This window comes from Pelophylax lessonae (genome assembly GCF_965119305.1).
Source record: "Pelophylax lessonae genome assembly, chromosome: 2".
In the NCBI taxonomy this organism is placed as follows: Eukaryota; Metazoa; Chordata; class Amphibia; order Anura; family Ranidae; genus Pelophylax; species Pelophylax lessonae.
The window spans coordinates 568475204-568547292 of record NC_138769.1 but is presented as its reverse complement, the minus strand read 5'-3'; the positions used below and the strand labels follow the sequence as shown (position 1 = coordinate 568547292).

General features: G+C 43.8%; 1 protein-coding gene across 1 annotated transcript; it reads right to left on the bottom strand.

The window, feature by feature from the left end:
• Positions 1–33044: 33044 nt before the first annotated feature.
• On the bottom strand, positions 33045–47940 carry LOC309548189 (uncharacterized protein; the record flags this gene model as incomplete). The annotated part of the gene is made up of 2 exons (XM_082248145.1): positions 33045–34510; positions 47799–47940. The coding sequence occupies 2 exons, from the start codon at positions 47938–47940 to the stop codon at positions 33045–33047; spliced, it is 1608 nt and encodes a 535-aa protein (XP_082104271.1).
• Between the last annotated feature and the right edge of the window lie 24149 nt (positions 47941–72089).

Sequence of the window (72089 nt, the reverse complement as noted above, 5' to 3'; positions counted from 1 at the left end):
TAGGCGACATTTTAAAAATTTCTACAGGTTGCTATCTTAGAGTTACAGAGGAGGTCTAGGGCTCAAATTATTGCTCTTGCTCTAACGATCGCGACGATACCTCACATGTGTAGTTTGAACACTGTTTACATATGTGGGCGGGGTTTCCGTATGCATTCGCTTCTGCGCGCGAGCTCGCGGGGACAGGGCGCTTTAATTTTTTTTTTTTTTTTTACTATTTATTTTATTTATTATTTTTTATTTTTACACTGTTTTTTTAAAAAAAAAAAAATTGATCATTTTTATTTCTATTACAAGAAATGTAAACATTACTTGTAATAGAAAAAGGCACGACAGGACCTCTTTTTTGTGAGATCTGGGGTCAAAAAGTCCTCAGATCTCACAAGTACACTAAAAGATAGAAAAAATTAAAAAATAAAAATTAAAAAAAAATTAAATAAAATGAAAAAAAAAAGGGACCTTTAAACTGGTTGCTAGGCAATGACGTTTGCCGTAGCTCCGGTCCTCCAAGACCATAGAGTCAAGTGAGGGCAAGCTTGCCCTCACTCGACATCCTGTCTGTGAGGATCTGGGACCGGATCGTTTTCCCCGCTGCCGGCGGGTCCGGTAAACGGGGAAAAGGACCAGAATGCAGCGGGAGGGGGGGGGCACCTCTTCCGCCACCCCGGAAGGGTGATCCCGCGGCGAATCTGCCGCTGGGACCACCCTTATCGGAAAGCCAACCGTCCACCGTTTAAAAAAATACCAGGGTTATGGCAGCTATCTGCTGCCATAACACCGGTATTTAGGTTTAAACGGACGACGTATATAAACCTTTTTGGACTTGGACATGGTGGCTGTATGAAGGGTGACAGGTACTCGGGTACTTTGCTGGGCAGGTGACAGGTACTCTGGTACTGATGAGCAAGTGGCAGGTACTGGAGTACTCCGATAGGCAGGTGACAGGTACTTGGGTACTCTTATGGGCAGGTGACAGGCAGGTGATAGGTACTGATGAGTAGTACTGATACTGATAGGTGATACTGATACTGTACTGATGATGAGTACGGATGATCAGTACTGATACTAATAGGTGATAGGTACTGATGGGTACTGATGAGTAGTGATGGGTAATGATGAGCAGGTGGCAAGTACTCGGGTACTTCAGGTGTCAGGTACTCTGATGAGCAGGTGGAAGGTACTCGGGTACTCTGTTGGGTAGGTGACAGGTACTTGGGTACTCTGATGGGTAGGTGACAGGTACTCGGGTACTCCGATGACGGGTACTCAAAGTACCAGAGTACCTGTCGTCAGAGTACCCGAGTACCCGTCATCAGAGTATCCGAGTACCCGTCATCAGAGTACCCGAGTACCTGTCATCAGAGTACCCGAGTACCCGTCATCAGAGTATCCGAGTACCCGTCATCAGCGTACCCGAGTACCTGTCATCAGAGTACCCGAGTACCTGTCATCAGAGTACCTGAGTACCCATCATCAGAGTACCCGAGTACCTGTCCCCAGCCCATCAGAGTACCTGTCATCAGAGTACCCAAGTACCTGTCACCAGCCCATCAGAGTACCTGTCATCAGAGTACCCGAGTACCTGTCATCAGCCCATCAGAGTACCCGAGTACCTGTCATCAGAGTACCCGAGTACCTGTCATCAGCCCATCAGAGTACCTGTCATCAGAGTACCTGATGGGCTGGTGACAGGTACTCGGGTACTTTGATGGGCTAGTGACAGGTGCTCTTTATTGGGGGGGGGGGCAATCAGTGTGTTTGGGGTGCACTGTACTTGGTAACTAGCTGTTACCACAATCTCCTCCTCACACAGGATCAGTGTGTGAGGAGGAGAACACGGTGACAGCTAGTTACCGTGTTCTCTGATGACATTTGTGACCGGCTGTGATTGGACACAGCCGGTCACGTGGTAAAGAGCCAATTTCATTGGCTCTTTACCTAGATCGGGCATCGACTCTGTCCGAGGGACGAGCCTCGTCCCCGATCGCCGCGCTGCGCGCCCCCGGGGGCGCGCATTAAGGAAGGAACGAGCGGCTCGCGCTGGAGCCGCTCATGTGATCGGCTGTGATTGACACAGCCGATCACGTGGTAAACAGCCAATTTCATTGGCTGTTTACCTTGATCGGGGTTGGGCTCAGTCCGAGGGACGAGCCTCACCCCCGATCGCCGCGCTGCGCGCCCCCGGGGGCGCGCAGTAGCGGGGAGATCCGGGCGCCGTCATATGACGTCCGCCCGGATCGAGCAAGGATTTGTGCCGACGTCATTTGACATGACGCGGTATGGAAGGGGTTAATATCACACTTACTGAGGCGAATGTCAAAATTCTCACTCGATGGTACTTGGTCCCAACCCGCCTAGCACTTATGTTTCCCAACACTTCCTCGCTCTGCTTTAGGGGGTGCGACCTCCAGGGATCCTTAATGCATACCTGGTGGTCCTGCCCTAGAATCCGGTCATTTTGGAACAAAATGTTTCACTTGATGCGTTTGGTCACGGGGCTCCGGATTCCTCAGACACCTCAGATAGCATTTTTACACGACTTTCCCCATGATTACTCTAAAAATGTATCAACATTAATTACTTTTATGCTACTGGGGGCCAAACTTACCCTTGCCAAAGCGTGGAAGAGGCCATCGGTCTCCTACAGCCTGGCTAAAAGGAAAATTTCGTGGATAATGACACATGGAAAAATTGTGGCTATTCTGCATAACCGGGTCCCATGATTTGAGAGTGTCTGGGAAACTTGGGCCCAATTTCTTCAGATTACGTTGTGATCTTACCCTGAGTTCGCCCGTTTTTATGCCCCCGGTGACTTCTCCCTTCCACTCTTCTCCCCCTTTTCCCCCTTCTTTCTCCGGCCTTCCCTCCCTTTCACATCCCCGCTTCCCTTTCCCTGCCTCTCCCTCGCTACCCTTCTCCACTGGGTTTACGGTGTAATTTAGCGGATTGTATCTCTCCCGGATTCCTCACTATTAGCCTCCACCTTCCTTATGTGTGCAAAATAGCCGATGGCTCCCTGCCGTTCTTGGGGACGCTGTCCTGCGCTGGTGTGTACCCTGTTCCCCGAATGTATCGCAACCCTACGGGGTGCTCGGGGGCAGGGATCTAACCACCGATGCTACTGTTCTCCTCATCTTGTATTCATCTTGGAGACTCTTAGGGGGAATTTGGGACAGCACTTACCTAAACTTCAGTGTTCAATGTTACGGACTCTCCAAGAGTTACTTCGTTCTCAGTTATAATTCCTTTACGACTCTTTGTTATAAAGAATTCCTCAGTAGTTGCCTGGTCTCCAGGCCCATGGTTTTTCACAATGTTTGTTGGAAGATTACTTTCATGATTCTTACTCTTGGAGAATTGTGCCTTACATAGTTTCTATGAGTATATCTGTTTTACAACGTTCTTTATGATACTTATGTTTGCTTGTACTTATTTTTTTCTCAATAAAAATGATTGAACGAGAATATACGAGTATCGCATTATAAGCACCTTATTGGCACTGTGTCAATTTAAAGCACCTTATTTGTATATTTTAAGATTGCAAAGATATATGCACTGTAAACACAGTCACTTAGTCACTTAGTGCACTTTAGCTGGTTTTATTACTGGTTATTTAATCTAATTTATATAGCGCTGTACTGTTATTATTTTGAGATTGGTTATTACTTTGCAGTGGTAAGCTGAGTGGGTATAGCTGCTTATTTTTACACTTTATAACATTAGGGAATTGTTTGAGCCAATATAATTTACTTTACACTTCTGAATTTAAAGACAAATTGAAAAAATGATGCCGCAGGATAGTCTATTTTGCTGAAATTTCATTGCTGCAACTCAAAATGGTACACAGTAGTTTGTATGGCCCCACGTTTTTGTATGCATGCCTGACCATGTCGTGGCATGCTCCTAATGAGAAGAGGGATGGTGTCCTGGGGTATTTCCTCCCAGATCTGGACCAGGGCATCACTGAGCTCCTGAACAGGCTGAGGTGCAACCTGGCTGCGTTGGATGGACCAAAACATAATGACCCAGAGATGTTCTATTGGGTTTAGTTCAGACGAGCATGGGGGGCATTCAATGGTATCAATTCCTTCATTCTCCAGGAACTGGCTGTATATTTTTGCTACGTGAGGATGGACATTGTCGTGCACCAGCATAGGGTCTGATAATGGGTCTAAGGATTTCATTACAATACCTAATGGCAGCCAGGGTGCCATTGTCTAGCCTGTAGAGGTCTGTGTGTCCCTCTATGGATATGCCTCCCCAGACCCTTACTGACCCACCACCAAACCGGTCCTGCTGAGCGATGTTACAGGCAGCCTAACGTTCTCCATGGCTTCTCTAGTCCTTTCATGTCTGTCACATGTGCTCAGGGTGAACCTGCTCTCATCTGTGAAAAGCACAGGGCACCAGTGGAAGTCCTGCCAATTCTGGTGTTCAATGGCAAACTCCCCAATCTAGCTCCACAGTGCCGGGCAGTGAGCACAGGGACCACTAACAGGATGTCTGGCTCTCAAGCAACCCTCATGAAGTCTGTTTCTGATTTTTTGGTCAGTGTTATTCACACCAGTGGCCTCCTGGAGGTCATTTTGTAGGGCTCTGGCAGTGCTCATCCTGTTCCTCCTTGTGCAAAGGAGCAGATACTCGTCCTGCTGATGAGTACGGCCCTGTCCAGCTCTCCTAGAGTAACTGCCTATCTCCTGGAATCTTCTCCATGCTCTTGCTGGGAGACACAGCAAACCTTCTGGCAAACAATGGCACATTATGATGTGCCATCCTGGAGGATTTGGACTGCCTGTGCAACCTCTATAGGGTCCAGGTATCATCTCATGCTACCAGTAGTGACACTGACCCTAGCCAAATGCAAAACTAGTGAAAAACAGAAAAGATGAGTAGGGAAAAAAATGTGAGTGGCCTCCACCTGTAAAACCATTTCTGTTTTGGAGGTCATCTCATTGTTGCCCATCTAGTGCACCTGTTGTTAATTTCATTAACACCAAAGCAACTGAAACTGATTACCAACCCCCTCTGCTACTTAACTGACCAGATCAATAGCCCAAGAGTTTACTTGACTTGATGCTATACTCTGAATAAAAACTGTTCCTTTAATTTTTTTGAGCAATATATACAGTATTTCACAAAAGTGAGTACACCCCTCACATTTTTGTAAATATTTTATTATCTTTTCATGTGACAACACTGAAGAAATTACCTTTTGCTAAAATGTAAAGTAGTGAGTGTACAGCTTGTATAACAGTGTACATGTTTACATGTCTAATGTTTAAACTGAGAAAATGCATCTTAAGAAAATGTAATTTTGAAATTGATGGCAGCAACCTGTCTCAAAAAAGTTGGCAAAGTGGCACTAACAAGAAGAGCTATTAGAACATTTTGCCACTATTTATGGTAATTACCAATGGGTCTTTACCATGATTGGGTAAAAAAAGGACATCTTAGAGAGTCAGAGTGTCTCAGAAGTAAAGATGGGCAGAGGTTCACCAGTCTGTAAAAAAGCTGGATCTAACAATTTTTGAACAATTTCAGAATTATTTTCCTCAATGCAAAATTGCAATGACTTCATATATATCATCATCTACAGTACACAATATAAAAAAATTCCGAGCATCTGTAGAAATCTGTGCGTAAGGGACAAGGCCGAAGCGCAATATTGCATGCACATGATATTCAGGTTTGCAGACGGCACTGCGTCTGATTCTGTAAAGGACATCACTGCATGGGCTCTGGAATAATTCCAAAAATCACGATAAATACTGTGTACTGGAAAGAGGAGAGGCAGCTTTCGGCCTGTTGTCAGCGCTTAAATCAAAAGCCTATGTCTCCGAAGGTATTGTAGTGCATTTGTGTGTAAACCTAATGGGCAGTTTGCACATCTGGAAAGGCACCATCAATGCTGAAAGATATATTCAGTTTTTAGAGGAGTGTATGCTCCCATCCAGATTACCTCTTTTTCAGGGAATGCCTTGCATATTTCAGCAAGACAATGCTAAACTGCATACTGCATCTATGACAACAACATGGCACAACAAAGAAGACCCAGGACTGTTGAGCAGTTTGAATCTTATATCCGGCAAGAATGGGACAACATTCCTCTCCTAAAACTTCAGCAAATGGTCTTAGTTCCCAGATGTTTAGAGAGTGTTGTTAAGAGGGGATGCTACACGAAGGTAAACATCGCCCTGTCTCTGTCCTTTTTCAAAATTTTAATTTCTCTTTCGTTCATTTGCTTGACACAGCTTCTGATTCTTCTTAACCATTTGGTTATACTGCCCCCTACAGGAGTAGGACACTAGGCAGGAAAAGGCTTGACTACGCCTATGGCCAATCCCAGGGGGTATACTCCAACTCTCAGCTATAAGCACTCCAATTTTTTTCTGCCTAGTCAAGAGTAAGGATGTAGTTCCTTGCTGGAATCTCTGGTCCTGGCAATTTCTTTTTCCTTTTTCAATGGAATTGTTTCCTATCTTTGTTACTTTGTTCCTGGGAGACTCTACAGTCAACTGCCGGACTGGGTGACGGACTTGTATAATCTAGATCCAGAGGGTCCCCCCAGTCTGGCCAGCGAGCGCGCTCAGGCCTCAGCTCCCCGCTAGGTTGGCCGCGACATATCCCCACTAGACAGGGGCTGGCCTTCGAGTTAAATGTCTTGCAAAGGCATATACCACCTGACCTCGGCCTGAGTCGGTGTTCCTCCTGGATGGAGAGGGGGTCTTTCTGTAGCAGTGCACACCCTGTTCCCAGTGTGGTAAGTAGCTGTCCCTCTCTTCCCCTGGAGTGTTTTGGGGTGGACATGGGCACCTCCCTGGGACGGTTGGACCCCCAGGTTCCCCTCGGCCCCTCTGAATTTAGGTGATCACTGTGGGTCTCCCGACCCCCCCACTCCCCCCCCCCTTCCTGGATGAGGTTGTGAGCTAGCTTTTGCCACCTGCTTCTGAAGGGGGCTTGTTGGAGTTGCAGCTGGCTGGGGTTACCTGGTGCACAATGGGGAATTGAGCAGTGTTCCCTGTCACCCGGGGGGGAGGTGGTTACTAGGGCAGGCATGTCCCCTGGGCTCCCTGCTGCAGTTGTTGGGCTGGGGGAGTGGATGGCCTTGTATTCACGGGTCTGTGCTTCACGCGGCCAGATCTGGCAAAAATTGCGACGGTGGCTTTGTGGCCTACTGGTCGGGTGCTATGCAGGGTGGCCCCAGTGAGGGTGGCTCAAGCCACTACCCTCCATTTGGGCATCTGCCCTCTTCTCCCCTGCCCCTGTGTGGTCGGTTTCACTGGGCGGTCACACTTTCACTTTTCACTGGCTGCGGCTTGCGGCCTACTAGGCCTTGCGGTCAAGCCGGGTGCCTCCGTTTGGGGCGGCCCCAGCGAGGACGGCTGAAGTCACAGCTCTTCCTCCTGCTTGCTCCGTTTAGGTTTGGATTTGGGCACATGCTGCAAATTTAGGCCACGGCTTATGACCTCCTAGGCCATGGGGACCAGCTGGGCGCCTCCTTTGGGAGAGGCAGCACTGTGGGGGCGGTTTAATTTTTTTTTGTTAGCAGCTGCCACCATAATACTGTAGGGCACCTGCCCTTTCTAGCGTTACAGGACCATCAGGGTATCCTGCCTGTGCGCCCGCATCACGGCAGGTGGTCCCCTTTTTAAAGGAGCTAATTTTTTCCTGCTGCAGCCTCTTTTGCAGGCCTCCATGGAAATGCTCAGAGGGCAACACCTTCATTCGTGAGCCCCTGGTCAGTGTCCCCTTTTGTGGGACCTCTGTCGGCGGCCCTTCCCTAAATCTTATGCCTTCCGGGTGAGCTGGCACTTGAACATGAGACTAGTAAATAGTGCCCCCCGCCCTCCCCTGCCTCATCTGTGTCATCAGATCTGGGTCTGGCCCTGTTGTTGCAGATGTGGCCCACCCTGCTGGGTTGTAGCCACACTCCCTGTTCTGTCTGATGGTGAGGATGCTTCCTTCATTCTGTTGGCTGCGCACAAGAAGGTGCAGGTTCATGCACTGATTACATCTGTGTGGGAATCTTGGAGGGGGAGGATGCAGCTGAATCTGCTGTGGAGGTAAATTTTCCTTTGACGCTGTTAGGTTGCTGGTGGTAAACTGACGGCCGAGGAAGGCCCCGACGTTCGCTAGAGGGCGGAGCTTGGACGGGAACCCCCAAGGTAAGTGACACAGGCTAGCCTGAGGTGCGGAATCTAGGTATCCACCGGTTTTCGCCAGAGCCTCTGATGATGAGGATGGACTTCGCTGCGTGTGAATACCAGGTCGCGGTCCTCAGGGTCGCCCCACCAAGGGTGAGCCGGTCAAGATCCGAAGGCAGATAAACAGACAAGGAAGATCCGAGAGAATGGTCAAACAAGCCGGGGTCAGGAAGGGCAGCAGACAAGCGGAGTCAGGGACGAGCCAAAAGGTCAACAGGAAATCATCAGGAAACAGGTCACAGGTTCAGGAACAACGGCAGGAGCTGTAGACAAGACAGCAAAGACACAGTACTGCTGAGGTGTTTAAATAAGGCAGCCTGTTGCCAATTACTGCAATTATTCTGCACTGGGTTAACCCTTTATATGGCAGACTCATGACAGCACATCAGTGTGCTCAGGGAGCGTTCCTAACAGATGCCCTCTAGCCGTCTCGTGCGACACCGTGTTTTATTTTCTCCATCCTGTTCGGACGGTCTTTTTCTATAAAGTTTAGGAGTATCCAAAAACGTTCATTCATCCTTTCCTCCTTGTCTTGCTATTGGTACCCGTTGAAGAGTCATCCCAGCAGTGGTCCTTCGGTGTATTATTTGGCTAAAGCGCTGGTCTGTGTACCAGGCTTCTAAGAAGGTTTTTTCTAAACTCCCCTTTGGGGATCTCCTGTTTGGAGCTTCCCTGGATGACATCATTATGGGTCTCACAGGGGGGAAGAGTTCTTCTTCCATAGGCTACCAAGGGCAAGGAGCCCTGTCGTAGACGTGGGCCTTTTCTTCTCAGCTCATAAGAGGTTTTATTTGTCCCACAGGGTCTTAGGACAAGGGATCAAAGCCCTTCAGGGCCTCTTCCAGAGGTTCCAAGAGGACCTGGTCTGGCAAGCCAAGAGTGGGCTCTTCCAGACCTGCGGACAAGGCTTTCTCTGCATGAAGGGATGCTCTCACTCATATCTAAGATGGGGGGACGGCTGGGGAAGCTTCTGTTGTGACCATTTCCGGATTGATCAGACAGACAGTGGTTCAGGCCTATTCAATTAAGGGTCAGGTTCCTCCTGTCCCTGTCAAGGCGCACTCTACTCAAGCGCTTAGTGCCTCCTGGGCTTTCCGTCTTCAAGCATCAATGATGCAGGTTTGCAAGGCGGCCGCCTGGTCGTCTGTGTACACTTTCACAAAAGTTTTATAAAGTGGATGTGTTGGAATCTGCGGATGCTTCTTTTGGTCTCAAGGTTTTGCAGGCTGCTGTTTAGAGGACCTGGTCCTCTTTGGGGGTGTATTGTTTTTTTCAGGTGAGCTCTAGTTGTTCTTGGGAATTTTTTCTGCTGTTTTTCCCACCCCTCATGTTTTACACTGCTTTGGAACATCCCAATGGTTAAGAATCATAAGCTGTGTCCTTCAATGAACGAAAGAGAAAATTAGATTTTTGACTTACTGTAAAATCCATTTCTCTGATGTTCATTGACGGACACAGCACCCACCCCTCTTCGGAGTTGGCATTCTTCTAACAATGCTTGTAGCAAAACTAAGCGCCTATATCTGAGAGTTGGAGTATACCCCCTGGGACTGCCAATAGGCGTAGTCAAGCATTTTCCTGCTTAGTTTCCTACTCCTGTAGGGGGCAGTATAATCCAATGGTTAGGAAGAATCAGAAGCTGTGTCTGTCAATGAACATCAGGGAAATTGATTTTACAGTAAGTAAAAAATGCCATTCTTTTTTTCCTTAAAATTGTACATTTTCTCATTTTAAACATTTTTATATATTTTTTATTGGAAATAAAATATGGGTTTATGAGATGTGAAATCATTGCATTCTGTTGTAGATTTTTATAGCATCCTAACTTTTTTAGAATTGCGATTGCCTCTTGCAAGGTGACTTCTATCTCGCCATGGATCATGGCCAGCATGACCTAATTCCTAGACTTGTAATGCATAGTTTTAGATGTTTTCCAGGCTTTCGCGAACGTCTGCCTAGCAGCAGTGGTAAACTGCAGGAGAAGCCTAAATTGCCTTTTAGGGAGCTTAAAGGTGTTTCTTTTAAGAAGTACAACTGTTGAATCCAGAGTAAGTTGTCTTCCAAAAAGTGTTGGGCATCCCACATACTTCAGCCCACAAAGTGCGCATTAGAGGGCACACCCACCATATGTGGAGATGTGTACCCATCACTTGTTTTTACCAGCGGAGACCAAATACCACCACGATAAGACCTTGAATAAACTTTCCAGTTTTACAGTCTTTGGATTCTAAATCTACGTCTGGGCAAGCAGCCCATATCTGAATGTAAGAGGGAGAAAGGGGGTAATGCTTCGCTATCAATATGGGAGTATAACCATGAAATAAGATATGGTGAACACTATCTTTAACACGCATACCTTCAAATATTGAGAGCTGGTCAAGTGAAGTCTGTGTTTGGATCACAGAACGATAAATGTTTTACCTGTAGGTGCCATAATACCATTGATTGGGTTTAGTTTGAATTTTGGTAAAGAGTGGAAAAAGGTAGAAGCCCAATAGGACCGGCTACTTGATAGAGGCAATTCAAATTCAAAGCAGACCAGGAAGCAAAAGATTGTGGCAACTCAATTGCTAGGTAAAATAGATAGTAGCACATATAGGCGATAGTGGGCCATGTGGGGATCGAAGGCTGAATTTATGTTTCAATAAATAAAATAATCTCATAGGCGTAAGGCCTGAAAGGATATAAAGTTTGACAGTCTCATGTGGTCTGAAGGATTAAGGCGTTATAAGTGGTCTATAAGGAGGGAAACAAAGTCCACCACTTTGATACACCCCCCCCCCCCTGAAAAAATGGGGGAAGGCTGAAGACACCCCTCAATCTGGGTGAGTATGTCGACTTTGGTAACTGGGGTTTAATCGGTCCCCATACATATTGTAGCATCTGTCTTCGTAGGATTTGGAAAAAGTAAGCCAGTACCGAGACTGGTAGTATGTGGAAGAGATATCTTCACATGTCCCACCCTCTTTGGGGAGAGAACAACGCAGGTTCACATGATCAGGTAGGGTTAACTTTCCCTGCTGTTACACTAACCACCATGGTTGGCAAGAAGTAAAAAACAATGCTACTGACCACCAATGCAGGGGACAGAAGGATCATTAATCCGGGAGTAAAAACACTGCCACTGAACACCAAACACTGCCACTGAACGCTAAAGGAGGAAGGAGGGTTTAAATAGCAGTGCTACTGACACCAATGCCAGTTGACTAAGTCCTAAGCAGGAGGGTGTACAGTTTGAGGATAATAGCCCCCCATTCTAATACTTATAATGTTTTCTTATAATCATCTGAAGTCTGACATGCTTTCTTAGGGTTTAATCTATATTTATTCATTTTCATATTTTCTGAATAGTTTTTAAATATAATCTAAGGGAAAAGTATTTCCATACATTATATTACAGGGTATGAAAATGTGGCCATAATACATTGTGTAAAACAGAAATTTCTCAATCGTTCATTGACAGATGCAGCTCCATATTCTTCTTGACCATTGGGTTATGCTGCCCCCTACAGGAGTAGGACACTAGGCAGGAAAAAACTATGCCATGCCTATGGGGCAGTCCCTGCAGGCATACACCCACACACTCTGCTATAGGTTCCAGTTTGTTTCTGCCTAGTTTAGGAGTAGGACCTAGTTCCCGGCTGGGACTTCAGTCTTAGCTTGCTTTTATATTATTATGTTCCTGAGAGAACTACAATCAACAGCCGGACTGGGTTTCGGACTGCATATTCTAGATCCTTAAGGTCTCGCGGCCCGGCCAGCGAGTGTGTGCAGGTTATAGCCCAGCACTTTGCCTCGCCCCAACAGAGCCCCAATGGACGTGGGATGGCCCGCGATTGAAACACCTCGCCGGGATGCACACGACCTGGTTCGGCCTGCACCCCCACCCCGAGTGGAGAGGCAGTCTGTCCAGAGTGTTGCCCACCCGATATCGTTGGTATGGTGAGTAAGTGTCCCCCCATAACTCTGGCGGTCTTGGGGTGGTCGTGGGCCCCTCCCTGGGAAGGCCGGACCCTCGGGCACCCCTCCTTTCCCCTGGCCTCTCGGTAGGTACCAGGCTCCCCCAAGGCCTCCCTCCCCACCAGTCATGGAGGTCCCTACCTCAGTCAGCGATGGGGGTCCTCGCGGGGTGGACGCGCCAAAGCCACTATAGTGGATCCCCTGGGGGGGTTAATTCCGGTGGGGTCCCTGCTGGGGACCCGCCCCGATGACACTTATTGCTTGGACCCCTTAGGGGGTCCTGGAGATCGCATTGCAGGCCGTGGGAGGCCACCATTTTTGCTGTAGAATTTCTCATTTTTCCGCCTCATTTTTCAGACTTCCCCATTGAAATGCATAGGCGGCCATGTTTTTGTAGTTTCCCCTTAGGAATGCATTGGGTGGCAATTTTCTTGGAGTCCACGATTGCTGGACAGCAGGGAGCAGAAAGGCCTCTACTCTAGTGAATGACCCAGGTATTTCCTCTTCCTGTGAAAATCGTTTTTTCTAATAGCAGAACGATCCTGTTCTCCTCCATATCGATTGGTGGTATGTATATTGGGGTCCCTGTAGGTCTTCCTCGCTCACCCTGCTATCGCCAGTGCTAGTGGCTGGGACTTTTAGTACTGCTGGTGCAGCGGTGCAGTCCGTTTTTCTTTAAGTTTTCTTAAAGTGACACTGCATTATTACAGGGTTCATAATGGAGTCCCAGGAACAAATTTCACCTACTGATCCCCTCCGTGCGGTTGCAGGGACCTCCGGGTTGCAACCCCTGTCTGCCTTAATGGCAGTTTTGGAAAACCTGGTGTCAAAAGTGGATATAAAAAAAAGACTAGTAAAAAGAGCCCTATACCCTCCCCCCTACCTCTCCTGTATCCTCAGATTCTGAGGTAGATATGGCCTCTGTGGACGCAGGTTACCCTGAGGGTTCTGGGTCATCGCACTCAGATGGCGAGGACGACATATCCTCGTCTGCAGCCGTGCGGGAAAACACGTTGGTTGAGGCACTTATAGTGTCAGTGCAGGAAACTCTAAAAATGGCGGATGATTCTGCAGCATCAGGGACACAGGTGTCTTTTGGCACCCGCAACTCACAGAAGTCAGTCAAGGTTTTCCGTTGTCCGAACTTTTTGACAAAATTGTCAATGAACAGTGGGGGCCCATCAAACAGATATAAGTTGCGCCAAAGCATTTTAAAAGGCGCTATCTATTCGCGGACGCGGTGTCCGCAAGATGGACCGTACCACCGAAGGTGGACCATCCGGTTTGACTGAACAAATCTACAGTGGTCCCAGTCGAGGAGTCCTCAGTCTTTACAGACCCTGTGGAGAGAAGGATTGAATCTCTGTCCTGCCATTTACACATGATAGTGTGCTCAATGCTTAAACCGATCTTCGTGATCACTCTGGTGTTCCAGACCATAATGGAATAGGCAAAGTTACTAAAAAGTGACTTGGAAACGGAACAGCTCTCTCCAGGCCTGACAGAGCTAATGGACCAGATGATCCAAGCCCTACTATTTATATTTGATGCGTCGCCCCCCTTGTAGCCAGAATGTCCATGGTGGGGGTTGCTATTAGATGCTAGATAGCTAAATAGCTGGTGTGGCTAAAAAGCTGGTCTGCAGATCAGACCTCAAAAAAGGCTCTATCTGATCTCCCCTTTTCGGGAGACCGTTTTTTTTTTTGGTTCCTCATTGGATGAGTTAATCAAAGGACTCCCAGATGGGAAGAGTGCTCTTCTTCCTCAATCCGCCAAGGGCAAGCCGCCGCGTAATAGATGCAGGTCTTTTTTTACAGCCCTCCGGCACGCAGGAAAAAGAATCAAAGCCATTTAGGTCTTCTGAGGGTTCCAAGAAGACCTGGTCGGGTAAGCCGAGAACAGGCCAATCCAGACCTGCAGACAAATCCCGTCTGCATGAAGGGACGCCCTCACCCATATCTGGGGTAGGGGGACGTCTTTGCTTTTTTCCAGAACCATCTTCCGGAAAAAGGACTTCCTTCAGGACAAATGGGTCCACAAACTGATCCGATCGGGTTACAAGATCGAATTCTGGGTTTCGACCATCAGACAGGTTCTTCCCATCCAATCTATGCTTATCTCCAGACCGGTTAAGGAATCTACGAGAGGCGGTCCAAGATCTGCGGTCACAAGGGGTGATTGTGCTGGTTCCTTCCCGGGAACGATTTCTGGGGTTCTATTCAAACCTGTTCACTGTGCCCAGGAAAGAAGACCAAGTATGTCCAATCCTGGACCTCAAGGCTCTTAACCGCTTTGTGCGGGTACAGAAGTTTTGAATGGAGTCCATTTGCACGGTAGTGGCGTCTCTACACCAAGGAGACTTTTTGGCCTCCATCGATATCAAGGACACATATCTACACATCCCTATTCACGCTGGACACCAGTGTTTTCTTCGCTTCGCTGTAGGTGAGGAGCATTATCAATTTGTGGCATTACCCTTTGGTCTCGCCTCCGCCCCCAGGGTCTTCACCAAAGTGTTGGCTCTGGTATTGGCATTACTGCAAGAACAGGGGATTGCGGTACGGGGGTACCTGGACGATCTACTTAAGAGCAGACTCACATTCAGCCCCGATGGGCGACTTGACAATCACTGTACGGAATCTGCAAGAGTTTGGTTGGAACATAAATTTCAAAATATCTGCCCTGGTACCATTCTTAAAACTGGACTATCTAGACCTGACTCTGGACTCCACTTTGGCGAGGATTTTTCTTCCCCCGGACGAGCTGTAAAAGTTGCAGGGGGCGATTTGTTTTCGGTTATCCAGCAATCTGTCCTCCTTGCGGACTTGCATACAAGCCTTAGGTCTGATGGTGTCGACCTTCGAGGCGGTCCTGTTTGCTCAGTTCCACACGAGACCCTTACAAAGGGAAATTCTTGTCAAAGGGAACAAAGATCCAAAGTCCTTGGACAATATGATTAGGTTGAGTCACAACACCAAGACTGCTCTTCTATGGTGGCTTCACTCGTTAGCAATATGCCAGGGCAAATCCTTCCTCCCCTTGTATTGGACTGTGGTAACCACAGATGCCATCCTGTCTGGCAGGGGAGGAGTGATGGGGAAGCTGTGTGTCCAGGGGTTCTGGACAGTAGAAGAGTCCAAACGTCCGATCAATTTTCTGGAACTCAGAGCAATAAAGCTTTGCCTGAGTCACTGGACAAATCGTTTACAGGGTTGTCCAGTCCGGATTCAATCGGACAATGCCACGACTGTGGCTTACAACAATCCTCAAGGGGACACCAAAAGTGTCTTGGTGGCCCAGGGGGTGGCCGAGATCCTAAAATGGGCAGAAAATTTTGTTCCAGCCCTTTCTGCAGTGCACATCCCAGGTGTGGAAAACTGGCAGGCGGATTACCTGAGTCGTTAGCTGTTGGATCAGGGGGAATGGTCTCTGCACCCGGAGGTGTTTCACCTCCTGTGTGTCCGGTGGGGGACACCCGACGTCGACCTGTTAGCTTCTCACCTCAACGAGAAGGTTCAGAGGTTTGTAGCTAGGTCTCGGGGTTCCTCTGGCCGATGCCGCAGACGCACTGGTGGCTCCTTGTGGTCAGTATCGACTGATCCATGCGTTCCCTCCACTGAAACTCCTGCCGAGGCTTTAGCGCAGAATAGAGGTGGAAGGGATGCCGGTCATTCTGGTGGCCCCAGACTGGCCTCGCCTGTTTTTGGTACGCAAATCTGGTAAGGTTGGTCACAGATACTCCTTGGAGACTTCCTCTCAGGGAAAATTAGCTGTCTTAAGGACCGATCTTCTATCCTGCTTTACAGTCACTGGCTTTAATGGCGTGGCTGTTGAAAGCCAGGTATTTAGGGATAGAGGTCTTTCTGATTCAGTGATTCCTACGCTGTTGAAGGCCAGAAAGTCTACTTCTAAGGAGATCTATCATCTTACGTGGAAATCGTACATCTCATGGTGTGAATCGCTGAAGGAGCATCCTTTTTTTCGGTGGCTAGGATTTTGACCTTTCTTCAAAAAGGGGCTGAACAGCTGTTTGCTTTGGGCACTATCAAAGGCCAAGTGTCGGCTTTGGCTGTGTTTTTCCAATGTACTTTTTAACTACGCATGCCTTGATTCATACTTTTATTCAAGGGGTTCGCCATATGGCTCCTCCGAGGAGATCCCCGCTACCTCCGTGTGATCTTAATTTGGTATTGTCTGTTCTTCAAAAACGTCCTTTTGAGAATATTAGGGAGAATCCTCTGCTTACACTGTCTCAGAAGGTTGCCTTTTTGGTGGCTATTACTTCTGCCTGCAGAGTATCTGAATTGGCGTCGCTGTCCTGCCGTTCACCTTATCTGGTGGTCCACAGAGATAAAGTGGTACTTCGACCTAATCAGTCGTTTCTTCCTAAGGTGGTTTCTGATTTCCATCTGAATGAAGACATTGTTGTGCCTTCACTCTTTCCTAAGCCCAAGCATCCCAAGGAAATTGCTTTGCATTCTCTGGATGTGGTTCGGGCAATTAGAGTTTACCTGGCGGTTACTGAATCTTTCAGGAAATCAGACTTTGTCCTCACTGAAGGACCTCGAAAAGGATTGGCTGCGTCTGCTACGACCATATCCAGATGGATCAGGCAGATTGTGGTACAGGCGTATTCACTTAAGGGTCAGGTTCCACCTTTCCCTGTGAAAGCGCATTCTGCTAGGGCGCTGAGTGCCTCTTGGGCCTTTCCCCATCAGGCGTCAGTAATACAAGTTTGCAAGGCGGCAACTTGTTCGTCTGTGCACACATTCACAAAATTCTACAAAGTAGATGTGTTGGCATCCTCAGATGCTTCTTTTGGCCGCAAGGTTTTGCAGGCTGCTGTTTAAAAGAACAATTTGTCTCTTTGAGGGTGTATGTTGTTTTTTAGGTGAGCTCCAATTGTTCCTGGTTGAGCTCTGTTTTACCTGGTGGGCTAAGTTTAGCCCTTGGGGAATTATGTTCTTTTCTGCGTTGTTTTTCCCTCCCCTCATGCAAATACTGCTTTGGGATGTCCCAATGGTCAAGAAGAATATGGAGCTGCGTCTGTCAATGAACGATAGAAAAAACTGGATTTTTCACTTACCATAAACTCTCATTGACAGACGCAGCACCCACCCCTCTAAATTATTAGTGTGATGGGTTTTTTTTTTAAACCCTGCTTGCAACAAGACTGAAGTTTATAGAAGAGTGTGTGGGTGTATGCCTGCAGGGACTGCCCCTTAGGCATGGTAAAGATTTTTCCTGCCTAATGTCCTACTCCTGTAGGGGGCAGCATAACCCAATGGTCAAGAAGAATATGGAGCTGTGTCTGTCAATGAACTTCAGAGAATAAACACGCAAAAAGTGGGGGGAGCAAACCCCGAACATGTATTTCTAAAGCTGGTGCAGCTATGAACCAAGTGACATGCATATTAAAAAAGAATAGCGCACACATGCAAAAGAAATGACTATCAAATATGAAGACAATCCATAAATAAAAATGGGGATTTGGTCCCACCATATGGCCATATCGTGCTCAAGCCCACCACTACGTCAAAGTACCCCATTGTCAGTGGGTCCTACACTATCCATAAAAAAGGATGAATCCAGCCTCTCTAACCCTTGGAGACAACACTCCTTGCTGGGAGAGATATGCTAATGCACTACAAGGGACTCCTCCTATATCTACTTGATAGTGGACACTGATAGAGTACAGGTGTGTGTGGGGGGGGGGGGTGAGGTGGGGTGCTCAACCACAGAAGTCTGGTCAGACCGAATACATAATAAACAAGCAAAAAGTTGGGGGAGCAATCCCTGAACATGTATTTCTAAAGCTGGTGCAGCTCTGAACCAAGTGACCAGACTTCTGAGGTTGAGCACCCCCCCCCCCCCACACCTGTACTCTATCAGTGTCCACTATCAAGTAGATATAGGAGGAGTCCCTTGTAGTGCATTAGCACATCTCTCCCAGCAAGGAGTGTTGTCTCCAAGGGTTAGAGAGGCTGGATTCATCCTTTTTTATGGATAGTGTTGGACCCACTGACAATGGGGTACTTTGACGTAGTGGTGGGCTTGAGCACGATATGGCCATATGGTGGGACCAAATCCCCATTTTTATTTATGGATTGTCTTCATATTTGATAGTCATTTCTTTTGCATGTGTGCGCTATTCTTTTTTAAAATGAACTTCAGAGAAAAGGATTTTACTGGAAGTCAAAAATCCAGTTTTTGCATGAAGAAGCTAACAGAGCCAATGACTGACTGCACAGCGAAAGTGCTACAGATAAACTGGAGTTTTCTATGACCTGATCAGCACCAAAAAGATCTGATAGACCTTAAGCTACTGGATAACAGCAGACAGACATGCCTTTTTGTGATTGGCTGATATTTCAGTTCACAATTAATATCTAGGTTACTTGTGAGGTGTTTTTTTTTTTTAACTGTTAAAATGTGCCTTTCACCACTCCATACCAAAAAGCACCAGTATAGAATACCAGGCATACATGTTAGTATCCTCTGTGGGAGGCCACAAAAGTGTGATTTTACAACCACTATTGCAAAATTAGCAGTTATCCCTCCAAAAAGAAATGCTTTCATAGGTATGCAGTACTTGCATCTCCATCTGTACATTGGAAGTGAATAGTGAATGTCTGGAGTTTGTAAACAGTGAACATCTGTTTCAGAATGTCCATCTATCCCTACAGTGCTGAAGAACAATCAAGTTGGTTATCAGTATAGTTGAAGATCCCACATGCTAATGACCTTTTTTTTAACTAGAAGATCAGTGTACTGCTGTTTCTCTGCCTCCTGCACACATGCCTTCCTGCCCAGCTCGTCAGTATATTTCTGTCTCTGCATTTTACAATGGAGTAGGTCTGTGCTATTATCAAACTCCTGCTGCCATGCCACCCCATTGTCACAAGGAGTCTCCACCCCCACCTCTTTAGGCTCCATATGCAGCTAAGAAATGAAGACATGTGATCACTTAAAAAAAAAAAAAAATTACAGAAATTTGGGAATGTTTTTTTTTTACATATGAGTATACAAACTTTTTGCCTCACATTTAATTTATTGATGGATTTTTTTTTTATATACTTCACATATACTTTAAATGCCACAGATTTTAAACTTTGCATCAGTTGTCAGCTGTGCAGTGTCTTTATTTAGTAGGTCTCAACTGTTTTTTTTTTTTTTTAATATCCAGTAAAGGGAAAATTTAATAGCTACTTGCTCCCTTTAGGACACTGGTAACTGCACTGTTCTATAGCCTGCTTAAGTAGTGCTGAGGGTTTAGCATAGTCTACATAGCTGAACTGCCAGATCCTGGCTTGAGTTCAGAGCTGAACAGGAAATGTTATGGATGTTAGTGAGAGCCAAACAATACATGGGAAGCTTGGTCTTATGTTTTCACAGCATGTCCCTGAAACACAACAGGGTCAGTGAAAGGCACAGAGACAGGGGTCAAAGTACATGGTGAAATGAATGAAAATGTAACTGATTGCTGAAATTATCAAAAGGTCTCAGCAAGGATATCTGTCCTGATTAGTTTCCAAAAAAAAAAAAAAATACTCCCAGAGAAGTACTATTTAATATGCAATGTGACTGTTCAATATTATGATACTTTTATTCTCCTGATATGCTATCCACTGCTAAGTTTCTATCAAGTGATCTGTCATCACCCTGATAAATGAAGGCTTCATGGCAAAGCTCTGACTTATCACTATTGATCTAACAGAAAGCAGTACCTTGATCTTCAGAAATATCCACCTAGGCTGATGGTAGGAACCAGTAGAAAAAGAAGTCTTCTAAAGTAAGTTGTAATCATTTGACACAGCAATGTTCTTGTATAATTATTCAAAATCGCAAGTATTGTGTAACAATTTTTGCCCATTTGTGGCCAGCTTAAGGGCTTTTGTCAGCAGGCTTTAGTACGCATCCGGTTTTGCACACACTCATACAAATCTATGGAAATGCAAAACCTGCTTGAAACAGGTCAAATGCAGGTTAGAAGGGAGGTCTACTGCTAGTCAAATGCACCTCTCAATGAATTATGAATGATCTCCGCAGCATCTAAAACGAATGTCATTGACACAAGCCCATAGACTGATTACATCATTCTACTTCAGCCTTTTATTAAGGCTCAATTTTTTTAATATCAATAATAATTTTATGCAGAAACCTTTTCTTACAAAAGCATAGCCCATGATGATGCTGGGGACGGCTTCAGTGTCACCACAGGCTGTGCTTTTATAAAAAGTAAAGCACAGAGAGGTGGCAGAGGCACAACACTAGAACTGGTGTCTGTCGTAGATGCCTCTGTGATGCCACAGGAAGATCGGTAACCTTGATGCATATCCCTCAGTGAATTTACTTTATAGGTCTTCTTGGGCAGCACACGAGAGATGGGTACCTCCTCCAACAGGATCAGGTAAAATGCCAAAAATGTTTAAAAAGAAAGTCCTTCTGAAAACTGTGTAGTTATTGCGTTTCTACCATCTGGAGGAGATTTATCACATGGAACCTGGTGAAAGGAGGCTCAGGATTCTTGTCTGCTTCACCCTTCGTGGTGCATGGTGGTGGGGCTCTTATCCATTCTTTCCCTTGTCCTTTCCTTGCTACAGGAAAAATATCTGGGTCCACTTCTTTTCAATGCCAAGAGTTTTGGGAGTTGATTTACCCTCTTGGGTAACCATCCTGGCCTTGTGAGCTTACCTTTTAGCAGCAGTAAGGGAGTTTTCCATGCTGAAGATGTCCAGGCTAAATTCACTTGGCCAGCAGCCATGGCAGAATACTGCTGCATGGGCACTGCAGCTCCTGTAGGGGGATGAAGACAGGGTCTGCTGGTGCATCTTCCGGGCAAGCCTTCTATTGTAGGTGTTATGAATGCTTAAAAAAATCTTGGGAGCTTTACTCCATTTACAACCGATTCTGATTAACTTAGGAGCAGACAACATACCCAGTGGTGACCGATACCTGTGGTAAGTAAGTTTGAATCTGCATTTACCTCTTTAATAGTGTCAGAAAATAACTGTTCTCTACTATATCTCCCTTAGGCTATATAGCCCTTGGGCCAACCGTAACATTTGCCAATAAACCCCTCAGCATTCATGGAGGTTTGTGCCGGGTTTTTTTCACCTGGGTAGCTTCCAAACTTACTCTCTTAATGCCCAGTAGTTGGGAGTTGGGTATAGGCCCCGTTGCAGAAGCTGTACTCTCAGGGCTCCTGTGTAAGCCATTGTTGCTATAACAGCAGTTGTGTTGGACATGCAGAAAGAGCATGTCTTGACCCATCTTTACCTAGTGCAGACAGATGTCTGAATCAGGTTTTCTGATAATCTGAACAGGTATTGGCTGGTAGGGCAGAAATAGTCTGTGGGGAACCACTTGGACCTGAAAGGAGGCCTCAAAATATTAACCAGATCAGCTTGTTGCAAGCTCTTTGAGTTGCATTTTTTCACCTCTGCTGTTCCACTAGATCAGGGGTTAAAAGAGAAGTTTGGGATGTAAAAAAACAAACATATATTCACCATAGTTGGAGCCTGTGAGGTGTATTTTGTCTTTTATATTCAAGTTTGTCCAATATGGCATATACTTTTCTCTCTAGTTTAGGTCTCCTGTCGTCTTTGGCTCTGTTAGGAGGTTCATATGCCTGGGTCCATTTGAAATATTCATGGTCAGCCTTTGGGAGGAGAGTTCTTCAGGCTTTTATCCATCCCTAATTTGCTAAATTCTCCTTTTATTCTCAAATGTGCTAGCTAGGAAACTGGAAGATAGAAAATCAAGATTTGGACTTTCCCGGCCCTTGTGTTATGTTCTTTTTTTGTTATATTTGTTTTGCTTTAGATTACATCTTTTGGGTCTTGTTTACTACTGACTAGTTTAGCAGAAAGGCTTATTTTTAAAGTGGTTTTGGTGATCTGTTTCCTGTTAATAATTGAGAAGATGCCTATTGCTTATTATGTGCTGTCCTGGAGACTTCCTAAAAATATAGTTATGGGTAAGTCTAGCTCTGAATTTTTCAACCCCAGTTACATAAAAGTTGTGTAAAATTGACATTAGAAAATCATTGCATTGTGCTTTTATCTCATAAACCCAGATTTTATTCACAATAGTAAATAGAATACATATAAAATGTATAAACTGCATACATGTACCATTTTAAGAAAAAAATATTTTAAAAAATTATTTTGAAACTGATGGCAGCAACACATCTCAAAAAAGTTGGGACAGGGCTATGTTTACCATGGTTTAGCATCACATCTTATTAACACTGTACACATCTGGGAAATGAGGAGGAGACCAATTGTTGGAGTTTTTGAAGAGGAATGTAATCCCATTCTTGACTGATATCGGATTCTAACTGCTCAACAGTCCTGGGTCGTCTGTCGTATTTTTCGTTTTCAATATACACCAAGTATTTTCAATTGGTGAAAGGTCTGGACTGCAGGCAGTCCAGATAAGCACCCAGACTCTTCTACTCCAAAGCCATGCTGTTGTCATAGATGCAGTATGCAGTTTAGGATTGTCCTGCTGAAATATGCAAGGCCTTCTCTGAAAAAGACATCTAGATAAGAGCATAAGCCGCTCTAAAACCTGGATATATTTTCAGCATTGATGGTGCCTTTCCAGATGTGCAAGCTGCCCATTCCTCTCCCTTCCACTAATGCACTCATATACCAACAGATATGCAGGCTTTGAACTCAGTGCTGATAACAAGCAGGAAGGTCCCTCTCCGCTTTAGTCCGGAGAATGCGGCACCAATAGTTGCCAAAAAGAATGTTATATTTAGATTCGTCTGACCACAGAACAGTTTTCCACTTCGCAACAGACCATTTTAAATGAGCTTTGACCCAGAGAAGACAATGATGTTTCATGGTCATGTTCCGATATGGCTTCTTTTTTGCATAATAGAGCTTTAACTTGCATTTTTAAATGCAATGGCAAACTGTGTTCACAGACAGTGTTTGTTTTTTTGGAGGTATTCCTGAGCCATGTAGTGATACCCATCGCAGAATCATGCCTGTTTTTAATGCAGGGCTGTCTGAGGGCCCGAAGATCACGGGCTTGCAATATTGCATTTCCGCATTATCCCTTTTGATATTGTTTATTGTAGATGATGATATATTTAAGGTCTTTGCAATTTTATGTTAACGAACATTATTCTGAAATTGTTCGACAGTTTTTAGACGCAGCGTCTCAGATTCGTGAACCTCTGCCCATCTTTACTTCTGACTCTCTAAGATGCTCTTTTTATACCCATACGTGTTACAAAATGGTTGCAAAATATTCCTCTATCTCTTCATTATTTGTACCACTTACTTTGACAGTTTTTTGTTGCCCTGTCCCAACGTTTGAGACACGCTGCTTCCATCAAATTCAAAATGACCTTTTATTCCCCCTAAAATTTTACAATTTTTCATTTTAACTATTTTGAGGTTTTCTTTTTTCTGTTATGAATAAAATATGGGCTTATGAGATTTGCAAATAATTTTCATTCTTTTTTTATTACGATTTTACACAAAGTCCCAACTTTTTTGGAATTTGGTTGTAGTAAATGAACTGCTGCACCATTACACTAGAGTGATGACCTCCTTTCATACAAACTTACTGACAATGTTTAGATTTCCTGTTGACCATTAGTTGACAATTTGTTGACCACATTGCCACAGAAGCGTCCTCCTTGTAATAATATACTTGTACTGGCTATATACTGTGGAAAGGGCAATTCCTATTTAGCGGCCCTTGTACACAATATTCCAGTCTTTTAGGCCTTTCTTGTGGGACTTTTCTTCCCAGTCTGCCATGACTTGGTCTTCTCAGATCCATTTTATACTTCATCTGCTCCATTAGTCAGTGGGAAGCAGGAATGCCGGAGGAGCTTGAGGACTGTTCAGACATTTCAGCTCAGAGGTGAGAGAATTTAGAGTGGACATTTCGGAGGGCAACACCCAAAACCTATTTACTTCCTACAGAAGAAACTGATGAAATTATTCAAAGCTATTTGATACCCTAGGGGTCAAAGAGGTGAATGAAGAGCTATCAGTTCATGACTGCATGTATAGGGGTCTGCAGAGTAAAAAGAAGCACACTTTTCCAGTACATAAAATACAAAAGAAAATTTCAACAGTATGAGATGTGCTTATGGTTTCCCCCTCGCCTGAAGAAAAGATTTCCTTCATTAAAGAAGATTCTAATCTCTGGGACAACTTATCTAGATTGGATGCTTCACTGTCCAAAGGCTCCAAGAAAACAGGATGTTTCAAGAACATGGGTCTTTAATGCACCTCAGTGATAAGACAATGGAGGCTCTACTTAGGAAAGCATGGGAAGCAGGTGTCAAAAACCTTAAAGTGTCACTAAACGCACATCATAAAAAAACTATGCTGTTCATACTCAATCAGTCACTATGGGGTTCGTTTTTGGTGCCTGGTTGATCCTGCTCCACTCTATCTCCCCTTTTGATCACGTCTCCAATGCAGTTGGACATTTTGCAGAGCAGTGGTGGCTGCAGAGGTGCTTTTACCAGTATATTATTCATATTTTTATAATTTTATTCATTGTGATGTTTACTAGTCTGTAGATATAATTCGTGCATTGACCGACAACATAGAACATCTACAACAAAATGGCCACTAAACATGAGTATTATGGTCCTCTAGTGTATAGTCAACACAGTGTTGGTTACAGAAAAAATAGCCGCCCAACACATACAATAGCGGCTTCAAATGTCCTTAGCACATAAATAGACAACACCAACAACCAACCCGCTTCCCCTGAAGAAGTCACGATACGTAACGCTTAGTGCATCTCAGAGGGACAGTGAACTGATGTGAGAGGCCACTTCATGATTGTGTCCCACTTGTTGATTCTTAAAAAAAAATTAGTTTTATATCTTTATGTTTGAAGCCTAAAATGTGGCAAAAGGTCGCAAAGTTCAAGGGGGCTGAATACTTTCGCAAGGCACTGTATATCACAGGAGTGGATTCATCACTATCACGTTTGGACATTTTAATCACTATTATATACAAGCATGTATGTTTTGATCTCAAAATTATGCTTTATTGGTTTATTTATTGAGAGTTTATTTGCACAAATGAAAATTGTATGATTTATTTGTCATAGGCTGTGCAACTCCTTTCACATATATTCAATCATCCTTACACTGTGGAAACATATTAGGTGCTGCATCAACCATCCATACCCACTTATTTTCAATATTGTTTTATGTTACTCACAGCTCACTTTATTAGCAGGTAGTGCAGGGGTCGCTTTCTATTTTTATTATGTGAGCTGGAAAGACACATACAGATCTTAGATCTGGACTCCCAGGGGAACAGGAAACAGAGACAGATCAATAAGAACAAGAGGGTGCTGAGGGGGGAAGAGAGCGAATATCAGGCCAAGGTATTATTAATTCAAGTGGTATTTATCTCACGAAAGAAGAACTTATGATTTTAGATAAAGATAATATTCGTAATTGTGATAGGGCTGCTCAGTGATTATTATGTGAATGGACTTCACGGTGTATAATGTGTCACATCAGAAAAAGAGAATTGCGTATGTAATGTCACATCAAAAAATATATTTATTAATAGTATAATGAAAAAATTTGTATATTATCTATGTAACATAAAAAAATCCAAGTGAAAAGACCGATGATATAAAACAATCCTTGAAAAACGAATACAGGCGGTCTCTGGGCTACAAACAAGATAGGGACTGTAGGTTTGTTCTTAAGTCGAATTTGTATGTAAGTCAGAACATGTACATTTTTTAAGTGTAGCTCCAGTCAAAGAATAATTTTTACATTTTTTGGATAGCATAGGGAAGGGGTCAACACCCCATGTACCATTTGTTTTGCTGTCTGTGCCCCTGTTCAGAAGATGTCACCCCACTTTCTGTCCCTATGACAACTGGATTTTGAAAACTTTGGGTTGTTGTGGAAACAAGGATTGGTGATAAAGCTTCAGTGGAGACACCTTTTTCCCATGAGAACTCTTACAGGAGTGAATTTCCCTTCCTAGGGCTAGATTTTTCCTCACTTCCAGTTGTCTCCCTCCGTTTGTAGGAGTCGTTTGTAAGTTGGATGTTTGTAACTCGGGGACTGCCTGTAAGTGAATAGAATATAAAAATAGTCCCAAACTCAATCCGCACAAGCTAGTGCTCAAAAATAGCGCATAATCCTATGATTAACTGCAGTGAGTGTGACCCTTTAAATCTTCTCAGTGCTCCACCACATAACAAACTGTGCACCATCACCTTGTGAAATGCAGTCCCACCTATATACAAGACCCAGAAATGGGCCAGCTTGGCAATAAAGAAAAAACTTTTCCACAGACCAAATGGTTATCTTCCACTCTAAATCCTTAAGATAGCTTGTCTTTCCCACAATGAATGGTTCCCTATAGCTCTCAGGGTAAAAAATAAAGAAAAGAAACACCAATAGTACAACATCTTTGTTTGGTGTGTAACCAGACGAACCAGCCCAACTTTAGGAAATGCACTCACATTTATTGAAGCTAAAACTAGCATAAAACTTTAGCAGCATATCAACAGAAAACAAGCAGTATCTCACAGTATCCTTCTAGTAACCCACACAGCCAGGCTCCACCCCTACATGTTGCGCCACTCCTACACGTGGCTTCCTCAAGAGGTAAGCTGAGCAGCTGTGGCAGTCATGTTAAATAGCGATCTGTGAGTGACATTGTAATCGACGATCCGGTTCACTTGTCCGAGCTGTCAAACGACTTGCGTATGCGCACTGGGGCGGAATCGCGTCATACCGCTGATAGAAACGAATCAAGCGGGACTTCAATAAAATGGCCAGATGGGAGACTACGGAGCTGCAGCCATAACACTTCTTACTTTAAAACCAAATATAAAATTACAGCCTAATATACAGTTCTATTTAGCACATCAAAAAAACATATTATAACAGCATCAATACTGTGGTCATCAGACCATACTTAAAATGATGACACATAAAAAAAAAAACACATATAAACAAAATAAAATTTATATTAGAGATTGTATAGACATTCTAGAGAGGTTTTGTGGGCAAAATATTCTAAAAATAGTTGTGTATATACAGAGAATTGACGTAGATAATCTAAATTTGACTTTTAAATCAGTGTAACTTGAAAGGAGAAAACTGACCTATTGGAATATACTCAAATATTAAAACCTCCAGTAATGCTCCAGTATCCCAACTACAGCATAAAATTGAGATAAATTTAAAATGACCAACAGTTTTCTATGAATGGATGTAGATCAATATAAGAGAAAACTATTAAAGAAGATATTTATCTCCATCCATTCTTAGAAAACTGTTGGTCATTTTAATTTAATTTGTGACCGCTCTCACAAAGAAAGCCACTCCAGAGACTGTGGACAAAAGGGGAAAAGTTCTGGATTTCTTGAACAGTCCTACATCCCTAAGCTTGGTTACTTTCCTGGGATAGTGCTTATCATCCACAACAACATGAACATTTCTAGAGCCAAATCTAGCATTAGTTCTGTGAACTCATCCTCACTGTCCTCCTGATCAACATGTCCCTCCTCCCATAAGTCTATCAGATCCCTGAGAGTACGATACTCTTGTCTCATTAAGCTGGACCAGTCTCCCAAAGGTCCTAAGGGGGCACTCTCCCTCTTCCTTTTATGTAGTACCTTTAAAATAATTTTCCTGGCAAATAGATAAATATATTTTACTATATCAAATAACTGCCCTTTCATAATAAGACAATAAGTGAGACCCCTAGCTAGGAGTGAAGTATGTACATCTGTTAGCTCATTGATGGATAGATTTAAAATCTTCAATTTTGTCTTGTCCCCCCCCCGGGGGTCACATACTTGTCCATTTTGTATTTCTTCATTATGGGGGTAGATAGTACTCGTGCATTGTGAGACACTGGGGGGATAAGATATGGACTTGGAGGGTTGCGTACATCTATCAGGGTAGTCGACTGAGGGAGTTCCCCATCTGCTCTTCTGCCTCCTATGCCTGCGGGGTGTCCTGCCTTGTTTTTTGAAAATGGCTTACTACTTTGTAACTTGTCACCATCCCCTCCATCCTCAAACTGGGATTGATACATATTATCCAAGTCCTCCAACATTATACTTTGCCTTTTCTGTGAGCTATTTTCTTTCACTTTGTTTTGTCTGTTCTGGCCCCTTCCTCTACCTCTACCTCCACGCAGAGGTTCAGATTCGAACTAGCTACTGTCATCATTGGTATGGTTATGAAGGCAGGACTTTCTGCTGACCCACAGAGAAAGCTGCACTTCTGTTATAAGTTTTGATTAACTAACCTACTCTAGACCACTGTATTAAAACTTGTACAACATTGTTGGATTCCACAATTAACTATATTCAATCAAACATCGCACTTTGGACAATGGTCATTTGCTTGTAAATCCAATCTAAACTAAGGTCTTTATAGCGCCAATAACAACAATGTAAAGGACTACACTAGAGCTTCCCATGCATGATCCTTTGAGGATCACCAAGTTATTTTGTCCCCATCAGTTGGAAATTTATTGTTAGTGGGTGTATATACCCATATACAGCATGGTCACTGGCGGTATATATTACAATAGGAGTGAGATGGAGGAGATGGAGGTTTGTTCAAAGCATGACACAAAGATAAAGAATTTCCGAACTTTTTCCACCTTTATGTGACCTATAAACTGTACAACTCAGTTGCACAACAAATTGAAATCTTTTAGGTGGAGGGAAGTAAAAATAAAAGCTAAAATAATATGGTTGCATAAGTGTGCACACTCTTAAACTTATACTTTGTTAAAGCACCTTTTGATTTTATTAAAGCACTCAGTCTTTTTGGGTATGAGTCCATCAGCATGGCACATCTTAAATTATATTTGCCCACTCTTATTTGAAAAAACATTCTAAATCTGTCAGATTGCGAGGGCATCTCCTGTGCACAGCCCTCTTCAGATTACCTGACCGATTTTCAATTGGATTCAGGTCTGGGCTCTTGCTGGGCCATACCAAAACTTTAATCTTCTTCTGGTGAAGCCATTCCTTTGTTGATTTTGATGTATGCTTTTTTTTCGTTGTCATGCTGTTCAGCTTTCCAGCATAAGCCTGAAGGTTTTGGGCCAATATTGACTGGCATTTGGAACTGTTCATAATTCCCTCTACCTTGACTAAGGCCCCTGTTCCAGCTGAAGAAAAATAGTCCCAAAGCAGGATGTTGACACCACCATGAATCACTGTGGGTATGGTGTTCTTTTGGTGATGTGCAGTGTTGTTTTTGCCACAAACGTATTTTTTGGAATTATGGCCAAAAAGTTCAACCTTGGTTTCATCAGACTATAACACATTTTCCAAGATGCTTTTGGGAGACTTCAGATGTGAATTTGCAAAATTTAGCCAGGCTTGGGTGTTTTTCTTCACAAGAAAAGGCTTCCATCTTGCCACTTTACCCCATAGCTCAGACATATGAAGAATACAGGATATTGTTGTCACATGTACCACACAGTCAGTACTTGCCAGATATTCCTGCAGCCTCCTTTATTATTGCTGTAGGCTTCTTTGCAGCCTCCCTGACTAGTTTTCTTCTCACCTTTTCATCAATTTTGGAGGGACGTCCAGTTCTTGGTAATGTCACTGTTGTGCTATATTTTCTTCACTTGATGACTGCCTTCACTGTGATCCATGGTATATCTAATGCCTTGGGAATTCTTTGTACCCTTCTCCTGACTGATACCTTTTAACAATGAGATCCCTCTGATGCTTTGGAAGCTCTCACAGACCATGGCTTGTGCCGTAGGATGCGACTAAGAAAATGTCAGGAAACCTGCTAGAACAGCTGAACTTTTTTTGAGGTTAATCAGAGGCACTCTGAATGATGGCAGGTTTGCCATCATTCAGAGTCACAGACGATGTCGCCTGTGACATAAGGGGGCAGGCCCTCCCGATGACGTCAACGGGAGACCCCACCCCTAATGGCTATATAATAAGCTGCAGAGACCGGAGACCGGCATAATCACCGGGGACAGCGTCAGAGGAGGACCAGAGAAAGAAGACCAGAGGAGGCTTCCAGATTCCGATGAGCCCCCTGCCCGCAGACCCCCACAACCACTGGCCAGGGTTGTTGGGAAGAGGCCCTTGTCCTCATCAACATGGGGGCAAGGTGCTTTGGGGTGGGGGGGTGCAGAGCCCCCCCTGCCCCAAAGCACCCACACCCCCCATGTTGAGGGCGTGTGGCCTGGTATGGTATGCTCGTCCCCTCCCCTTTCCTGGCCTGCCGGGCTGCATGCTCGGATAAGGGTTTGGTATGGATTTTGGGGGGGACCCCACGCCATTTTTTCGGCATGGGGCTACCCTCAAATTCCATACCAGACCCGAAGGGCCTGGGGGGGAACCCCACAGCGTTTTTTTCCCCATTTTGGCATGGAGTTCCACCTCAAGATTCTCACAGCTCAAGTTGCACCGCAAGTCGGATCATTCTGATCCGACTTGCGGTGCGCCTTCCATTCAAATCAATAGGCTCCCATAGGGAACCATTGACTTTGAATGGAAGAAAAAAAAGAACGTATAACGTGGCTTAAGGCACGTTAAGCAACGTTATTCAGCCTTTAGCAGCGTCAGACGTCGCTGCTGCTCCAGAACGCACTGGTCCTGGGGTTTTTTTTTGCAGCTATTAAACGCCTATGCCACTTGGAGCTCCTAAAAGTTCTATGTGTGCATGAGGCCATAGAATAACATGGATGGGCGTTCTGCAGCTGCAAAAAAAAAAAAAAAAAAACGTCTGACGCTGCTAACAGCAGCTGCAAAAACGTCCTGTGTGCATGGGGCCTTTATATCCACTGTACATAAGAGGCATTGCAAGATTTTTGAAGTTGTCATTTTTTTGTCACAATCTTTTAGGAAATGAAATGCATTTTTTTTTTCACTTTCATTTATCTGGATGTTTAAAAATGCTTTTTGTTTCCATCGCTTACTGTAGATCATATCCCACCATACACTTCCTTGTTGCATCACATAAGAGGGCATTATAGGGCATGTTCACCTGTCAGGACCACGCCTCCCTTATTACTATGCCACCTCTTTTATTTTCCACCCACTGTTTGTATAATCTCCTTTAGCTATCCCATCAGCTATGTAGTACAAAGGCATGCCTGATTTGAGGCAAATTGAATGGATTGTTCAGGTGGGTTTTCCTATTCCAAAGTTCTGATAAATCTAAAGGAAATTGTACAGATATTGTACAATCTGATTGCATAGTGTATGACCATCTTTACATCTTTTACATCTTTACATAGGACAGAGACACTCCGCTGTCAAGCCCCACTCACATCTTTGTGTAGCAGGAACTTGTGTTCCCATGTGGTTTTTGGGCGTTTTGGAGTGTTTTTGGTTACGTGACTATTGTCCCAAAGAAGCTCCAGGACTTTTTTTTGGAGCGGAGCATGCTGCGTTTTTACCACACTTTTTGTGCATTTGCCATGCGTTTGTTGCAGGGCAAATGCATGCCAGCTACCCACACCTGGGGTGCCTTTAAAATGTAATGACAATGCAAGCACAGTGTGCATTTTTTGTGCATTTCTGAAATGCAAGGGAAAGTGCTCATTTTCGATGCAGCTTGCCATGCGTTTGGAAATGCACAAATGTAAATTGAGCATCATTGTTCTTGTGTAAACACACCAATTTCACCTTTTAGGCCCGATTCACACCTAGTGTAGTGGGAGCACATGCTTTTTGTCTCATTTTTCCTATGACACGCATCCAACAGCCCGTTGATTTCAGTGGGCTGCCCTACACGTGGACAAGTAGTTCATGTGACATTTTGGCGTGTTGCAGTTAGCATCTTTTTACTATGCGTTTTGCTGCATTTTTCACGGGTATGCTTCTTTGTTTTGTGTGCCATTAACACTTAGTTAATTTTAGGTGTGTAAAAGTGGTCATACAATATACAATCTGATTGTATAATCTCTGTATGATCTCCTTTAGATTTACCATATTGAGAAGTGATCACTGATTGATTGCATAGAAAAATCATGCACCTGTTCTAGGTCAGCTGGTAAACTCTATCCTGTGTCTTAACAATTTTCTCTTCCCAAGATCTATCCAAGAAGTTTTTTTTTTTTTTTTTGTTTTTTTTTTTTTTTTTTTTATACAACAACAAGCACTGGCACTGAGGAATAAATAGAAAGCCTTTTCTTTTCTGCAAAAGAAGTACAATAATGGTATATTGGTACATAGGGGAGCTGGAATTTATAAATAAAAAGGTGAACATAGCCTTTATCGTTTTTATTCTTCCATACTTTCATCAGAGTGGTTCACTGTCACCCTAGTGACACTGTACTACTCTGGGGGTGATTTAAATAGTCATTGAAGGTAGATGAGACCCCTGGTCCCAATGATAGTCCCGGACTATCTATAACTTCTTTGCTCGTTTTGTGTCTTGCAGGCCTGGGAGGCTGGTTTCAAGAAGTAACACAGACGGAGACAGATGTATAGTGAAACCAAGCTCTCAGTTTATTATAGGCTCGTTGGGGTTTATATAGTAAAGAGTAAGGGCATATAGCATAAGTATAGGATACTTGTTACGTTCTTATTGGTTAAACAGTTTAAGGAAACCAAGCGTCATTTCGGGAAATAAGCGAGTACACTTAATACCATATAGGGCATATAGCTTATTGCTAGAAACGCCTGACATGATTTCATCAAAAACCACAAACAGAAACTTGCCATAACTGTAACACGTACACATTTGCAAAGCTTGTATAACTAAGATACATAGAAAATGGAGTGGGAACATACAAAATGGAGGGCAAATAAAATTGATACCTCCCCATCTCCCACAATCCCCTCTTAAAATCAATAATCTTCCCAATTGATTTTCCCAGAAAAAAAACCCTGTGTCACTCCCTAGATAGTAAGGTTACTCTTTCCCTTTTGTTTGTGACTCTTGACATACTTAGTATATTCATTAGGGCTGTTAGTTGGGGGTTTCTTGCAGCCTGCAATTTGGTGGGATAGCATTGAAATATTCTTCACCTTTGGCCTGGAAGCTCTAGCAATAATACACATTACCAGCTTGAAGCATGCAAATAGAAAAAGCAAAAAGAGCAGGACCATGATAACGGTCATAGCAATATTTTTCAACCAGGAAAATATTCCTCCGACTCCAAACTCTACATTACTAAAAGGACTCCATGTCTTAGCAATATTCCTGGCTTCCTGTTGCAGCTTATCTACTTCCTTCCTGTGTTGTGCAATAATATCATAATAATCAGGGATCTCAACAGAAGTGTTGTGTATCCATGTGCAGCATTCATAACCCTCCGTAACTTCACATAACCCAGTAAGAGCAGCACTCATACTTTCTATGGCTAGGTCATGGAGCTCAAGTTGTTTCTTAATTGCCCTCACTTCTATATTTAATTTGGTAATGTCTCCTGAGTTCTTATCTAGGATGTCATCGAGAATTTTAGAGTAATTATTCAACCTTTTCATCATGTCTATTCCCCATCCGGTCCATGAGGGGAACCAGGCCCATACCATATCCTTTTCAAGGAATAATTCCCTTTTATTGCGGTGTTTGAGGGGGTACCTAGGATACATACTAGCTTCGAGGAGATGTCCTCCTTTGTTGTCTCCCACTACACCCATGATGGGAACTAGAGATGCGAGGTAACACCACCCTTGGGGTGCAATAGGGATCCAAGGGTGACAAATCTTTCCACAACAAATATAAGTACTGTTTCCCAAGGCTAGGGGACGTTTGTGAAATATTGCCATTATTTGGTCAGAATAACTAGACCAAGCTAAATTTGACAACAACCGTCCTACTGGGGAAGAGGAAGTGGAACTGGAGTTAAGAAAGTTCATCAGAGTGGCGTTTAGGGCTGGTTCTGAGGTGTGCCAGAAGGAGCTGTCCATCGAGGTCATTGAGAAATTAATCTTAGTTTGCCGGCACACTTCAGCTCCCTTGGTGGAGTTTCCCAACCTAAAACACCAGTCTGGGGAATGACTTCTACCAATAATTTGGAAAGTGAGGGTATCATTTGAGAGTGTTCTCGTGACATTGGTGAGGACAACAGGAGGTGTACCATTTAGAAAAGGGGTGAAGTTTAAAGGTATTGCTAATAGGGGAATTCTAGCTGTGCTAGGATGGAGTTTACTACATATCCAACATTTTTCATATCCGGACTTCTGGGCATAGGCATACTTAAATTGCAACAATGACATTTTATCTGTAAGACTTTTTGAGCTTTCATCTCTCTTTTGTCTGTTATGTGCATTACTCTGTGTTGGGGTGTTGGAAGCTCCGCAAATGGCCTGTAGCCCTACTAGGTCTTCTGGATGATAAATACAGTTAGTGGTAACCCATACTACAGAGAAGACTGAAAATGATACGAGTCCTATAAGTAGCCAAAGTTTTCCAGAATCTGGTGCTATTGGGAATGTCATTTTTCTACAGGGTCAGGGCCGCCTGCCTCTGAAAAACCCCCTTTTCTTGACTATCCTGTTCGAGGTCAGAGTCGTCCACTCCCGTTAGTACCTCTCTTGCTTCTGGACCTTCCTGTTCAAGGTCAGGGCCGTCCGCCCCCGTTAGTACCTCTCTTGGGTCTGGATCTGGACTTGCTTCTGGGGGTGGAGCCTCCTTCACCAATTTTACTCGAGTAGCGTGGATCCAGGTGGGGCTGTCTTCAGTCAGGACTGCTGTTCTGGTTACTGCAACAACGGTAGTGGGAGGGCCATAGGCGAAATCCTGTGGTTTCTTTCCTTTGGTCAGCAGCTTCATCACCACTACGTCTCCTTCTCTGAAGGGATGGGTATTTTCCTGTAAAAAGAAAAGAAAGGTGCGAGCAACTTTTCGTTCCGTTCCACTTGATTCTAAGTTTCAATTACTCTTTTATTTGTGCTTTTCATCCTTTCCACTATTCCTGAGCTCTATTTTCAGGATTTTGACTAGTTTCTGGCATCTTCTCTTTTAGTGGGGAACATTTCCGGCCATCGAGAAAACATGTCAGTGATGACACATGCTGGTTGTGTTCCCCCTCTTGGGAGAGGGATGTGTATAAAATCAATCTGCAGATGCGTGAATTGTGTTGTGGGATAGGGCAAGTGTTCATGTGCGGATTACTCCTAATGCAGGTAAGGCATTTTTTTTTTTTTTTTTTTTTTTTTTACATTATTTTCAACTAATCGAGCTGTGCCCGTGATGTAAAAATCTTTCTGAATCTGTTTTAAAGTGGCCTTCCATCCTATGTGTCCTATTCCATGGTAGTGGGCAATGCAAATAGGAGCACTATTACGGGGTATACACGGTTTCCCCTCTTTGCAAATTAATCCTGTTATAGGATTCTTTTGCAAGACAGGATAACCCCAGTCCTCCAATTCCTCAGCAGTGGCTGAGGCTTGTAGATCTGTGATCAACTGGGCATCATCGGGGAGGATGTGGGTTAGGACAGGCATTTGTTTTAGGGCTCCTAAAGGTAACTGTTGTGCAGCTGCCTTTGCTATTTTGTCTGCTAGTGCGTTGCCCTTGGAGATGTCATCAGTACCTCTGGTATGTGCCCTACAGTGAATGATAGCTAACTCTGAGGGTAACAACATAGCCTGAAGAAGGTTGGTGATGAGCTCTTTCATCATGTCTGCACGGGGTGAAGTGACACTTTCAATAGTTTCTAGGCAGTCATGCGGTTCTTGGCCCATATCATCTGCTGAATCCATCTACTATTGACTAAAAGGAACTCTTATTTCTTCCCTGCTTTGGGCCTATATGTAAAAACCTATTTGTAGATGTGTGAATGGGGTTGATGGGTATTGGAGATGCTCATGTTTGGCCTTATATGTTTGGATTGTTTGTACCTAATACAGGTGATGCATCTAGCAACATATGCTTTCATGAATTTAGATGGGCTTGCAAATAAAATAAAAAACTGCCAGTAATACTGTATATGTTCTTTCCCACCCCCTGTGTCCTATTCCATAATACTAGGCAATAAATAGTGGGGCACTAGCTGCGGGGATACATACCAGAGCTCCCCTCTTTTAGAAAAAAGGCCATTTTCAACTTTTTCTAAATCATCACCCAATTCCTTAAAACTTGTTCTGTAGCATGCGTTTATGGCTTCTAACAATATGTGATATTTTGGCCTGGAGCAAGAAATGAACTACAAAAACATCTCTTGCTCCTTCTATGGCTGCCTATAAATCATGTTGTGGTGTAACACAACCTTTAATACCAGTAGCCCATTTAAAGCTGGGGCCTACCTAGGGCAAATGATGTGGCCATCCCCAGTACCATCTCACAAGATGCTATGCTTGGAGTCACTTCAGGCATGCCTTAGACCTGGACTGCGACCATCTTTGGATAAAAACTTATAGGGCAAAGTCTACCACCATACTCCTGGGCAAGTACACCTGTCATGGTCTTACAATTGTCCCTTGCATAAACACAAAACATTTTTCCATGATTTGGGAGGCCCAGTGCAGGCGCTACAACCATAGCAGTTTTCAGATATATAAACGCATTCAACATTACTTGTGACATTTCTGGACCTGTGGTTTGTCTCAAAATGTTATTATAGATAGGAGCAGTCCGGATCCATAACAATCAATGATCCTGTGGGTGGGCAAGACCCACTGTGGGCTGGCAAGACCCACTAGAGCAGCAGCTCTTATGTGACTGACTCTACTATCACTCTCTGTGAGAACAAAACCAAGGTGAACAACACTTTCCTGACACCACTGTCATAATTCCTGTGACACTTTGTGTCCACATACATGTACATTTCAATAAACTCACTCGCTCTGACTGGCCTCCACAGAGTGACTACATATGTCATATACATATTGTAGCGGGACTGAACCATGAGCAGGTGTCCATCCCCTCTTGCATGGTCTGGAGAACTATTGAGCGGACAATCAAATTGTCTACTTATAGCCCTAAGGCATTTCTACACCAGGTAAGTTACCTGGACTGAAAAATAAGAAACAAAGATGGCTGTGTCTCCTCGTCCAATAGGACGCTTAAAAAAAACACACTACTTAAACCAATCACTGTAAAGTGGGTAACATCGGATGGTATGGCTGTCAGTAGAGATGGCATATCAGATACCACTTGCATGCTATGATCAGATAAAGAACTAAAAACTTTTTGGCTTAGTGCCAATTTTCAAAAAAAACTTTATTATTTTTTTTTTTTTTTTAGAAACTTCTGCTAGCTGCAATTGCAGAAGTGACCATTACTTCCTCTCACACGGAAGGAAATTTACTAGTTTTAAATGAATCTGACACACAAACATTTTCTGCTTGTTTGAGATAATATAATGGCTGCAAAGAAAACGACATCTGCCTTGGAAAACGAAACCGTGGGGTGCAGGTGTGGTCAGGGGCATTTGTAAAGTAATATTTTCATTGTAGGGGGGCCTAGGTTGAAAATGTCCTACTCTTTGCTTTGCCTCTTCTGATAAGGCCCTTGGAAATGTGCGCTGACAGGCTGTTTTTCTTTACACAGATCATCTCTCTCTGTTATGGCTTTTTTTTAAAACCTTCCATGGTTTTAGTAGCCCAATCAGAAACGTGCTGTTTTATAATTAACATGTACTGTGACTTTAAATTACCGATAAATGTTTGAATCCTAAGACTGTGCTACTCCGCAGTGACACTTAACCACAGCTTTAAGGCTATGTTTCCACTATTGTGGCTACAAAGTCACACGACTTCAAGCGCAAGTTTGTAGTGCAATTTGTTTGCAGCTATTTCTGGGGACCCCAGCGCGACCTCCTTCTGTGAGGGACAAGTTGCCCTGAAGTCGCCCAAAAGTAGTGCAAAAACCTTTTTTCAAGTTGCTGCGACTCAAGTCGCAGCAGTTTGAGCGGTCCTATTTGTAAATAATGGGTTTTGACCTATCATGCGACTTGACATGTGTCAAGTCGCACAACAAGTCGCAAAAGTGGAAATGGAGCCCTAGAGTCCAAAACCACCAAACAGTTTCACCCGTCTACCGGTCTACAGGCAATTGCTGTGGGTAAAGAACTTTCACTTATATTAGCATCTCCAATTTTCCCCGCTTTTTCCATGTACTTTATATTACAACTCCCTATTTTTTCTGACCATCTTGCTTGGTTATCTATCCAAGGGTTAATTAAATAGTAGTCAGTGCCGCAGACTCGCGCCACATATTCCTTACAGTTTTCTCCTGCTTGGGGAGGTGGGGGTGGCTTGCTGCCTCCGTGACCCATTGCTGCAGACAACGGGGTTCACGGACCGAGCGCTTATTAGACTAAAGCAATCTAATTCTAAGTTCCCTGTCTATTTATAACTGGCAATTTTATTTATTATAAAAGATTGTTGTCTGTGTCTGGTAAATATTTTTAAGTTGTCTATATGTTACCCCTACTAGGTCAAAATCTATCTGTCCGTGAAAGTTGACTCTATGATGCACAATTTTACATTCAGGGTTACTAGAAACAAACTGACTTCCTAAAAATCTTTTTCTCTTCAGTGGCAAAATACAGACTAATTTAGCAGAGTCTAAGTTATGGTGAGTTATATCAAAATCTAAACAATGGGTGCAGATTGGACAGGGCATCTGCTACAATCTATCACAGAGTCATGGAACGTTCACAATGCTCGACTGCCACTCAGGTTGCCCTGCGTGCGTCTTCCCAAAACGTGAACTAGTCACAGTGTATTTCAGCCGTGCTGACAATACGGAGCGTTTCGAATGCAGCGTGACTACTCTGGCATTCTCATCAGAAAAAAGACATTCAGTAAATGACTCGAGTCTGTTCACTTACCACCCAGACTCATTGAATCATACAAACAGATTATCTTATACTTTTATGCGATAGAGAAGGAAAGCTTAAAGATTTTTCAGACACAAAACGAGCAATTTTCTAATACTTCTTAAGTCTCCCTGAGACTAAAATATTTCCCTGAAATATTTCAATTATAGGTATGTTGCGTGTGTTCCCGGAACACACCAACCCCTGTTCAATTGGATATGAGTCTAATCAGGGTCCCCCGGAACCTCACTACAAACGGTTACATAGAAAAGGATTTTTCTACTTACCGGGCGAGTGGGTGTCCGCGGGGAGTGATCCTCATATCCCAGACGAGCCCCCAAAACTGAAGGTAGATGAGACCCCTGGTCCCAATGATAGTCCCGGACTATCTATAACTTCTTTGCTCGTTTTGTGTCTTGCAGGCCTGGGAGGCTGGTTTCAAGAAGTAACACAGACGGAGACAGATGTATAGTGAAACCAAGCTCTCAGTTTATTATAGGCTCGTTGGGGTTTATATAGTAAAGAGTAAGGGCATATAGCATAAGTATAGGATACTTGTTACGTTCTTATTGGTTAAACAGTTTAAGGAAACCAAGCGTCATTTCGGGAAATAAGCGAGTACACTTAATACCATATAGGGCATATAGCTTATTGCTAGAAACGCCTGACATGATTTCATCAAAAACCACAAACAGAAACTTGCCATAACTGTAACACGTACACATTTGCAAAGCTTGTATAACTAAGATACATAGAAAATGGAGTGGGAACATACAAAATGGAGGGCAAATAAAATTGATACCTCCCCATCTCCCACAGTCATGAATGCGTTGCTCAAAGTTGCTGGATACGGGGAACCGTAATCTACTAATAAACATGGCCAACTGATAAGTGTCTACTACCCCTCTTTGCCAAATTTAGCCTCCACCTTCCCAACAAATAAAATTCAAAATATTACTAACTTACAAAGACATCCACAACTCTATCTCCAGCTACTGTACATCACTAACCTTGTCTCAAAATACCAACCAAATTGTTCCCTTCATCCCAAGACCTCCTGCTCTAGCTCCGTCGTCACATTCTCGATAAAAAAAAGAGAGAGAACAGAGCAGCGCCACCTGAGTGTAGTATTAAAACAATCCTTTATTGGCATAAAAGGTAATGCACTCACATGAGTGATAGAAGAGCAGGCTTCACTGCAAGTCATCCGATCCACTGCAAGGGAGGCAGGAGAGGTGTAGACAGCCCTGGGTCCTGGCTGTGTCAGTGGCTTCTGGCACTTCCTGGTGTCCTGTCGGCGTCACAGCTTCTCCCTCATCACATCCGGTGGAAGCGGGGTGGTGCTAGCGTTCGAGGCATGCGTGTCCCTTCATCAGGCGACAATGCCTCCTCCTAACTCTGATAGAGCCGGCGGCCACCCAGCCATCCATCTCTACATAGACTCTACTCCATGGACTTTGTATTTATATACACCTGAAACATTTATCATTATTGTGTTTTTTATCAATATTTTTTGATTCCCTATATCTGCTTTTATATCTATTGTTTACATTTACGTTTACGTTTTTATATTTTTCCCCTCACACTGTGGGTTTAATAGCGCTGGTCCAGCATCTGTCATATATTTCTGTATTCTACATGTGTAGTCACATTCTCCCATGATCACTAGCAGGACTTCTTCAGAGCCTCTACCATCCTCTTTAACACTCTGCCCCAGTCCATCTGACTATCTTCTTCTCTATTCACTTTTAGCTGCTCCCCAAAAACCTGTCTCTTTAGAGAAGCCAATCCTGCCTCCACCTAACAACCATACTTTTATTTTCACATAAAAACATCAGCTCATCCCCTAAAGTTATTACCTTTCGTGTCACCTGACCTTCCCTTTTAGAGTGCAAGCTCAAACAAACAGGTGTCCTCTGATTCTTCTTGAATTCCTATTAAATTCTATTGTAACTGTACCATCTGCCCTCATGTTGTAAAGTGCTGCACAAACTGTATTATAATAATAATAATAATAATAATAGTAGAATAAAAGTTCGGATTGAATCTTCAGCTCATCCCTAACTGCAAACCACATTATTAAACTAAACCTGCACTTTGTCAATACTATGGGGGAGCATACATAGCTAATACTTGCCTATTGTTTGTTCCTTCAATCTGATCCATTGTCAGACTGTTAAGATGAACCTGGTATATTCAAGTATATGGAGAGCATGTAAAAGCCCCTGCCTTTACCCCAGAATGTAGCTTTTGGTCCCTGACTGGTTATTTGTCAGGCCTGAATACTGTTGTGTAGGAGAGTGTACACAGCCCTGTAAAGGTTCAGTTCACTCAGAAAGTAGAAACATATGCCAAACCTTGGGCGGTCTGGCAGCCGATCCGGCCATGAGAGAGTGTGGGGGGAACAGAAGTACTAAAACTATTGTTCATTGAACTAATCCATCATGTTATTAAGAACTGCTTGCATAGTGTCAATTTTCTCTGACAAGAAGAAAGTATTCAGAAAATGTATAATCGCCTTATGAAAGTTTTTTTTCTCTTCTGTTTACAAATGCGATCAAGGTTCGTATTCATGGCTGTAAATGTTTTCAAACAGAATAATGCTTAATTTCTTTTATTTTTGTTTTTTTCCCAATTTTTTTTAAAGGGATATGGGAATGGTTTTGGGGCTGGTTGCTTCCTTTTGAGTTTATCCTGGTTGTGTGGCATAAAACATTGTTCTGGGTATTGTGCTAGGTAAAACCTTATTACAGGCAAAAACAATTTTTTTCAAAATATCTTCCTCCTACCACCCTGTAACCCATCCTGAGTCTTTTCCGCCCTCATACCTGGTGAAGGCAAACATACACATCTAAAGCCCGTACACACGCAACGATTATCGGCCGACCGATCGTCCGTCTTTTGTCCAGAGTGGTGTTTTGTTGCTTGGAATGTGCCTAGACTGCACACAAATTTTCTCGCCCAACAAAACACTACTTCAGAAGTGATGTCATGTGTTGGTTTGCTTTCTTTGTGTTCTTTCTTCTCTGAGCATGCCCAGACTTGCTCATTAAATTTTTCCCTGTCGAAATCTGTACTGACTGCACGAAAATCGGCCGTGTTTTGACGGCGAACAAAAATTTTATAGCCTGCACACCAGATTTTTTTCGGCCGAAAAGTCGGAGTTGGTTGTCGGAAGCATCATACTAACAAGTCGAAAATCGGCAGATCGGTCTTTGGACGAAAATTCCCTGCTGATTTTCGATGCGTGTGTACGAGGCTTTAGTCCCCTGTCCAGGTCCCTCACTGCCACTAGTTCCAGAATGGAGGACAGCTGATCCAGCACGGCATTGAGCCCTAGTTCTCTGCCATCCCACTATGATGATGTTTTATCTTCTGTCTCCTGAGAGGACCCAACCAATGACTAATAAGAATCAAAAGGAAATGTCCACGTCTCACAAGCATTGGCATGGACATCTGAATTTTAGCCCCACCAGGAAGTAAGCAGAAGAGGACTCACACTAGCGAAATCACATGATTGCAGCTTCAGGTAAGTTTAAGAAGGTATTTAGCAAGTTTTTTTTCTATCTAAAGTGATCAGTTAAGTTAAGTTTTCCTGAAGAGGAGCTTTAAAGTAAACGTGAAAAGGAATATGAAGGTTGTCAATGCCAGGCTTTTCCTTAAAATGCTGTTTTTTGAGCCCCTCTATTTAAAAAGGCTCTGTTGCCAAGAACACAATCTGGCAATGTCATAGCAAAGGTTAATGAGAGTTATTGCAGTGGTGCCTGCAGTTTATGCCTGTCGGCAGTTTTTTTCTTTTTTAACTTTAGTGTAGATCAATATCACTTTTAACTCTTTGTCAGTAAGGGGATAACTAGACAGGGCTTCAAACTGGAGTGTATGGAGGTACTTTTTCTGAACTTCCAAAAAAAACCTAAAATCTCTTGCCATGACATTCCTTTACAGGAACTAAAGTACCAAGAAATCTTTGTTCCAATGCCTTTGCCTGATCTTGAACCAAAACTCCCTGAATAGATTCATCCTGTACATAAAGTTCCACATGAACTCTATTTTCTCAGTCAGGAATATCCTTTTACTGAATTGCTTCATGGCATCAATAGACCTACAAGATGTGTAGCAGCTAACTGTGGCCTTGCCAAGGATCTTTACCATTGTGATGACAGAATCCCTTAGAACCTCTGAGGTTACAAAATGTGTCTGTGATTCCTTAACTGGATGACCCCCTGTTTTTTGCTGCTTCAGGGGAGCAATATGCAGCAGATCTGAATATGGCTCAGAAGATCCTGAAAAATCTAGGCTAGCTTCTTAACTTCCTGAAATCAAACCTTTTACCTTCCCAGAAAGTACAGTTCTTCTAGATTACTCCATCAATTCTTTACCAGTATAATACTTTTTCTTACCAAAGAGATTATTGTGAAGCTATGTTATCATTGCAGACTAACCAAAATTTATCTTGGAGGAAGGTAATGTCACCCCTGGGACCTGCAGTTCAATGAGCAAGAATACATCTATAATAACCCCTTCAGGGGTTCATTCTTGGAGTATGGGATCAACAACTAGACATTTTGGATTCCAGAGTGTTCCCAGCCAGGTGAAAAGATCCTTCTGACAATGGAGGAATCAGAACAACCTCTCAGGAAGGTTGCTTCAGGCTTTTCCAGTAGACAGGAGATTGACCAGAGATGCCAGAGTCCAGTGAGCTTATTTAGGCCAGAAGATGGTAAAGGGCACCTTATCAAAGAAGTATGCTGCAAGATTCTCCATATTGAAAGAAATAAAAGCTATTGCTCTGGCTCTATATTCTTTGCAGCAGGATCATTTAGGTGACAACTTACAAGTGTTCTTCTCAGACAATCCCACAGCTGTGGCCTCTGCCAACAAAAGAGGCATTTTGAGCAAGAGGCTACAGCTCCTAGCAAAGGAATTCCTTTCCTGGGTGGAGATATAGCTGGAATCCCTGGCAGCAGTGCATCTGTTGGGTACTCTCAGTCTGATGGCAGAATACGTAAGCAGACATTGAGTTCTGGGGGCAGAGTGGTCCCAAAAATCAGGACGTTTTTTTCATGAACAGTTAAGGGTATCCACAGGTGGACCTGTTTTTGGAAAACAAAGAATGCAAAAGTCCCTGTATTTTTTTCCCTGAACAAAGGGGACGAACCCTTGGGGTGTTGATGCTCTTGTCCATCCCTGGGAGTTCCAACATACTTTCCTCTTCCACTGCCCACACCACCCAAGTTTGATCAAGAGGAATATTTCTATTAAATACACAGATACAGACACTTTCAGGAGTTTCGATCTCCTTGAACCCCATTGCATACAGTGATTCCTCACACCAAACTCTACAACACTACAGGACACACTAGTGATATGGAGGTCAGTGAGTTGGAACCAGAGATTATTTTGGGGGACAGAGGAGTTTGGTAACCATTTGTTTTTTGTAACCAAGTTGGTTAAAGGTTACTATAATATTTCTGGTGTGTCTTCTACAAAAAGATACTGTGTTTGATATTCACCAAGTTATATTGGTGAATATATGATCAATTAAGTAGTTAGTGTTGTTAAATAAAATGTAACAAACTATTTTTTCTTTCTAATACTGCTCTCTTTCATATGTTTTTATGTGCTATACAATCTACACAATGCTTTGATATAGTGATCTTTCACATGTTTATGCTATTTAGATACTAGCTAGACACAAAAAAACAATAATCCATTTTGCGAATAACAAAAACTCATGTACTGTTACATGTAATTTTAAAGTGTCAGTAAACCCACATCATTAAAAACGATCAATAAATGCTGTATTGCATGCTGTTCATACTCACTCATTCACTATGAGATTCATTTTCTGTATTCTACAAAAAACCTGGTTGATCCTGCTGTTCTCTGTCACCTCTTCTGCCCATGTCCACATGTTCTTTTTTTTTTTTTTTTTGCCTCTAAAGCAGCCGGCCTGTGTCTGGCAAAACCGGTCAGGCATACACACCATTAACCCCTCCTGACAGCCCTTTTTGGTGATGGAACCATGGACTATGGACATTTGGGAGATGTATTCACCTGCATGAAAATGATGGCTTCAATGTTTCTATGGACTTACTAGATGGATGAGTATACTCTCACTTATCTATCTTTTTAAGCTTAGCCATTCAACTGTGTGACCTGGGGGTCCTTTCTTTGATTGTTTGGTTGATGCCTAATGGATTAATATACCTGTATGTGCAAGGGAGGCTTCTTGTTCACAGAGCTTACTTTGAAACTACATATCAGATGTTCTGGTCTACCCTGTGACATTGCTCTTTGGTGAACAATATACCTCCTCTGGACCACATACAGATCTTTCCTCCACAACAGATGTGATATATTAATCAGTTATGAACTAACCATATGCTCCTCTTTCTATAACAATAAGCTATCAATGCAAAGGAGACTTTCCATCACAATTACTGAACAGCTAATCCGTTTGTCTTTCATCAACATTGAGTTCCTCCCTTTTTCTAGGGCGATTTCCCTATATTGGTACACCATCACCAATTCATTGAATTTTTTGTTTATTTTTGTTAATTGTTTTCTTTGATTATTTCACATACCTTATGAACATGGGCCCAATTGGATACATGGAATGTTAGGGGTGGTGGAGTGTATGTTTTAGGTGTGCGTGATGTGAGTCTTGGTACCATTTTAATATTTGCACTTTTGCATAGACTCCTTTGTCTTGTGATTTTTTGAATCATGAAAGATTACATTTATTGTAGCCCAGTGAGTATCGTTTATATATTCATACAGTATATTTGTCGTGTTGGGTGGTTGAGTATAAATCAGGTTTTTATCTCAGTGTTTCCAGCCAATCATTTCTGCCTCTCGAACCTCCTTATTGAACCTTTTATATGAGGGGATGGCTGTATAAGCAAATAAAGGCTCAGAAGGATGCATGGGTAAGCTCAACTTTTATAAGAAGGTTTAGCTGCCAGTAGCCCCTGCTTATGTATTAGTTCAACCTATGTTCAACTGAAAATGTCTATGCTTGTGCCAAGTTTATGTCTTTTCATATATCTGATACTGTATGAGTTGCCAGAACCTATTACCTGCTTAATCATGTTTATTCAGAGTATATCTATTATTTCAGTGAATGTATGTAGCACTTACAAGATTTATATCTCATTGTTATTGCATGGGAAGTTTCTGTTTGATGCAGGGAATGTAGTGATTAATAGTCATCGAATAGCAAAGGCCATATGCACTATCGAGCTGATGAAAGCAGTAATTAGTATATTGTGTTTGAGGAAAGGGTGTTGTCTGATGTCTTGCTGATTAGTAACAATATTGCGGAATCTGCTAGGGTAGAAACATACTTCTAAATGGACATGTTTTTCGAATTTCTAAATTACCTGTGCATTTGTTACCAATCTATATTTACCATTACAGGTGCATCTCATAAAATAGGAATATCATCAAAAAGGTAATTTATTTCAATTATTAAATTTAAAAAGTGAAACTCCTATATTTTATTCAGATGCTTTACACACAGAGTTCTATTTCTCTTTCGTTCATTGACGAACACAGCTTTCTATATTCAGAACCAAAGGGTTCTATCACCCCCTACAAGAGTAGGACACTAGGCAGAAAAAACACTTGGCTATGCCTATGGGCAGTCCAAGGGGGTATACATCCCCCTCTCTGCTATAGGTTTTTTTCTGCCTAGTCAGGAGTAAGGACCTTGCTCTCTGCCGGGATCTTTGGTTCTGGCAATTTTTTTCCATTCGAATGGTATTTTTTTTTCTCCTGTTTTTTTCCTGAGAGATCTACAATCAACTGTCGGGCTGGGCAACGGGCTGGATAGCTAGATGTAGTGGTCCCCCCAGTTTGGCCATCAAGCGTACGCAGACCAGAGCTCCGCTCTGGGTCAGCCGCGACATAATCCCACTAGACAGGGGCTGACCTGCAAGTTAAACGCCTTGCGATAACGCATACGACTGGGTCCTGGCCCGAGTCACAGCGTTCCTTCTGGCTGACAGCCCCCCATTTTGTTGGTTGCTGTCTGGAGTGGTGCCCACCTGGTTCAGTGGTATGGTGAGTAAGATGTCCCCCCTCTCCCCCTGGATATGGTGGGGGTATATGTGGGCACCCCCTGGGTTGATTGGACCTGCAGGTTCCCCTCCTTCCCCCAAGGCCCCCCTTTGTTTTGGTGATCCCTGTGGGCCACCCTTAAACCCCCACCCCTAGCATAAAGTTCCCCCTGCCCTTCCCTGCCTCACCTATCACGTCAGATTCTGAATGTGGCTCTGTCGCCGTGGATGTGGCCCACCCTGCGGGGTTAGTAGCCTTGTTTCCTGATCTGTCAGATAGTGAGGATGATTCCTCTACAACTGTAGCAGCGCATTGGTGTCGTAAACTCTCACTGAGTGGGGAAAACGTTAGCAGATTTCCCCCAGCTTTGTTGAGCTGGTGGACCAGTTGGTCCAGGGGCTGCAATTTGTTTGTGATGCTTCTCTGGACGTGGCCCCCTTGATTTTTAAGCTCTGTTTCTGCAGTGGTGCTTATGCGTGTGTTGTGGCTTAAGTGTTGGCCTGCCAAACGAACCTCTAAAAAAGCTCGAACTGATTTGCCCTTTCAAGGGGATCGCCTGTTTGTGGCTACCCTGGATGATATTAAGAGTCACACGGGGGAAGACCGCTTTTCTTCTGCAGTCTGGAAAGGGGAAGGAGCCTCATCGTAATTGCGGCCCTTCTTTTTTGGCACACAAAAAAGTTTTTTCGTCCATCAGGGTCCACTGACAAGGGTTCCAAACCTTTCAAGCCCTCCTTGGGAGGTTCCAAGCGGCCCTGGTCTGGCAAGCCGGGAGCAGGTTTCACTAGGCCCCTTCAGCATGAAGGTGCACCCTCACCCATGTCTGGAGTGGGGGACGTCTTCATTGGTTTCCGTGCCCGTGGAACTCCTTGGTGAACGACAAATGGATCCACGAGGTAGTTCTGTCCGGTTAGATAGTTTAGTTCTTGTCCTCGGGAAAGGTTCTTTCCTTCCAACATGTTTCTGTCCCTGGACCGGCGGTAAGCTGTCTTCGGGGTGGTGCATGACCTGTTGTTTCAGGGGGTAATTGTCCCCGTTCCAGTATCGAAATTGTTTCAAGGTTTTTATTCAAACCTGTTTACGGTCCCAAATAAGGAGGGCAAGGTTCATCCGATTCTGGACCTTAGGGTCCTGAATTGTTTTGTGTGGGTACAGAAATTAAGAATGGATTCCATTCGCAGGGGGGTGGCATCCCTTCATCAGGGGGACTTCCTAGCCTCTATCAACATCAAAGATGCTTGCTTGCATGTTCCAATACATGCCTGACACCAGCGTTTCCTCCACTTTGCTGTGGGAGAGGAGCACTATCAGTTTGTGGCATTACCCTCGGCTCCTTGGGACTTCACGAAGGTGTTGGCCCTGGTTCTGGCATTGCTATGCCAGCAGGGGATTGCTTTGCAAGGCTACTTGGATGACCTCAAACAAAAAACAAAATGGCCACTGCCCCCACCTATTACTGGCCTTCATAGCAAAGAACACATGGAAGGGCTCCACACATGAAACAAACAAAGGTAAAATTCCCAGTTCAATCTGCTAGCCAGTCTGCTTACCAACCAAATTAACTTGTCTAACAGTTTGCGTCAAAACAGGGGTTTAGTTAACGCACATTTGCAAACGCATGTGAAAGCTGCAGGGCCACTCCACGGCTCCCTGTATTACCTGCAGTCCTACTCTAATGAATTTATAAGAGCCTTCACAGTGGAAGCACATGCAAGCGAATGGATAGATATGGGGCAGGTGAGCCTGGAGGTGGCCCATCCCTCCTCTGAAAGGTAATTGGGGGCATAATGGAAGCCCAGCTGATAGTATTACAGCAAAGGCATCCAGTATGTCCACTCACCAGTACACATTAACAACAAACAAAATGGCCACTGCCCCCACCTATTACTGGCCTTCATAGCAAAGAACACATGGAAGGGCTCCACACATGAAACAAACAAAGGTAAAATTCCCAGTTCAATCTGCTAGCCAGTCTGCTTACCAACCAAATTAACCTGTCTAACAGTTTGCGTCAAAACAGGGGTTTAGTTAACACACATTTGCAAACGCATGTGAAAGCTGCAGGGCCACTCCGCGGCTCCCTGTATTACCTGCAGTCCTACTCTAATGAATTTATAAGAGCCTTCACAGTGGAAGCACATGCAAGCGAATGGATAGATATGGGGCAGGTGAGCCTGGAGGTGGCCCATCCCTCCTCTGAAAGGTAATCACTATCCAGATCTTGAAGGAGTTTGGTTGGCTTCTGAACTATAAGAAGTCTGCTCTTATCCCATCCAGGAAATTTGATTATCTGGGTCTGACTCTGGATTCAGCTCTGGCCAGAGTGTTTCTTCCTCTGGACAAACTCCAGAAGTTGCATGCTGTGATTCACCTGTTGCTGTCCCGCAGGAGGTCCCTCCTCGCACTTGCATGTGAGTGCTGGGCCTGATGGTGTCTACTTTCGAGGTAGTCCTGTTTGCACAGTTCCATATAAGGTCCTTCCAGAGGGAGATCCTGGTTAAATGGGACAAGCGTCCAAAGTCTTTGGACAATCAGATTCATCTAAGCCAGGAAAACAGGGGTTTCCTGGTCTGATGGCTTCACTCCCTAACTCTTTGGCAGGGAAAGTCCTTTTTCCCCTTGTATTGGACAGTGGTCACGACAGATGCCAGTCTGTCCGGGTGGGGAGGTGTCCTAGGGCTGAGCCCTGTCAGGGTTGTTGAACGCTGGAAGAATCCAGTATACCAATCCTTGTCTTAGAACTTCAGGTGATCAGGCTGTGCCTGGACGAATTGGCTCCTGGGGCTCTTGGTACGGATCCAGTCAGTGCCGCGGCGGTGGCTTATGTCAATTATCAGGGCAGAACAAAAATGTGTTGGCAGCTTTGGAGGTAGCCGGCATTCTCCGGTGGGCAGAATGCTTCATTCTAGGCCTCTCCACTGTACACATTCTAGACATGGAAAATTGGTAGGCAGACTATAACAGTTAAGGTGTTGGATCAAGGGGAGTGGTCCCTTCACCTGGACGTGTTTCATCTGATATGTTTGCGGTGGGGAACCCCCGAGGTGGACCTGTTGGTGTCTCAGCACAACAGAAAGGTACCGAGGTTTGTAGCAAGGTCATGGGACCTTCTGGCAGATGCCACAGATGCTCTGGGGGCCCTGTGGGGCCAGTATCGTATGATCTACGCCTTCCCTTCTCTCAAGCTTCTTCTGCAGCTTCTGCAAAGGATCGAGGCAGAAGGGGTTTCCAGTGGCCCGGACTGGCCTCTCTGGTCTTGGTACACCGACCTAATGCGATTGGTTGCCGATATCCCTTGGAGGCTGCCTCTCAGAGAGGACCTGCCATCCCAAGGGCTGATCTTCCATCCTGCTTTACAATTTCTGACTTTGGCGGCCTGGCTGTTGAAAGCCAGGTGCTGAGGGATTCAGGTTTGCCTGGGTCAGTGATTTGGACAATGCCGAAGGCTAGGAAGTCTACCTTCTAGAAAGATTTACCATCGTACGTGGAAAGCATACATTTTGTGGTGTGAGTCGACTGGTGTTCACCCTCGTTCCTTTTTGGTGGCTCGGATTTCGACCTTCTTTAAACGAGGTGTTGAGCGGAAGTTGGCCTTGAGTACTATAAAGGGACAGGTGTCTTCCTTGGCATTCTTTCAGGGACCCTTGGCCACGCATTCCGTGGTGCATACTTTCATCCAAGGAGTTAGACCCCTGACGTCAGTGTGGTCTCCCCTACCGCCGTGGGATTTGAACTTGGTGCTCTCAGTCCTCTAGAAGCCTCCCTTTGAAAATATTTGAGAGATTCTCCTGCTTACACTGTCTTAGAAGGTAGCTTTGGTGGCCATCACCTCTGCTCACAGGGTGTCCGAACTGGTGGGCATTATCTTGTGGTAACCCCAATTTGGTGGTCCACAAAGATAAGGTGGTTCTTTGTCCTTGCCCATCGTTCCTACCTAAGGTGATCTCTGACTTCAACTTGAATGAAGACATTGTGTTGCCTTCTTTGTCTCCAAGGCCCGCTCATCCCAAGGAATTTGCGTTGCATGCCCTAGATGTGGTTCGGGCGATGCGGGTGTATCTGGCAGCCACTGAGTCTTTTTCGGAGGTAAGACTCACTGTTTGTGATCACGGGACAGGCCAAGAAAAGGGCTGTCTGCTTCTCCTGCGAACATTTCCAGATGGATCAGACAAACGGTGACTCAGGCCTATTCTATCAAGGATCGAGTCCCTCCTTTCCCTGTGATGGCGAACTCTATTCGTGTTTCTTGGGCCTTCCGTCATTGAGCATCAGGGGCTTGGATTTGCAAGGCGGCCACTTGGTAGTCGGTGCACACTTTCACAAGATTCTACAGAGTGGATATTTTGGCATCTGTGGATGTTTCTTTTGGCCTCAAGGTTTTGCAGGCTGCTGTTTAAATGGCCTGTTCCCTCTTTAGGGGTGTATTTTTCAGGTTGGGCTTTAGTTGTTTTTTTGTTGAGCTCCTGTTACCTGGTTGGCTCTTGTGTTTAGCCTTGGCATTTTTTGTCCCACCCCTCATGTTTTGGTACTGCTTGGGTAGCTCCCTATGGTTCTGAATATGGAGCACTGTGTTCATCAATGAAAGAAAGAGAAAATAGGATTTTTGTACTTACTGTAAAATCCATTTCTCTGAGTTCATTGATGGACACAGCACACACCCCTCTATGGAGTTGTGATACTTCTGATATTGTTTGTTATTAAACTGAAGGCCTATAGCAAAGAGGGGGATGTATACCAGCTAGGACTGCCCATAAGCATAGCTAAGTGTTTTTTCTGCCTAGTGTCCTACTCCTGTAGGGGGCATTATAATTCTATGGTTCTGAGTATGGAGCGCTGTGTTCGTCAATGAACTCAGAAAATTTCAAGCATTTCTTTCTTTTAGTTTTGATGATTATGGCTTATAGCTAGTGAAACCCCAAAATTCAGTATATCACAAAAAAAGGATTTTTAATACAAATATGTTGGCTTACTAAAAAGTATGTCCATGTACATACTGAAAGTCTTGATCAAGTCCCATTGACAGATGAACGAATCTACTAATCCCTTATCCTGTTTCCTCTCCCACCCTTTTTCCCTTCCTTGCCCCTCCCATTTTTCTCCTACTTCCTGCCTTCATCGAATCTTTATGTATTCATATTTTTTGATATACCTTATTGACGCTTTTATAGGAACCACCTGCAGGATTTTCCTGATCGTGCTAAGTTCCTAGTCTCGCATACAATCCACTATGGACTGTATTTGGTTTGTTGTATGTATTCCTTATTTGTCTGTTTAATTTGTTTAAATCAAAGGTTGTAATTTAAACCCTGTATTGATTCTTGTAATGGATCAGGATTCGCTCTCTGCTTGTCCACAGGCTTGTTCGTAGGTATGAATTCGGGCGCCAAGCAGGGGACAGCTGTATGCCTGTCCTCTCCGGCTTATTCAGCCGGCGCGGGTGTCCGGCCACGGGGTTCATTTGACCTCTAGCGCCGGACATCCGATAATATGGCGCCCGCACCGGAAGTGACGTTTGCGGACACCCGTCACTTCCGGTGGGACCAATCTTAAGCCACGGGCGCGGGAGGATGAGTCATGGCGGCTCTCCCGACCCGTGGCTTTCGAGGTAGTAAGGTAAGATACTGGCCGATAACATATTAGGCTCTCCTCTCAACTATTTTAATTTTTCCCCTGGGGCTTTCTCTATGGGGATAGCCAATGTCTAAACTCTGTAGTTTTTTGATCTGTTGCTGTCTTGTCCCTGCGCATAATAGCCGAGCAGTCTGCTGGAACCGCTACCTTTCAGCTGTTGCTCCTGTGGATTTATGGGCTCAAACATATGTTTATGGTTGGAACTTTTTAATATAGTATCCTTACTTTTATGTTCCTTCCTAGAACTGACCCCAGCTTTGGTAGGTTTACAAAATACCTACCATTTGTAATCATTCCCTTTTTCTATCTCTCTAGACAGCTAGGCTCACCTATTCTAATAATAGACTCCTTAAGACAATTTATATGATATTAGACATGATATACAAGACACACTATGTTTGTCCACAGAACCCCGGACTCCACCTTTTGTCCGCTACGGTGGTACCAATTCAAGACTGGTCCAATTCATACCAGAAAACCACCTCCATGGAGGACCCCTGTCGGGCCCCACCTGGATCTATGTGGTAAGCTATATGTGTTTATTCTCATGACCCTGTATTTTGATATACTAGGGTTAAAATGAATATTGCAGACTGTTTTCCAGTTTTCAAGATATGAACCTGTATTTATATATATGTTTCTCTCTTTTTGTGTATAAACTTTGAAGGTCTTAATGTAGTCCTAATCCAACAAAAGGGTGATTCAATCACGCCGGAGTTCCTGATGAAGCGAAAGGCGAAATGCATTGAACAAAGGCACTCACCCGTTCGATCGACTACTACTTTGACACAATATGCTGTATTGTATTGCATTATTAGTTTTTTCTTTTCATTATTTTCATTGTTTTCTTTTTTTCATTGTTTCAATGTCGACTTTTAATTACATTCAATAAATATTGTCAATTTTACTTTTCTTTCGTTCTTTTCCTGGCTTACCTACATACTTTCGTCTAATAGTCCATTATAGTCCCAATCCTTTTCATTCCTATCACCAGTGTAGTCTGGGATCACTGATGTGGAATAATTTCTCTCTGTAAAATTACCTAACCGGGATGAGGACTATTTGTCGAGATATGGGTTACTTTCTTTTTCTTTTATGTCCATGTACAGTATAGTATGCACTTAATACTTGGTCGGGGCTCCTTTTGTATTAATTACTGCATCAATGGGGCATGGCATGGAAGCGATCAGCTTGTGGCACTGCTGAGGTGTTATGGAGACCCAGGTTTATTTGATAGTAGCTTTCAGCTCATCTGCATTGTTGGAGAAAAAAATGAGAGACACCAGACCCAACAATGCAGATGAGCTGAAAGCTACTATCAAATAAACCTGGGTCTCCATAACACCTCAGCAGTGCCACAGGCTGATCGCTTCCATGCCATGCCCCATTGATGCAGTAATAAATACAAAAGGAGCCCCGACCAAGTATTAAGTGCATGCTATACTGTACAAGGACATACTTTTTAGTAAGCCGACATTTTTGTACTAAAAATCCTTTTATTTTATTTTTTTATCCATTTTTCCATTCTCCGCATCCTTCCGGATACGATATATGCTTGAACGATGAACTTACCCTTAACGAAAATATGAAGTCTAATCAGCATTGGAAATTCAGTTAACAATCTCTTATGGTTTCAGGTTGGGGTTTTTTCCGATCCTTTACAAGATTACAGATGCCTGCCATTGTATGTACTAATGTTCTTTCTCCTTACTGGTCCTACATCTCCCCCCCCCCCCCCTTTTTTTTCCCCATTTTTGTGGTCCTGGACTTTGTTGACAGCGTGTAATTTCATTTGTTCATGTCACCTAGGCCACATGCTGTTGTACGATTTGTACTTTTTCTACTCATTTTGTGTCAAGGTTTTTATTTTGAAAATGCAAATAAAATTTCTTTAAAAAAAAAAAAAAATAGAAAAAAAAAAACAGGTATTTGTCCCCGACTCATATCTCTAAACCTTTTTTTTTTCTAGTTTAGATGCAGTGGTGTCGTCTTTTGTTTGGGCTGGACGGACCCCCCGGGTTGCCAGAAGGATACTGAGTCTGCCACTCTCGGGTGGGGGGCTGGTGCTCTCCAATTTTCATCTCTCCTTCTGGGCAGCAGTGTTGGTGACAGTCCGGTGGTGGTTCTCCCAGCCTAGGCAGAATTTGCCAGTGACCATGGAGGCGGCCATCTTTGGCTCCTATGCAGCACTGAGCAACCTGGTCTTTAGAGGAGCCTGCGCTCATCCCATGGTAACAACCCCAATGCGAACGGTGCTGCGGGTGTGGGCTCGGGCGGTGTATGGGAAGCCCCTGCACATCTCTCCCCATGTTCCTCTGTGGGGCACCCATCCCTTTCACACTTATACAATTCCAGATCCCCAGGTGTGGGCGGCTAGGGGGGGTCACCACCTTGAAACATATTATACAAGATGGGAGATTTCCCACCTTTGCGGCCCTGCACCACACTCACTCCCTGCCTGGCTCCCTGGAGTTCCGATATTGGCAGCTCCGGCATGCCATGACAGCACAATTCCCAGAACCCATTACCCTCGAGTCAGATCCTATAGAACGTCTATTAACCTCTTGGGTCATGGGCCAACCAATCTCCTCCCTGTATTTAAGATTATCGGCGGCATATGGCCAGAGTCTCATACGGTCTTTTGACAAATGGAAGGGTGACATTCCAGACCTGACGGAGGAGGACTGGGACAAGTGCGTTGGCTCATACGTCCCCTCCATTATCTCGACTAGGGATAGGTATATACAATTGAAATTACTTCATAGAGCCTACTATACGCCCTAAAATCTATCCACAACGTGACCCTAGCTGTACCCGATGTGGAGATGAGAATGGGAACTTCATTCATATGGTCTGGTCCTGTCCCAGGCTTGCCTCCTTTTGGCAGGCTGTGACGAGCACGCTTGGCAATGTCCTCAACACACTGGTTCCTCTGGAGCCTGCTGTGACGTTGCTCAATAAATTGGATGATATTGTAGGGTATAGGTATGCGAAGTTATGTATATCGTATACCTTGTTCTATGCGAGGAGGGAGATACTTCTAAAGTGGAAGACAGCGACCCCCCCGACTCACACCTCCTGGATAGCCACAATCGTTAGACATTGCCCATTTATCAGCTCACGTATGAAAGCAGAAATTGCCCCAGGAAATTCGATAAAATTTGGTCTACCTGGATTGATGCCATGGGCACGCCCGTGGCAGCCGGCCTGGATGTTGCAGGTTGATGCCAAGGTGCCATGGAAGCGGTTATTCCTACTCACTCTGTCTATCCCCTCACCTTTTTTTTTCTCTTCTTCCCTTCTTTTTCCATTTACCTATCTAACCGGACAGGGGAATCCCTTGATATGAACCCCTGAGATATATTTGATTGCTTTGCTGTCGGAGCTGCTTCCTCTGTATTTATCCGTACCTATATCCATACCTTGTGGAAGATGTGTAATTGTAAATGTTGACTGCAATGAAGTGCCCTGTGTGTAGGGGACGCTGTGCCATGTTATTTGTTTTTCCTTGTTTGTTGTTGGTTCAATAAAAAGTTCTCTGTTAAAAAAAAAAACAGGTATTTGTACTTTTGGCAGTGTGGGCAGATGGCAAGTTCTGCTGGAAAATGAAATTCGCATCTCCACAAAGCTGGTCAGCAGAGGGAAGCATGGATGGCTTTAGAATTTCCTGGTAGAGGGCTGCGCTGACTTTAATTAATTAATAAAATACAGTGGACCAACAGCAGCAGATGACATGGATCCCCATATCATCATGGACTTTTGCTGTTTTATATGCATTTCCTGTGTGTTTCTGGTGCATTTTTGGGTTTCCTGCACCTGTGAAAAATAGACACGTGACTCAAACACGCCACCGTGGTGTGTTTTTACCGCAATTGTACCTCGATTTTGCCACGGGAAGCCAAACATTACACCTTGTGGACAATAGGGAATAGTACTGGGGTTCATGGCACAGCCATAAGAGCTCCACTTCTTTTTTTATATAATAGAATGCCCTGCTTTGATGGGACCTTGTGTCTGGCAACAGAGTAGCAGATCACAGCAAGACCATGCTGAATATGTGGAGTGGGGGAGCCTGATTTTAAACTCTGTTTTTAAAAGTTGCTTGTTTTTTAGATAACTGCAAAAAATTTTCATTACACTCAATTAAAACTCTTTTCAATTGTATAAATTTTGGTTTATGTGGATTCTGGATAAAGGGTCAACAGATGTGTACAGGTTTATTTGATACTCAGAATGCCTGTTTATTTTAAAGGGAAAGTGTACTGAGAGAGATACGTTGGCTGCCATTGCTGACCACTACCAGCGCTGGGCCAAAGTGATACAGTACATATGGCGAAGATGGCAAACTGCACCTCACCCACCCTCCAGGTGGAAGAGAAGATTGGGACTAGCAAAGGGAGCAAAATGTTTATTGTTTTTTGACGTGTGCTGAAATAGTACCAATAATTGTTGAATACTGCCGCAAACTGAAGACTTTAAAATGGGTGCACAAAAATGGGGCTATCAGGGGCAAAGAAAAAAAATGCTCCTGTCAGTGGTGTCACTGATAGGGGAAAATAAAATATCTCTGCATCAGTGGGGTCACTGTAAGGAAAATCAAATCACTTCAAAGGGTGTTTGACAGATGGTGATGAGGTACTATGTCACTTCCTCCCTGAAAATGCCAACCCACTGCGCACAGATCACTGTCTCAACTCAGTTCTCACATGGAATGAAGGCAACTTCTCCTTCCCCTTCTGCGGTCATGTAACATGTCACATGACAAGGGGAGACCGGAAGAAGGTCTGCCCTCACTCCACAGTGGCGCCACTTTGGAAAATGAGGTGTTTACTCTGTCCCAGTGAGCCTCTCTTCTGCCCACAGCAGGCTGGAGTAAGGAGAGAGCCAGATCTCTAGTATACACCCCTCAAAACAGTGCCCAGCACACATCCCCCTTCTGACCCCCCCCCCTTCTCCTGGCCATGCAGACCGCCATTTGAAAATGCTAATTTTCTCTGACTTCTAAGCGACGCAAGTGCTGTATCGCAAAAAATGGCCTGGTCAGGAAGGGGGTAAAACCTTCTGAAGATCAAGTGGTTAATGGAAAAAAAAAAGAGACTTTTAAATCATTTTAAGCAACCCTCCAAAATAATATAGTTATTCAAATAGTGAAATATTGTATATAAAAATTATTGTTCGAAATTACACAATAATATGCAAAACATGTAATTCGACAGATAGGGACTACTTTTAGTCTCATTACATGTATTGGATAATCATACTGGCGCAATGAAGGTGAAAGGGGGCTACATCTCATAGGTAGTGGGATATCATGAGGGCAAATGGAAAGTTCAATACAAAGTTCAATAATGTTTAGAATAAACCATTCAAAATTAATCGTTCAAAGTTAATTCTTGATGATGTTCATGTGCTGGCTCTTTAAAACGGCTGCTCAGTGTGCAAGCAAAAAGGGGCTTGTGAATAGCTGGGAAGGAAACACAAGCGCCAACTGAGTGTAGCACATCAATTATTTTTTGGCAAGAGGTATACAAGTCCTCACAATTCAGTATATGATAAAGCATGTAGTGCTGTAAAGGAAGTCCCCCTGTGGGAAACGATTTCTCGGGATGGCCTCTGCGGCTGCAGCTGACGAGGATACGGCCGATGGATGTCTGCGCGGCTTCTTGTGACCTCCACTTCTGGGTTCAGGGGGGGGGGGGGGGGGTTGCCAAGGCTTGTGTTTCCTCACCAGCTCATTACATGTATTGAAATCCCTCTAAAAGCAAAAATCTACCCCTGCAACCAAAACTTTCCTCCTAACCAAAGCAAACCCCCACCTTCCCTCAGGCAACCCCCTCAAAGCAAAAATCTGCCCCAAGCAAATAATTCCCCTTCTCACTCCTAATCAACCCCCATCAGATTCTCCCTTTCCCTCAAGTAACACCCCCCTAGTAAAAACACCCCACTGCAAAACACCTCCCTCTCCCTCTTTTAAACACTACCCAAAAGCAACCCCCTTTCCATCTCTAAGGCAACCACCCACAGCAAAAATATCCTGTGGAAACCTGGCCTACCCTCTGGCGGTTCCCCTTGGTTTGGATTGTTTTTTTCCACCTCAGCCCAGTGATTGATGGTAGTCTGACACCCCTGGCCTCCCTTTTTAGATGCTGTGTTCACTGTTTAAGCTGACTTGTAAGTATTTAGGCTTTTATGCCATTTAAACTTTTTGTTTTGTTCTCCCTTTTGAAGGGAACAATTTATCATAATTTCTGTACATGGGATTATCTTATACTGTCAAGATATTCTGTTTGATACCCAATCATGTATTTTTTATGCATATATCATCATGTATCAGAGCAAAGATGTATTTATTTTTGAATTTCTTATATGTCAGCTCTTTTATACATTGAATATATAGTATCTCACAAAAGTGAGTACACCCCTCACATTTTTGTAAATATTTTATTATATCTTTTCATGTGACAACACTAAAGAAATTACACTTTGCTACAATGTAAAGTAGTGAGTGTACAGCTTGTATAACAGTGTAAATTTGCTGTCCCCTCAAATTAACTCAACACACAGCCATTAATGTCTAAACCGCTGGCAACAAAAGTGAGTACACCCCTAAGTGAAAATGTCCAAATTGGGCCCAAGGTATCATTATTTTGTGTGGCCACTATTGTTTTCTGGCACTGCCTTAACCCTCTTTGGCATGGAGTTCACCAGAGATTCACAGGTTGCCACTGGAGCCCTCTTCCACTCCTCCATGTCGACATCATGGAGCTGGTGGATGTTAGAGACCTTGCGCTCCTCCGCCCTCCATTTGAGGATGCAGATGTTCAATAGGGTTTAGGTCTGGAGACATGTTCGGCCAGTCTATCACCTTTACCCTCAGCTTCTTTAGCAAGGCAGTGATCGTCTTGGAGGTGTGTTTGGGGTCATTATCATGTTGGAATACTGCCCTGCAGGCCCATTGTCCAAAGGGAGGGGGATCATGCTCTTCTTCAGTATGTCACAGTACATGTTGGCGTTCATTGTTCCCTCAATGAACTGTAGCTCCCCAGTGTCGGTAAAACTCATGCAGCCCCAGACCATGACACTCCCACCACCATGCTTGACTGAAGGCAAGACACACTTCTCTTTGTACTCCTCAACTGGTTTCCGCCACACATGCTTTTTGATACCATCTGAACCAAATAAGTTTATCTTGGTCTCATCAGACCACAGGACATAGTTCCAGTAATCCATGTCCTTAGTCTGCTTTTCTTCAGCAAACATTTTATGGGCTTTCTTGTGCATCATCTTTAGAAGAGGCTTCCCCTTCTGGGACGACAGCCATGCAGACCAGTTTGATGCAGTGTGTGTTGCATGGTCTGAGCACTGACAGGCTGACCCCCCACCCCTTCAACCACTGCAGCAATACTGGCAGCACTGATATGTCTATTTCCCAAAGACAACCTCTGGATATGACGCTGAGAACTTGCACTCAACTTCTTTGGTCAACCATGGCAAGGCATGTTCTGAGTGTAACCTGTTCTGTTAATCCACCGTATGGTGTGTTGGCCACAGTGCTGCAGCTCAGTTTCAAGGTCTTGACAATCTTCTTATAGCCTAGGCCGTATTTATATAGAGCAACATATTTTTTTTCAGATCCTTAGAGAGTTCTTTGTCAAGAGGTGCCATGTTGAACTTCCCATGACCAGTATGAGAGAGTGAGAGCAATAACATCAAATTTAACACTTCCCGTTCCCACCTGAGACCTTGTAACACTAACGAGTCACATGACACTGGCGAGGGAAAATGGCTAATTTGGTCCAATTTGGACATTTTCATTGAGGGGTGTACTCCCTTTTGTTGCCAGCGGTTTAGACATTAATGGCTGTGTGTTGATTTATTTTGAGGCGACAGCAAATTTACACTGTTATACAAGCTGTACACTCACGTCATTTCTTCAGTGTTGTCACATGAAAAGATATAATAAAATATTTACAAAAATGTGAGGAGTGTACTTACTTTTGTAAGATACTTATGTTGGAAAATGTCATCATGTATTGTTTAATCATGAAGTTTTAATACATTTAAAACCATTTGTAGTTTATGTATGATTGCTTTTCAGCAGAGCTTTTTTTCTCAGAGAATAGGTGCAGGAACTCCCCCGTCCTAAGTCACTTCATGTGTCTGCCCCCTACCCACCTCCGAGCACTGACCCTTGGTTCCACCCTCTACCCAGCTCCCAGTACAGCCCCTTTTGGAGAATATAGGGCCAAGTATTATTTTGTAGTGAAATGTATGGAATTTGGTAATAACAAGAAAAGCAATAAAATAGATCCCCCGCAGCCAGCAACAATAGACCCCCAGCAGCAACACCAGATCTCCCACCCATCTGCAAGCATCAATGGACTCGCCAGCAACAGTAGACCCCTCCCTAAACAGTAGATCCCTCCCAGCAACAATTAACCCCCAGTAACAAAAGATTCTCCACCAGCAACAATAGATTGGCATGCAGAATAGATCCCCTCCAGCAACAATAAATCCCCCAGCAGCCAGCATCAGTAGACACTCCAGCACCCCTTGCCATGGCATACATTCAGTGCTGGAGGTGCCAGCGTTCCAGTGCCTTTTTGATGCATTTCCAGATGAATTCCTGTTTTGTTTTTTTTTTTCCACTGTACTGGGGGCTGGTGCATTTTTGATGCGTTACAGTGCATTTTTGATGCGTTTTACTGTGGTCCAGTGCATGAAAAATGCAGCATGTTCTATTTTTTTCTGGAGTTGGAAAGCCCTGGAACTGACTGCCCTGATGTAAACTATGGCAATGGAAACCATATAACCTACTTTCCATTCGTTTTTTTTTTTTTTTTTCCCCAGAAAAAACACACTTGACTGCATGTGGTGTGCACTGGCCCTTATAAAAAAAAAAAAAACCCCCAATGCCTCCCAAAGTGAATCCAGCGTCAATCACGATGAACACCGCTGACCGGAAAAAAAAAAAGTCTGCACCCGACGAAGGCTTCTGCCATCTGACAGCTCTTCAAAAACTAAACAACTTATGATGTCATCGACTGGGGGATGCTGGACTGCTTCATTTATTTTTTTATGGGTGACAGCATTCATCATGATTGGCACTGGTTTTACTTCAAGGACATTTTCGTTTTTTTTTTGTTTTTTTTTAATAAAGGAATTGTCAAAAACAATTGTGTGTTTTTATTTTTGAAACATTTTTGATGAATGAGTGGGGGTAAAGGTTAAGGGCTTGTGGCCTGCTATGTGGCCCTTTACATTTTTTTGTATTATTTATAAATAAGTTTAGGAATTTTCCTTTACACTGTGCTTTGCAGTATTGAGGATAGAGATATCCTCCACACGAGGCTTTGTTTCACCATTTATTCACGTTTTGAGTTTTTTTCAGGATAGATATATATATATATATATATATACACAGTGCTTTGCGAAAGTATTCGGCCCCCCTTGCACTTTTCGACCTTTTGCCACATTTCAGGCTTCAAACATAAAGATATAAAACTGTAATTTTTTGTGAAGAATCAACAACAAGTGGGACACAATCATGAAGTGGAACGAAATTTATTGGATATTTCAAACTTTGTTTGAAGCCTGAAATGTGGCAAAAGGTCAAAGTTCAAGGGGGCCAAATAATAATTTCGCAAAGCACTGTGGGTGTGTGTATATGATATATATATATATATATATATATATGTGTAGCACCCTACAGGTAGGTGCTAGGTAAAACTATAGTGGGCCTTGTCTGCCTAACAGCAGGGCTGTGATTTATTTAGCTAGGGTGTCAGGGCTTCCAGATGTGCCTGCAGAGGGGAGTAGTATCCCCACTGGCTCCTGTGAGAGGATTCTCATGGGGCAGTGTGGGAAGCCCAATCAGGGGACACATCCCAGCTTGTAACTACCCCAGAAGGCAAATTATGCTGCAAAGGATTCTGGGAGTGGGTATAAGTTTGGGGGGAAGTGCATGGCACGGTGTCTTTGGTGGGAGCAGAGTCCCAGGAAGGAAAGTGCGGCCGTCTCAGGGTGTCGCCTGAGTGTCCAGAGAGTGCCGAGTTGAGATGAGGGGATCCGGTGTGCCGAGAGCGAGAGAGAGGGGTCCAGTCCCAGGAAAGCCTACACAGGTTGTGAGTACTGAGGATTGCCCCTGGGGGTCTGCCTGAAGTTAGAGGGGACCACTCCGGAAGAGGTTCTGGGATCCAGTGTCAGCTAGCTGTAAAGGGGGTACCTAGGTTGAGGACCCTGAAGCTACAGAGGGGGGGTACCTAGTCAGTGGACCCTGAAGAGTTCAAGGTCAAAGGGAGCACCTGCAGTTTGGGCCCTGAATTGTACAGAGCGTGGCAGTTACAGTGACAGCTATTCAGAGTTCTACTACATACTACTTCAAGCTTTGTCAGGTGGGGGGAATTATTCAGTGACTTTCACAGTACAACAGTGTCAGGAGCTCTACAGTTTTCAGTCTTGGATCTTCTGGACTATAGGTCGAGGATTCAGCACTTCTGTTCTACAGAGTGTTCTCAGTGTCAGTGTGCATTGGCTGGCGTCAAGGAAGCGCCAATGGCCATTTCAGAAGTAAAGTCCCAATTGTAATTAATTCAAGCCTCAAGAAGTATCCCACTCATTCCCTTCTCCCATCCCCTTTATTTCAATTAAAACCACAAACAAAGATGCCGGGAGTTGTCGCTGCTTCAGTTGTCACACCCAGGGTCACAGCTCAAATGGGCTGGAGAGATTACAGTTACTAATGGCAGACCCACATCAGGCCATAGGCCTGGAAACCTTGCTACATATATGTAAACATATTTATGTGTTATGTAGATGTATTATACACATTGTCCTTAGCACTTCACTGTTTTGCGCTGTGATATTTGTTTTATTTGAATTTCTTTACTAACGTTGTTCAGAAATTCGGATATATCCAAATCTTTGAAACTAAATGCACATGTCTATCCCTGACTGATCACCGTCACACCAGTTATATGATGATGCTGTGCTGCACTGGTGACAATATGTAAAAATGTGTTTTTAAATTGTGAAATGTATTTACAAAAAATTCTTGCCATGCCTTTTACTAAATACCTTGGACTGTCTAATATCCAAAAAAGGGTCTTTTGGGGGATATTGGTATTAACCTGGCTTTTTTGGGCCTTAAGAAATGAGAAAGGCCATCTGGACATCCGGATTGATAGATTTTCAGATATACACTATATTGTCAAAAATATTGGGATGCCTGCCTTTGCACACACATGAACTTCAAAGTGATACTAAAGTCTTGTTACTTGTTATAAAAAAACAAAGATGTAATACTTCCCTGTTCTGTACAGTCAGGCCTGTCTTTAACATTGATTGGACCCTGGGTAAGCATTTTATTGGGGCCCCACAATGGGCTGCCTCCCCCCAACCCCATCATGCAATTTAGCTTTCCACCTGCGACATACAATAAATATCAGCTAAACTCAAAATCAGATAAGGCATAAAGCGGTTGTGATTGGTTGCCAAAGGTTACGGCATATCATTACCACTCACTGGTTGCCAGAGGTTACAGCACACATTATTGCTCATTAATTAGTTACTAGAGGTTACAGCACATCATTACTACTCACCCATTGGTTGCTAGAGGTTATTGCACATCAATACTGCTCACTAATTGGTTGCTAGAGCTTACTGTATATCATTACTGCTAACTGGTTGCTAGAGCTTACTGCATATCATTATCGCTTACCCATTGGTTGCTAGAGGATACTGCACATCATTACTGCTCACCAATTGGTTGCTAGAGGTTACTGCAAATCATTACTGCTCACTGATAGGTTGTTAGAGGTTACTGCACATCGTTACCACAAACTGATTGGTTGCTAGCGATTACTGCACATTATTACCACCCACTGATTTTTGGTAGGGGTTACTGCACATCATTACCACTCACCCATTGGTTGCTAGAGGTTACTGCACATCATTACCGCTCACCCATTGGATGCTAGAGGTTACTGCACATCATTGTTGCTCACCGATTGGTTGCTAGAGGTTACTGCACATCATTACTGCAAACTGATTGGCTGCTAGAGATTACTGCATTTGATTACTACACATCATTACTGCAAATGGATTGGCTGCTAGATATTACTGCATATTATCACCACTGACTGGTTGCTAGAGGTTACTGCACATCATTACTGCAAACTGATTGGCTGCTAGAGATTACTTCATATTATTACCACTTACTGATTGGTTGCTGGAGGTTACTGCACATAATTACCGCTCACCCATTGGTTGCTAGAGGTTACTGCACATCATTACTGCTCACTGATTGGTTGCTATACGTTACTGCACATCATTACTGCAAATGGATGGGCTGCTAGAGATTACTGTATATTATTACCACTCACTGATTGGTTGCCAGAGGTTACTATACATCATTACTGCTGATTGGTTTTGAGAGGTTACTGTACATCATTATTTCAAACTGATTGGCTGCTAGAGATTACTGCATATTATTACCACTCACTGATTGGTTACTAGAGGTTACTACACATCATTACTGCTGTTTGGTTGCTAGAGGTTACTGTACATCATTACTCCTAACTGATTGGTTGCTTCAGGTTACTGCACATCATTACTGCTAACTGATTGGTTGCTAGATAGATTATGCTTCAAAAACCCCACTGTTCCCTTTCCAGAGAAGAAGAAGTGTTCTCTTGCAGCATAATTTAACATGGGGCAGAAAAAATGGGGTTAATGAAGCAGATTAGGATTACATTTAAAACAGTATGGTCAATGAGCATAGCAAGCAGAGAAGCAGAGATCAGTGATAATTTAGCGGCTAAAGCAGTGAAAGTTCAATAGAGCAGGGCAAACTAGCTCATTCAGTTTGCTAATAACACAGCAGCTGCTAGCTGTCTGCTCACTTGTGCTGAATGGCCGGCGTTATGTACAGGCCGGGCATATAATGTTAACAGCAATCAGAGGGGCAAAGAAGGGTGATGAACAGTCAAGCACACATTCTCATTAACTTTTTCATCCCTGCGGGGCACGCGGCTCACTCTGTGATGAGCGAGTCCATGAGATTCGGTTATCACAGATCAGAGTAAGAGCCGGTCCCGGCCCCTTACCACGTGATCAGCTGTCACCTAATGACAGCTGATCACGTGATGTAAACAGCAGCCGGCGATCAGCTTTTTTTCTCTCCTCACACTGTCAGCGTGAGGAGAAAAAAAAAAGATTTCCGGCTGCTGTCAGAGGGACATCGGTCCAAATGAGGAACTGTTCCCACCAGTGCCACCTCCCAAAACAGGTCAGTGCCACCTATCAGTGCCCACCAGTGTCCCCTATCAATGCCCACCAGTGCCGCCAATCAATGCCCCATCATCAGTGCTGCCTATTGGTGTCACCTACCAGTGCCTATCATTGTCCATCGGTGCCACCTATTAGTGCCCATCAGGGCCACCTATTAGTGCCCATGAGTGCCACTTATCAGTGCCACCTATTAGTGCCCTTCAGTGCCACTTATCAGTGCCACCTATCGGTTCCCACCAGTGCCGCCTTATCAGTGCCCATCGACCCTGCCTATCAGGGTCCATCAGTGCTGCCTCATCAGCACACATCAATGAAGGAGAAAAATTACCTTATAACAAAATTTTATAACAAACTTTAAAAACTATTATATTTTTCACAATTTTTGGTCTTTTTTTGTTCAACAAAAAAATAAAAAACCCCGTAGTGATTAAATACCACCAAAAGAAAGCTTTATGTGTTTGAAAAAAATTATAAAAATGTAATTTGGGTGCAGTGCTGCATGACTGCACAATTGTCATTCAAAGTGCGACAGTGCTGACAGCTGAGAATTGGCCTAGGCAGGAAGGGGTTTAACTGCCCAGTAGGCAAGTGGTTAAGATGTAACTCCTGCCGCCCACCGGCTTTCTGCTCATCCATGCTTCCTATTTTATTGCCTCCTCATAGTGATCCTCCCTCACTCCACTGCTTGTCAGGGTGTCTCTACACTCGGCCAACTCTGCTGTCAGGCATGGATACCACCACTTACTGATTCCCTTTCCCTGCAGCTGCACTATGTGACAGGGATGGATTGTTGGGATGTTGGACCCCAATATTGACAGGGACCTGGGCAGGTGCCCCTTTTTCCCTGCCTTAAAGACAGCCCGGTGTAAAGTGGTTTTGCCCAGGGCAGCCCAGATCCTCCTCTTCTCGCGTCCCTCGTCTACATTCCTTGCGCTCCCCTCCCGTTGAGTGTCCCCACAGCAAGCAGCTTGCTATGGACCACCCGAGCCGCAACTCCGTGTATCCATCCAGACATGGAGCCACGGTGAGAAGAAGGTTTATCTTCCAACATGACAATGACATAAAGCACACAGCAAAAATGACCACAGTGTGGTTGAAGGAGAAAAAGGTGAATGTCCTTGCATGGCCTAGTCAGAGCTCAGACTTAAACCCCATTGAAAATCTGTAGAATAACTTGAAGACTGCATTCCACAAATGGTCACCATCAAATTTAACTGAACTTGAGCAGTTCTGCAAAGAAGAGGGGGCAAATATTGCAAAGTCTAGATGTGCAATGTTAGTAGAGACATATCCCAACCGACTAAAGGCTGTAATTAAAACAAAAGGTGGTTTAATAAAATACTGACATATTGTGTGCCTTTTTCCAACTCAATGATTCTGTTTTTGCATTCTTTTATATTTTTTCTGACATGTTGATGTTATATATTTCACTTGGATGTTATAAGTTGCACTAGTAAATACAGCTGGATAAATCAAAAAACGTGTCTCTCTTCATTTAAGACTGCAAAGCAACAAAATGTGATTATTTTAAAGGGGGCTGATTCTTTTCTATACTCACTGTATATACAGTGGGGATCGAAAGTTTGGGCACCCCAGGTAAAATTTTGTATTAATGTGCATAAAGAAGCCAAGGAAAGATGGAAAAATCTCCAAAAGGCATCAAATAACAGATTAGACATTCTTAAAATATGTCAACAAAAGTTAGATTTTATTTCCATCATTTACACTTTCAAAATAACAGAAAACAAAAAAATGGCGTCTGCAAAAGTTTGGGCACCCTGCAGAGTTAATATCTTGTACTGCCCCCTTTGGCAGGTATCACAGCTTGTAAACACTTTTTGTAGCCAGCCAAGAGTCTTTCAATTCTTGTTTGAGGTATCTTTGCCCATTCTTCCTTACAAAAGTCTTCCAGTTCTTTGAGATTTCTGGGCTGTCTGTCACGCACTGCTCTTTTAAGGTCTATCCATAGATTTTCAATTATGTTGAGGTCAGGAGATTGTGAAGGCCATGGCAAAACCTTCAGTTTATGCCTCTTGATGTAATCCCCCGTGGATTTCGAGGTGTGTTTAGGATCATTATCCATTTGTAGAAGCCATCCTCTCTTTAACTTCAGCTTTTTCACAGATGGCATCAAGTTACCATCCAAAATTTGCCCCTGGCTGCAATACAACCCAAAGCATGATTGATCCACCCCCATGCTTAACAGTTGGACAGAGGTTATTTTCATTAAATTCTGTGCCCCTTCTTCTCCAAATGTACCTTTGCTCATTCTGGCCAAAAAGTTAAATTTTAACCTCATCGGTCCACAGAACTTGTTTCCAAAATGCATCAGGCTTGTCTATATGTTCATTTGCAAAGTTCAAACGCTGATTTTTGTGGTGAGGAGGTAGAAGAGGTTTTCTTCTGATGACTGTTCCATGAAGACCATATTTGTACAAGTATCTCTTTATAGTGAAATAGTGTACCACAACTCCAGTGTCTGCCAGATCTTTCTGGAGGGATCGTGCAGTCAAACATGGGTTTTGAATTGTTGTTCTCAGAATCCTGCGAGCTGTTCTGTCTGATATTTTTCTTGGTCTTCCAGATCTTGCTTTAACTTCCACTGTTCCTGATGACTGCCATTTCTTAATTACATTCCGAACAGAGGATATTGACATCTGAAAACGCTTTGCTATCTTCTTATAGCCTTCTCCAGCTTTTTTGAGCGTCAACTATTTTCAGTTTCGGTTTTCTAGACAACTGCTTAGAAGATCCCATGGTACTGATTGTTGGGGCAAGGTCAGACGAGTCTGGGCATTTAAAACCTTTGAGATTGACATCACCTGTTCTTCCCAGACGATGATTGTGAACAATCTATGACACTGGCAGGTCTCAGCCTTGCAAAGGGGCAGTGCATGCTATAAAGTCTGCAGGGTGCCCAAACTTTTGCAGACACCATTTTTTTTGTTTTGAAAGTGTCAATGATGGAAATAAAATCTAACTTTTGTTGACATATTATAAGAATGTCTATTCTGTAATTTGATGCCTTTTGGAAATTTTTCCATCTTTCCTTGGCTTCTTTATGCACATTAATACAAATTTTTACCTGGGGTGCCCAAACTTTCGATCCCACTGTACAGTTATATACACTGCTCAAAAACAATTAAAGGGACACTTTTTAATCAGAGTATAGCATCAAGTCAATTAAACTCCGGGGATAGTGATCTTGTCAGTTAAGTAGCATAGGGGGTTGTTAATCAGTTTCAGCTGCTTTGGTGTTAATGAAATTAACAACAGGTGCACTAGATAGATAACAATGAGACAACCTCCAAAACATGAATGGTTTTACAGATGAAGCCACTGACATTTTATTTTCCATACTCATCTTTTCTAAATGTTTTTCACTAGTTTTGCATTTGGCTAGGGTGAGTGTCACTACTGGTAACACGAGGCAATACTTGGACCCTATAGAGTTTGCACTTGAAGTCCAACTCCTCCAAGATGGCACATAAAGACGTGCCATTGCCAGAAGGTTTCCTGTGTCTCCCAGCACAGTCTTACGAGCATGAATGAGATTTCAGGAGACAGGCAGTTACTCTAGGAGAGGTGGACAGTGCAGTAGAAGGTCCTTAACCGATCAGCAGTACCGGTATCTGCTCCTTTGTGCAAGGAGGAACAAGATGAGCACTGCCAGAGCCTTACAAAATGACCTCCAGCAGCCTACTGGTATGATTGTCTCTGACCAAACAATCAGAAACAGACTTCATGAGGGGGGCTTGATAGCCCAATGTCCTCTACTGGGCCCTGTGCTCACTGCCGGCACTGTGGAGCTCGATTGGCATATGCCATTGAACATCAGAATTGGCAGGCTTGTCACTGGCTCCCTGTGCTTTTCACAGATGAGAACAGGTTTCCCCTGAGCACATGTGACAGACGTGAAAGGGTCTGGAGAAGCCGTTGTTATGCTGCCTGTAACATCGTTCAGCATGACCGGTTTGGTGGTGAGTCAGTGATGGTCTGGGGAGGCATATCCATGGTGGGATGAACAGACCTCTACAGGCTAGACAATGGCACCCAGACTGCCATTAGGTATTTGGATGAAATCTTTGGACCCATTGTCAGACCCTACGCTAATGCAGTGGGCCCTGGGTTCCTCCTGGTGTACAACAATGCCCGGCCTCATGTAGCGAGAGTATGCAGCCAGTTCCTGGATGATGTAGGAATTGATACAATTGAATGGCCCCCACGCTCATCTGGCCTAAATCCAATAGAACACCCCTGGAACACTATGTTTCGGTCCATCCGACACAGCCAGGTTGCACCTCAGTCTGCTCTGGCGCTCAGTGATGCCCTGGTCCAGATCTGGGAGGAAATACCCCAGGACACTATCCGTTGTCTCATTAGGAGCATACCCTGACGTTGTCAGGCATGCATACAAGCACATGGGAGCCATACAAACTACTAAGTACCATTTAGAGTTGTTGCAGTGAAATTTCAGCAAAATGGACTAGCCTGCTGCTTAATGTTTTTACTTTTCAGGGTATCTTTGAATTCAGCCCTCTTCAGGTTAATAATTTTTATTTCCATCGAATGATGTGGCATCCTTTCGTTCCTAACACATTACTCAGTTCATATCAGTATAGATATCCAGCATGAGATTTATCCCCATTGAGATCTGGTGTGTTTTCAAAGTGATCCTTTAATTTTTTTTGAGCAGTATATACCGAGATTTCCCATAGATGCCAATGTTAAAGACAGGGAGCAATGCCATGTCAAGCACGCTGAGATTTCCCATAGATGACAATGAGCAATGAAAGCTGAAAATTGGTCTAGGCAGGAAGAGGGTGGAATTGCCCTGTATTTAAGTGGTTAAGGGGAACACTATGACAGAATAAAAAAAATAAAAAAAAACGGCATGGGGTTCCCCCCCGAAATCCATACCAGACCCTTCGGGTCTGGTATGGGTTTTAAGGGGAACCCCACAACAAAATTGAAAAAAAAAATGGCGTGGGGTCCCCCCCAAAATCCATACCAGACCCTTATCCAAGCAAGCAGCCTGGCTTGCCCTCAACATGGGAACAAAGGGTTTCTTCCCCACAACCCTAGGCTGGGGTTGTGGGGGTCTGCGGGTGGAGAGCTTATTGGAATCTGGAAGCCCCCTTTAACAAGGGTGTCCCCAGATCCCCCCCTATATGAATGAATATCGGGTACATTTTACCCCTACCTATTCACCAAAAAAGTGTACAAAAAAAAAGTGTCCCCCGATGTAAATCCATCGTCAATCACATCGCCCGCTGCCGCACGCGAAAAATAGGGAAAAAAAAAAGACACTCCCACGTCTTCACACGCCTCCCATATAATGAGCTGTTTAAGCTGTGACAGCTCTTTTATAGGAAAGGGGTGGGAACACCTGCCCCCTTCTGACACCACGAGCATCCCATAATGCACTGCACTGCTGCGGTGAATAAATTACTGACGTCACGTCAGAAAGGGTGGTGCCACCGGGGGATGTAAGCGGGTGTCCCCGCCCCTTTCCTATAAAAGAGCTTTCACAGCTCAAACAGCTCATTATGCGGGAGGCATGTGAAGAGGCGGAAGCGTCTTTTTTTTTTTTTTCTATTTTTTGGGTGCAGCGCGCAACGTGATTGACGATGGATTTACATTGGGAGACACTATTTTTTTATTTTTTAATAAAAGACTTGTCAAAAACTGGCTGTTGTCTTTATTTTTTATGTACACTTTTTTGGTGAATGGGTAGGGGTACGATGTACCTGATATTCATTCACAGAGGGAGGGGGGCTGGGATCTGGGGACCCCCTTGTTAAAGGGGGCTTCCAGCATCCGATAAGCCCCCCACCCACAGACCCCCACAACCACAGCCCAGGGTTTTAGGGAAGAGACCCTTGTCCCACTCAACATGGGAACAAGGTGCTTTGGGGGGCACCCCAAAGCACCCTCTCCATGTTGAGGGCAAAAGGCCTGGTATGGTTCAGGAGCAAGCCAGGCTGCTTGCTCGGATAAGGGTCTGGTATGGATTTTGGAATATACAAGAAAAACAGAAAAGCGCCTCTGAGTGTAGACTTTTTAATGTAGCACATAATAAAAAGACAAATGGCAACTCACAGAAGCCAGAAATCATCAGGCTGTTTGGGATAGTGCAGAAATACGGATCCTCCTGGTGAGATGTCAGTCCATTCTACCCGATCCG